This window comes from Delphinus delphis, chromosome 17 (assembly GCF_949987515.2).
Source record: "Delphinus delphis chromosome 17, mDelDel1.2, whole genome shotgun sequence".
NCBI lineage: Eukaryota > Metazoa > Chordata > Mammalia > Artiodactyla > Delphinidae > Delphinus > Delphinus delphis.
Window position 1 is genome coordinate 59,193,490 of NC_082699.1, and position 72,089 is coordinate 59,265,578.

At 38.0% G+C, this 72,089-nt stretch overlaps 1 protein-coding gene across 3 annotated transcripts; it reads right to left on the minus strand.

The window, feature by feature from the left end:
• Positions 1-2,386: 2,386 nt before the first annotated feature.
• RAD21 (RAD21 cohesin complex component) lies at positions 2,387-30,518 on the minus strand. 3 transcript variants are annotated; one of them, XM_059995088.1, is made up of 14 exons: positions 30,367-30,516; positions 23,194-23,368; positions 18,346-18,475; positions 16,660-16,759; positions 14,606-14,712; positions 14,104-14,310; positions 13,517-13,642; positions 13,061-13,183; positions 11,073-11,296; positions 9,689-9,848; positions 9,120-9,265; positions 6,219-6,368; positions 4,769-4,852; positions 2,387-4,086 (listed from the first exon to the last, which is right to left on the minus strand). In XM_059995088.1, exons 2-14 carry the CDS (start codon positions 23,335-23,337, stop codon positions 3,895-3,897), a joined length of 1,893 nt encoding a protein of 630 aa, XP_059851071.1. In that variant the 5' UTR covers positions 23,338-23,368; positions 30,367-30,516; the 3' UTR covers positions 2,387-3,894. The 3 variants fall into 3 exon arrangements, with proteins under 3 accessions (XP_059851071.1, XP_059851072.1, XP_059851073.1); XM_059995089.1 differs by lacking the exon at positions 30,367-30,516 and adding an exon at positions 28,167-28,185; XM_059995090.1 differs by lacking the exon at positions 6,219-6,368 and having other exon boundaries at positions 30,367-30,518.
• Between the last annotated feature and the right edge of the window lie 41,571 nt (positions 30,519-72,089).

The window sequence follows — 72,089 nt, forward strand, 5'->3', positions numbered from 1 at the left end:
GGAAAGCCCAGAAATCAGCTTTTAAAGTACACAAATAAGAGCCTTTCTTTGCTCCCTTTGCATTGAACCCTGGGAGGATAGCTGTGGCAAGTGCTCGCACACCTGTTAAAAACGTTTGCTAGTCTTGTGGGTCTCCCGGATGCAAGCCCCATTGGCTTTTAGAATTAGGTATTTTGGGAGCCTGTCCCTTGGGTGGCGTCTTAAGAGTTGTGGTGGTGAATGTGGGGTCCAAGTCCTCCACTCTTCAAGGAGAAGTTGGAGTTCTCTCCTGATTATATATTGCTGTGCTGGGGGTGAGGTTTATGTCAAGCATGTCTCAGCCTTTCCTACCCACTTTGACGTGGGTATGTTCTGGTTTTACCCAATGTATGGGAGTCGCTTAGGGTTTCTGGATTTCTTTCAAAGGAAACTGCTCCATGTGCAGCTGTACATTTGGTATGTCCATGGGAGGAGGGGAGTTCAGGAGCCTCCTATGTCACCATCTTTGCAGCCAGGATTGCTCATGTCATAGGGCACTGAGGCAGAAGGAAGGTAATGTGCTGAAAGGGAGGGAATGTTCAGAGAGAGACCATCTCCTAGGTTCCTTCTGGCATCTTACTCAGATTCCCTAGTGTTTACAAAGACCTTTAGTCTCTTCATAATCCTTTCTTGCATCCCACTCTTTCAGATTCATATCTTGAAAACTCCATTTTCTAATATGAATCCCTTGCTTTAAACATTTTTACAACCGCCACAATTTACTGAGTGCCCACTTTTAGGAACCCTTCGCCAATACTCTGCAAGTTCTGTACCAACCACCCAGATTGATGGTTGAGGAAATGGAGTCTCAAGGCAACCCTGGGCTATTTAACTGTAAATACCAGTTTACTTTTCACTTGACGGATTTTTCTCAAATTCTGCGACTGGTGGCAGCATGTCAGGCATTACTCCAAACCACACAGTAAATAAGATACGCCTCGCAGGCGCACTAATGTTGACTCTCAGATTGTTGTGGGAGATCTATTACTTTATTTCCTTCCATCCATTCAGTTATTTTGTATTCAGTGGGCATTAGCAATCCAGAAGAACATTCTGCAGGAAATAGGACCCAGACATCCAGTATTTTCTAAAGCTCCTCAGGTGACCACAAAGGGCAGCGAGGTTGAGAACCTCTGCTTGTATACGATCTGGCCCAGATAGAGAATAAAGCTTCTTGGGCTTTAGGCTCCATAATCAAATTAAGATTTTGAAGCTGAGTTTCTACACCCCTGGCCCATGGCTCTACTGCACCCGCCCCCCTTTTTAAAAATTAATTAATTTTTGGCTGTGTTGGGTCTTTGTTGCTGCATGCGGGCTTTCTCTAGTTGCGGCGAGCGGGGGCGACTCTTCGTTGTGGTGCATGTGCTTCTCATTGCAGTGGCTTCTCTTGTTGCAGAGCACGGGCTCTAGGCACACGAGCTCAGTAGTTGTGGCACGCGGGCTCTAGAGCACAGGTTCAGCAGTTGTGGCGCACGGGCTTAGGAGCTCCGCGGCACGTGGGATCTTCCCGGAGCAGGGCTTGAACCTGTGTCCCCTGCATCGGCAGGTGAACCACTGTGCCACCAGGAAAGCCCTACTGCACCCTTTTTGTTAGCTCTAAGTTGAGGAAGGAAGTCAAGGGGCAGGATTCCACTTTCACATCTCTACCTAGGCTTTTTAGTCCCAAGTTGAATACTCATGGTTCTGCTATACCTGATAATAAAACCATTACCACACTGAATTATCTTTCAAATCTTAGCAAAAGCTTGTCTCGTTGGACTATCTGCAGGTACTTTGGCATGCTGTATTCTAGGCTCCCATGACTTCCATATTAGGCTGCAATTCTTTACTAGGCTGTCTTTACCACAGGTGGTGAGCCTCAAATTAAAGCATCTTCGGGTTGAGGCTAATTGGTGTTTAGTAAACATTGGTTTTTCTATTATAAACAGTATTAAACTATTTATGCGGAAGATACAGCACGGCTTACTTAAACCATAAAGTCTTGAATGTCTTAAAGCTCACAGCTGGTGGCAGGACAAGTCAGATGCTTGAGTGAAAAGGTGGATACATTCCAAGTTACCTACCGAAAGCCCTGGCTAAGGTAGGCTTCTCAGATGGCCCCAGAAAATCTCCAGGACGTTGCCCATGGGCTACAATTGTTTAGGGCGCCAAGAACCATAGGCATGTCGTAATTTGTTATGTACTTAGCAGTTACAGGCCTGACCTATGCCCCAGAGATTCCTCAGTACCATAACGATTTGTTTTTTACTCTAAGACCTCTTGAAAAGTTCACTTACTATTTGTATGGATAATTATTCAAGATAGGGCAAAAAAGATGAAGCGATGTTTTCTTGGGGAGTGCCACCAACTGAATACCAATACCTCAAAATTTACAGCTTATAACACAACTTTTATTAGAAAAGTTATACATAACATAGCATCAACTATTTTCAAGAACAATATTAAACCTGATAAGCAACAAAAACCAGACTAACAAAATGTGTAACAAGAAACTAATGACCTTTCTATAATCAAACATTCAATTATCTACAATGTCTTTATACAAAGGGAGAAAAAACCATGGTTTACAGGCACATCATATTGAAAATAAAGCGGCAACAGCAATTTTATACAATTACCATTCTCAAGAAACTGAATCATCAAAACAGTAATTACGAGTTCACAGATTTAAAACATCTCACATAATTTAAAATTATTGGGTATACACTGAAGTCTGAGTGATTTTTGTTTTCCACAAAAGTGCCAACACTTAAAAGCTAGAACTTTTCAGTGTGTAATTTTGCCCTAAAATGTTAAGACATGTATTGATAATCGTAACAGTCACATAATTCCTGGTGCTATCTGATCTGTTAATATTAAAGCCTTTATTTGGATGTGTTTTTCTTCACTTAAATTATAGGAAACCGGATACTGGATTTCTGTTGCAAAGCTATTAGAGTTCCAAACACAGGAGTGTGCAAGCACTGGAAAAAATGATCAGTACTAAAACATAATAAATATCAGAGAAGCCATTAGTTTTTACAGCACTGTCTGCTTAAAGGTTAAGTCAACCAGTTGTACGATTTCCCATCAGTTTGTCCTTTCAGTTGGCATAGCAATTTCTATTTTCATGATCTGAATACTCAAATATATCCAAACATCTTTTTAAAACTTTGATTTATAGCTCCTGGAAAGTTATAAATGCTTTTTATATTCATTCTACGCTAAAAAGTCTATTTCTGCTCATGTTAGAGCCTCACTAAAACAATAGATTTCAGGATAGTAAGATTCATTAAAAAGGTTCAAATGGAATGATTTACAAAAAATAGGGCACTTTAAACCAAGTCCTATTTTTTTGTAGCTGAAAGGGATTAGTTACAGTACAATTTCACACAACCCCATGATCAAGTGTGGAATTATACTTTAAAACCTAAGAGGACAATCTCTGCTTTGGGCACCATCCCTAAAGCACAATGGTTACGAAGAAGACTGCCCGGTGCTGGTGGGAAAAGACGATTCACACTATAGTTATTAACTGTCAGGCATTTTTTCCTGAAAAGTTCTCCTTTACAATGCATTAATGGAGAACTAAGATAAAAACCCTGACTTTCCACTGCTACTCAACAGTATTATATGCGCCAATATTGCACAAATCTGTTCTGGACTGTTAAAATAAACTTGGGGTACTTGTTTTCTCCATCAGAGCACAAACACCATACAAGCAGTTTCCCTTAATAAATTTAAAATACCAGAAAACATGAAGAAAGAGGCAGGGACTTTGTACACACAAAAATCTAAATTTTCTTGAAGGGTTCTGAAGGGTTCTGTGTGCCCTACACATGGGGGCAATTTGTACACACTAGTGAAATGAACACTAGCTATAATGCTTCTAGCTGCTCAAATGATGTGGAACCTTGGTCCGGGGGTTGCAATGATATCGCTGTACGGTTCTTCCTGTGTCAGCTCAATAGCCTGCTGCTTTTTAAGAACCAGGAAGCTGTAGAACTTTGCTGCAGCCTGCTTTCTGTTCGTGTTTCGACACAACTCAAGCAAACTGATAGACTCAGCTCCAGTTTTAGCAAGAGCTCGCTGAAATGAAAGGAAGAATTAAATGAAAATAATCTACACAATGAAGTAGTAATTTTAAAAGGATACTACTTTTGGATACTGAAAAAAGTATACTGTATATTCTGTTGGGGGCTAGGAGTAGATTTTTGAACAGTACCAGGGTGTTTCTCACATTAAAAAAGGCAAGGGGGCAAAGTTAACATTTGTTGGGGCAACCTAATATAGATGATTCATTTTTTCTAATTAATAAAATCAGTTCATCTATCAATTTCATCTAGCACTTACAGCTCTGAAAACTGTCAACTCTCCTTTGAATTTATTTTAGGAGACCTGAGCACCTTGCCTGGTATTTCATAGACACTCAAGGTATCTCCTCTGTATCTGACACATTAAGGCCCAAGGATAAATGACACTGTACAATGATTTGACAAATTTAGTGATTCAACCCATTAAATTTGCTCAACCAAAAGTAAGAAAATGTGCACACACAAAGGAGCTCTGCTTTGCAGGGTAACCACGGGAAAGTGTTCACCTGGATGCTTTCCAGGCTTACTCTTAGCCCAACAGCTTATGTATTAAAATAGTTTAAGGTGTGTGGTTTTGCAAAAAGTTTCACAAAAGGTTTTCTGGTTAATTTTTTTTTTTTTTTTTTAAGGAAACACTGCCAAAAGCCTTTGATGCAATTTTTTCTCTAAGACTTTACCTGAAGACCATGAAGCATCTGCTGAGTCCTTTTGTTCCATCTTCTTTCCTCTTGATCCTGATCACCCCCTGAGGCATCTTCATCCTGAGTGAAAATGACCCCCACACAAAAACAAAAAACTGCCAAAACTGCTACAAAATGAAGCATTTCCGTATCTCCTGAAAGCTCTAAATTGTGTGCATTTTGACCAATGGAAAAATCACTTAGCATCTAGTTCGACATCCTTCTTAAATTACAAAAGAAAATCCTCTGTACCTGCAAGCAGTTAACTGAATATATGACTCTGTACTGGTCTATAAGTGTGTGATCTACACGGTCTGGTCCATGGACTATCGCTGGTTGGCGAGCTATGCATTACCGGCCCTTGCTAAGGTAAGAAACTTAAGCAAGGAAATAAACCAACTATGTCACTAAGCATACTGTTTATTTTAACTGAATGTATATTTATGTATATTTATGTATTTTTTTTGTAGCATGATTTTCTGGACGATGGTATTCCAGAAAATTCCTCATCTCACTATGGACCACTACCAAAGAGCCTGCAGGCTAGCAAAGATGAGTAAGTAATACTGTTCCATACAGTGTTTTAAAAGCAATGGGCTATAATTATAATACATATTTAACTGGAGTGGCGTGGCTGCCAGTCACCTGCCACCTACAAGACTGTCCTAAGTTGGCATGGGGCAACAGCTGAGATGCTTCCAGGCTATGCTGCAACTATCACCACATCCAAAGAGCCAGGAGTTAATAACAGCTTAACATAGAAAGTATAATTTTAAATGCTAATTGAACACTAAGGCTGAGATACTCTAGCACACAGGCTGGAAGAGCTTTGGGGCTACATTCTGACTTTAAAACAGTATAAGGCTCATGTTAAGCACTAAATGGTTATGAAGTCTATGCTGGCATAAATTACAAACACGACCAGACGGTAATGAAAATTGGAAGAAACTTTAAAATATTTGACAGAACATCACATAGAAGAATACACATTCTAATATACAACCTTAAAGATCCAGGAAAAGAGGGAAAGAAAAAACTTGAACAGCCAAAACATGCCCCAGGACAAACCACTCCAGTCTAATGAAAAAGCAAAATCCACACAAATAGATTAGAGGCAGATGCTAATAGCTGACCACACAATAACAAAAGCAGCTCACAAACAATTCAGAAGTCAAGAAATCAGTGAAAGGGCAAGTCCCATGTCCTTGAAAAGCCCCCAAGGGACAAATAAGAGAGAACACAGCACATCTGAAGTTCTTAATGATGGTCTAGATCACTAAGAATTTGGCTAAGTTCTGCTTATATTCAAAATTTTTTCATCACTCTGATGCTCCACCACAATGAACTCAGCTCCAAGGTGAAAAATAGTAAGAGCTGGTTGAAGACTTTCGCTAAACCTAGAATGGGAATTTATTCATCAGATCTTTTTTTTACAACGTTTTCTTACCTCCTCCTCTTCATCATCTTCTTTCTCCTTCTCTTTCTCCTTTTCTTTTTCTGGTAAAAGTTCTAACTCTGGAATTAATTGACAAATATTTGGAGGCTCTTCTGGGGGCAGCTCTACAGGAGGTATTTCCATCTGCTCTACCTGCTGAGGCTTAAAGCAATAAAGATAAGGCAAGTTCAGATGCACATTTCCAGGGTAGCTTCTCTTAACTATGCAAACATGCATGTAGTTGCTGCAGTTTTCAAAATGGAAAGAAATACTTTATCTTCACACTTCCTCATAATCAAAACCTGATTACACATCTTGTTCTTTTACTGTAAAGCCACAACATTAAAGTACTTTACAAAGGAAATTAATCCATTCATTATCTTAGAACAAAAGTGTTTTGTTTAATTCTATGTTAGGAATTTGCAAACAAGAAAAAACCCTCAACACTTTCTGTATTAGCATTTTAGGACTAAACAGAACCCACTGACTCCAGGGCAACGCAAAAGGGCTCGAACATTAATTAGCCTGGTACTGTCGACCACTGCTGTATAAGGGCTACTGCAACTCAGCCTGAGCTCGAAATAAGAGCCTTTGTGCTCTTCCAGCAGCAAATATTAGGAAGGAGGAGACTATTTTTCTGGGTCCATTTCTTGAATTTCTTTCTTCTCGGACTTAATACTAACACATGAGAACATTAAAAGAGTGACAAGGGAACAACTACCCGGAGAGTGGTACTAGAGTAACCCACTAATTACTTGTTCCTGTTCCTGAACTCAAAAACGCTTTTTTTTTTACAACTCCTTACCATCCGAGGGCATAGAGAACTAGTTGTTAAAATTGGCAAAGAATATTCTTTTGCCAATGTCTTGATGATGGAGGCTGAACCAAGAGCCTAAGGTACCGAAAAGCCTCCCTTTGCCCAGAGTTAATTTATTCTATAGACTTAAGCTTGGGAAGCCTTAAACCAGACCACCTCCTTCCTTTATACTCAGGATAGGAACACGAAGTGAACTTAATGGTAGCCAGTCTAAATGAAGTAGCAAGACGTTGCTTTACCTTTTTTCAGCAACTGGATGAGTATATAAGATAGCCTAAAACTGCTTAGTATTAAAGATATACAGGAATATTTATAAGGAATAAACCAGAACACGGAAGAGAATAGAGTCTAGGAATAAACCTCTGCATATATGGTCAATTAATTTAGCACAAAGCAGCATACAATGAGGAAAGGACAATCTCTTCAATAAATGGTGTTGGGAAAACTGGACAGACGCATGCAAAAGACTAAAATGGATTAACGACTTGAATCTAAGACCTGAAACCATAAAAATCCTAGAAGAAAACATTGGTCCTGACAACTTTGGATTTGACACCAAAGGCAAAAATAAACAAGTAGGACTTCATCAAACTAATATATCTGCAAATCAGAGATTAATATCCAAAATATATAAAGAATGCAACACAACTTAAGAGCAAAACAAACTGATTAAAATGGGCAGAGGATCTGAACAGACATTTTCCCGAAGACAGCAATACTGATGGCCAACAGGTACATGAAAAGGTGCTCAACATCTCTAATCAGGGGCACGTAAATAAGAACCACAATAAAGCATCACCCAAAAAACAAGAGATAACAAGTGTTGGCAAGGATGAGGAGAAAAGGGGAATCCTCTTGCACTGTTGGTGGGAATGTATATTGGTGCAGCCACTATTTATCCAAAGGAAATAAAATTGCTATCTGAAAAAGGTATCTGCACTTCCATGTTCACTGCAGCATTATTTATAATAGCTAAGCTATGGAAACAACCTAAGTATCCATCAACACATACATGGATAAAGAAAATATGATATACGTGCACAACGAAATATCATTCACCGTAAGAAGGAAATTCTGCCTTTTGTGACAACATGGATGGACCCTGAAGGCATTATGCTAAGTGAAATAAATCAGAGAACGCTCAATCCTGCATGATAGATACATCACTTACATGTGGAATCTTAAGTATCTTAAAAAGCTCACACTCACAGAAGCAGAGAGTAGAATGGTGGTTACTAGGGGGTGGGGGAAACGAGTAGATACTGGTCACAGTCGGTTTTGGGGATCTAATACACAGTATGATGATTACAATTAACAATACAGCTGTCCCTCAGTATCTACAGGGGATTGGTTTCAGGATCCCCTGTGAATACTAAAATTTACAGATGCTCAAGTCTCGTACTGCAGACAGCCCTCAGTATACATCCATGGATAAGGAGGTTCAACTATATACTATGTACTTGAAAGGTGCTAAGAGTAGATCTTAAAAGTTCTCGTGACAAGAAAAAAATCTAATTCTGTGAGGTGATGGATGTTAACTGAACTTACCATGGTAATAATCATTTCACAATATATACATCTATCAAATCATTATCTATTGCACACCCAAAACTAATACAATTTATATATGTCAATTATATCAATAAAACCAGAGAAAAAATGTTCCATCTTGCTGACAAAGTTATTATTAGCAGGAAGTTTGTTTCATTTTACTCACAATGTACTTAACAGGTTCCATATGCTGCTTTACTTTTCTATCTAGACTGTCGGATTCACCGTGGGCTAATATGGGCTAATGTTTGAGAAGTAAAGTAAAAACCAGAACCAAGTTCAGAGTCAAGGAGTCCACATTAGCCAAGGATGCTCACTTTAGTCCACTGTGAAGCAGAGTCAGAAAAACTCCTAAGAACACCTCCCACTTACATGATATTGTGTTTTGATCCTCAGCTGTCATTCTTTCTGGACCCATTCCTTACTATTTTCTGCCCAAACCAAGACACTTCAAAAGGTCTCCTTAAATAACACTTGCTGTTACTAGGGATCTAAAACATTGCCCGCACACCCACACCCCAAACATCTTGGAGAGCTGTGCTTACAGGGATCATGGGTTCTGGGTCCATCTGTCCCACTTTTCGCTTAACTCCCTGAGGTGGTGGTGGAGGCATGGCTGACTCATCCAGGTTTGTTCTGCTGGTCTCCATTGACTCCTGGAGGCGGCTTGGCTCTTCCAAAATGGGCTCATCTGCAATCGATCATATGAAGAGGGGACAACGGTCATACAGTCCTCAACATTCTAGAACCATTTAATACTAATATGCTAAGACTTTCCCTAATGAAGAAGGCTGAATAAAATTTTACCTCCACAAAGGTTACTAAATTTATAATACATTTAAAGGTGGGAAGAGGTTTTTAGAAGGATACGTCCCACCTCCAAGGCAGGACAATCCTTTAGTAGACTATCACTCGGCCAAGTCCTAGACCTTTCTGAAAACAGAAAACTTCCCAGCTAACAAAGGAATCAGAGAATATAAGGCATGTATTTCCCTGTCCAAACGTTTGAGAATACGTCTTTGTTCCTGATTTCTTTTACTCTGGCAATATACAGGTAAATTCTAAGCCAATGTTCACTGCGATCGTATCAGGGAACTATTCCAGTGGAACAGACCGATGACATCACGCTGCTGCTGCTGAGGCTGCTGGTCCTCTCTGGGAACCTCCGGATTTTCGAATTCTTTGAGGAATTCATCCAAATTATCAGCCTCTCCTCCTTTCCTCCTTTTTCTAAGATCTTCTGGTACTAGTGGTGTAAGACAGCGTGTAAACAGCTATTAAATAAAGAAATAAATATCAATTATAAAATCTCTACTATAAATCACATGAACCGAAAACCTACCACTGGCATTACTATTTTCCATAAGTATGTTTTAACTATCTGTATATATAATTTAGCATGATTTCTACTTAATGCTATATTCATGCTTCATTCTACTTTATAATTTGAAATCCTCTATGTAAAAATTATTTTCACTTGCAATTTTAGAAAAGTTGAGAATGAAATTTTTAACCATTGTCTCATAACTTGGAGATAACCCTAAAGTTCTAAATTTATTTACCTGCAGTTTATTTTCATATTCATACACTTAAAACAATCTAACTGAAATCATACCCAACAGCTTTGCATACTGCCTTTTTCACTTAATATTGTACAGTAATTTCATTAACTATCATTTCTAGTATTTTTAATGATTGAATATTCCACTGAGTGGAAGTAAATATATATGTGCGTGTATATATATGCCACACTTGAATGATTCTTCACTATTTTAAGTTTCTTTTAACTGTAAATAATAATTAATGGACATCTTTATAGAAGTGGCTTTTTCCATATTTTGAATTACTCCTTAAGAAAAATTCCTGACAATGAGACCACTGAGTCAAAAAAAAAAAAAAAACCACTTCAAAACCTTCTTCCAAATGATTCTACGATTGTGCTTCCAATATACAGCAGTTTTACCAAAGCCTTGCTGCTTTAAACACTTTATAGTAAAAATCAATTGGTTCTACGATGCCTCAGAACTTTGCTTTAGAATAGTCTGGAACCTAAAGTGAGCAGAAAGGGCCTGTAAGTGAAAAAAAACTCTCATAAAGCCAGATTTCTGTACTGTGGGAAAAGCAGAACGACCCCTTGTTTTAGCCAGAAAGCAACATCTAAAGATTGCAGACTGGAACCACAGTACACACCAAGGCAACAGAAGTGGTAATGTATCATAGAAAGTTGAGGAGAGAGAACTGTTATTAAAGACATCAGTGGCTTTTTAGAATAGTGAAGATTAATTCTACATCTTTTAGAAATGCAGGTGTCACTTATCATGATCTTTCAGATCAGGTTTATGTTCAGTATACTGTTGTTTAAGGGAGGAAAAAAAAGAGAAGATGCTATATCACTGAGCAATACCTGATCAAAAATGATTCAAACAGAAGTTTTTAAAGTTTATTTTAAAAAATGATCAAAATCTATATGAAATTTAAAATTCTGCAAACTATATTACCTTCAGTAGTCTGTTATTCCACAAAGGCTGAGCAGGTAAAGAGAAAAGTTTTTCCACTCCCCCGGTCTCTTTCCACATCATCAATTTCTTGGTGGGTGGCGCCAGATCCAAAGTAGTAACAATATCGGAGTAATCACTAAGCTGGGCTCTAATCGTCTTGCTATCCAACTCTTTGACACTGTCAACAATTAGCTTCCTCTTCCTCTTGGCTTTTGTTTCTTTGACTGGCATGATATAAGAAAATAAGGTCATTTTTTCTGAGGCCAGCATGAAACATACAACTACCAGATTTGGTCTCATTATATTCCTGCTTTTCTAAACACCTAGAAGAGAAGTTAAGTTTTCATGAGGGTAGAATCTGTTTTAAGTGATGTTTCCCAAGTACCATATAGAGGCTAGCGTACAATAGGTGTTCAATAAAAATTTGCTGAATGAATGAATGTTGACTTTTAGCACAAAATGAGCAAAATAATGGCAAGAGCCAATTCATTTTTGCCCATGTAGCTTTATATTGTAAACACATCACACTTGGTTCAGAGTTGGGCTCAAGTCCTAGGTTCTGCCGCTTATTAAGTGAGTGACCATTAAGAAAAGTTAACTTCATTTTGCTAACCTCTTCATTTTCTCATTTGAAATATGGCCAACCACTCATAGGGGATTGTAAAATATTTAGTACGATGTCTGACATAGATTGAGGACTCCATAAAAGGTTGCAACTACCATGATTTTTATTGGAAGTTGCAATTCATGTATGGCAGCTGCACAAGCAGCTTGATAAAGTGAAACAAGCCCAAACCCAGTCAGATGAACCCAGAACTCCATCCTGTACACTTTTTGTATCCTCATTTCTAATCCTTACTAAACTCTTACAAAGAGGTAACATTATCTCAATTTCTTAAGATACAGAAAAGCTCATGGTATTAAATAAATTCCTCAAGATTTCCTTGTCATACATGTTATATACCCCATAGGTTTTAAAAATATTCATGTGGTTCAAAATTCAAGATTCAAAAAGATGTTATACAGTGACAGCCTCTGTCCAGGCCCTGTCCTCCAGCTACTGAGTTCCCTTCCTTGAAATTAAAAAGTTCAAGTTTTTGTAACAGCTGGCTAAGCTCAATTATCCTATTTTAAACACTGCAGTTTATGTCCCTCTTACCTTGTTTATAGATCTCTGTAATATCTGTCAATAATATAGTATATAATTTACTTAATTACCCATGTTCCCCTATTATTTAAGTTCCACAAGGATAAAGACTTGTTCATTTTTATATTTTTAGTTCCTAAATATAGCTACACAGTAAGTACTCTTTTTAAACCAGAAGCCCAAATCAGAATTTTTGGTGATCAGATTCTAAGTAGGAAACCCAAAAAGTTAATCTTGTTTTACTTAGAAGTAATAACAGTAACTTGAATTATACTGTAAATGACTTAAAGTATTCTACCCCATTGTACCCATACACCATGTAGAAATTTTAAAGTTTCTCATCCAAATTACATACTGCCTCTTTTACTCAGAAGCAGCACCCCCAATTAAATATGCTTTGCTGTGCTTCTTAATAAGCAGTATAAGAAAAATACTGATTTTAGAACCTTTGATATTTCCAGCTAAAAGTATTTTTAGATTTTCCCAGATTGTAGCCCAAACCATACACAGAAATCTAGAATTTTGGAAGATAACTGATCAATCTTGTACTTTACTGAAAAATGCCTTGCAATGCTTTCTGTTACACATGTGACCTGTTGGCATTTTTGTAACCCCCAAAGACTACGATATTTATTAGCAGAAAGCTTGTTCCATACTTTTATTTCACAGCAACTTGTAAAGATACTCTGTAAGATATTCGAATTATAAGTGAATTAAAGTTTCCATAATAGATAACTAACAAAGGAGAAAAGAAGTTTAGTTATATTTAAAATGAGCAGCAGATTAGTGGACATGAGCCAGAACTAGAAAAAGTTCTAAGTCGAAAAGTTTGTTTGCTCACCAGTGATATCAATAGGTTCCAAAGCAAACGCTTCTTCCTCATTTGGAACAAGTGTTGTTTGATCAGTCATAGTTGGCATCGGTTCGACAGGATCCACTGAATCAGGACTATCAGGCCCACCCACTGTAAAAGCAGAAATTTGGTCACAAAAGGCTTGGCTATTTAATAATATATATCCAGCAAATGAGGGGAAAAAAATCCCTTTGAGTAACTGAAAGAAACCCACGGGTTCCAAAGAAAAAACACTTTTCTAGTTATAAGGAGGTCTCTCCAGTTGACCTATTGCCCAAAAAAGGGGGCGGAACACTGGGTTAAACAGACTCAATCATAAGCACTGTTTTTAAGGAGATTTACAGCTCATTAAAAGCTGAAACTTTTAGTTTTTGGTCTTCTACAGTAAATATCTTTTTGGATGCCATACGTCATGCCCAGGATCACTGAACATGAAATGCTTACTTGATACATTATCATCCTCATCCATGTCATCATGCGCAGGCTGTTCTGGCAACATCACCCCCGCCTCAGACAGGGCAGGGGGATCGTCAAAGATACCGCCGTCATTATTACTAATAAGTTTGTCATCTGAAATACGGAATGTAATTTAGTTACAATTTGAAAAAGAAATGCTAAAAGAACAATAGCCAATCACTGGAAAAATAATGTTAAAATGGATTAAATTAAAAAATTTAAATCTGTATTCATTATGCATCTGTTCTCTTCAAGGTAGTACACAAAAGTATAAAACACTTAACATATGAAAAAAATCTCTTAATTTTAAAACATATATTTACTTAAACACAAATAGAGCACTTCGAAGAATTAGTAAAACTTAAAACTCCAAGACAAGCAGTTTTAAACAAAATTAGGTATTGTTAAAACATTTTTAGGCTACAGGTTTACAGAAAACTTTTACTGAACCAACTGGTGACAATTCACACATATATACCTAGAGAGATGCTCAAGACTAAGAATTAGCAACTGCTCTAAAACCCCGCAACTAAATAAAGAAATTATGTTAGAATAATCACCTTGTTGTGACTTACCTAATATACCACCATCATTTCCTTCTCCAAAATTGTCATCCTTATATTGGTCTTCATATTCTAAATGGTTAATCTTCTCATTCAGATTGCTGGTGCTCTGTTCAGGCTCTAATAGGAGGTTAGAAGCACCAGTGCTCACTAACATGTCATCATCCTCGAAAGCGCTACCTTCTCTCATTATTTCACGATCATCCATTCCAAAGTCACCTAAACAAATTTTAGTTGGTCATTAGTTGAAAAAAAGTTAGAAACATCACCGAATCAAAAGAAAATGGCTAATGATTTATTTTAATTATAATGTCACATTTGCTTACTGAAGTCTTATTTATCTTTGAATATTAAAACATCTAGTTTAAACTTTAAATCTTTATTATATTTCATAAACTGATTCTGGTGCATGAGAAAATTCAAATATAAGATCCAAATTTAGGTTACCCTAAATATATTACATAACATAATTTTAACATTATAGCTAGTGGCTAATGATATGTTTCTCTATTACCAAAATCATTTTCTTGTAGAATACTGATGTTTCCAACTTCTTCTCTCATGGTTATCTCTTCCACTCTACTCTGGTTCAGGCTGAACTGCTGGGCCACATCGATGTCACTTTAAGAGAATTTCAAATACAATGTAGTCTCAAGTCTCATTGTAATGTATTTATAAGGGAACACACATCTCAATTCTTTATATAAGCAAGAAAAAAAACCATACATACAACCTATGGAGCCTAAATATTTAATATTAAATAAATACAATCCAAGAATCTAAATGATGTGGAAGTTAATTTGTATTTAAATTTTAAAACTGTTAATGACCAGCAAGCAAAATATAATATGCTGAAATCACTACATAAGGCAACATGGTATACAGCGCAAAAACTTAGAGATGCATGGGCTAGATAGGCATGGGTTTTCATCAGGGCCCTGCAACTTACAGGCTATGTGAACACTGAAGTTACTGGCTTTTCTGAGACTGTTTAGTACAAATGTGGAACATCATCGACCAAATTCAGAATGTAAATACTTCCAAACAAATCACCAGGTTTGTTCAGCAAATAAATGGCAAGGACAAACACACAAAAAACATGTAGCTCTGTTACAGGTTCTTACGAGAGACTTCTGAGACATATCAACCAAATGCAGGCTGGAAACTCTGTATAGACCGTAGCTGAAACAAAGCAGGGCGGGGGGAGCCTAAGCGTCAACTGGGGGCATTTGATTGCTGATTGTATATTATACTAAAGAATTATTGTAATTTTTAAAAAACTGTGGTAGTGTTATGGCTTTGTTTTAAAAATTCCTTGCCTCTAAAGAGATACATTCCAAGGTATTTACAGATGAAATAAAATATTTGTTATTTGCTTTAAAATAATCCGTTGTTAGAAGATCAATTGGAGAAATACAGCTGAGACCTTGAGCAATGTGGGATTTAGGGATTTTGACCCTGAAGTCAAAAATCCACATATAACTTTACAGACAGCCCTCTGTAACTGTGGTTCTGCATCCACTAATTCAACCAACCTCAGACTGTGTAGTACTGTAGCATGTATTTAGTGAAAAACTATCTGCACATAAGTAGACCCTCCCAGGTGAAACCTGTCTAAGGGCCAATGGTACACATGAAATAAAACTGGCAATATATTGATAATGAAAGAAGCTGGATGATCAGTACCTGGGGTTCATAATATTTACTAATCTCTCTACTGTTCAGCTATGTTAAAAAATTCCACCATAAAAATATTTTAAAAATAAAATAGGAGTATAAAGAAAAGGAGGAAAAAGTAAAGCAGCCAAATAGTGCCTAGCACTAATTAACACAATAAATGCAAAATAAATCATAAATTTACTCCTATAATTAAAAGTCAAAGATCATTTTTTAAAAGAGCAGACAAATTTGTCAAAAAGTAAATGGGGATTGGTGGAGAGGGTTTCTCGGATAACCGTGCTACTCAATCACTTGGAAAGTGACAGTCACTTCCCTGTCATGGTAATCATAGCTGAATTCTGAAGACTTGAGAAGAGGGAAACATACCACAGTATTCTGCTGTAATGGCCATCTCTGTACAACTTTCTCTTCTTAAATGTTGTGTGACAATGACCCTTTCTTGCTCTTTATAGAAAGTTATCTCATATGTTTATTAAAAAAAGAAAAGAACAAAAATTGTGGCTGAGTATAGCTTGGCCAAGATGATAAACTGGTAGATGACTTTACTATATACCTCTGAAAAAAATCATGAAGCAACAGTTCAAGTTTTACTGATATCATTATGTAAAGCAAACAGCTAGGCTGCTGTTCAGTTTACACAATGGCCTAAGCAAATCAGAATTCTCTTAGCTGTGTTAAAGCTGGCATCTTCTACATGATCTTATAGAAGAAACACTTCTAGGTTATGTGTTTCATATTTATACGCTAAATGAAAGCACATGCATTCTAGCTACATGTTAACGCAATGTCAAAACATCCCAAGAAAACTATGCATTTGGTAAGCCAATAATGTTTTTTGCACACCAAGTCAAAAAAAAAAAAAGAAGAGACAGAGAGAGAGAGACATACTCTAAGTCAGGCAATGGCTGATCAAAATCATGAAATTCTTCAGGTAAAGTAATAGCATTGTAAGCAGCTTCTCGATTTTCCTCAGGCAGGTCAACAACACCTGGAAAAGAAACGGTAAGCTTGAAGACCTGTGGCTACACCAAAAATTATCAAGGGGTCAAGGAAGGTAAAGTCAGTATAGGGAGGGAGGGAGACACAAAAGGGAAGAGATATGGGGACATATGTATATGTATAACTAATTCACTTTGTTATAAAGCAGAAACAAACACACCATTGTAAAGCAATTATACTCCAATAAAGATGTTAAAAAAAAGTATAATTTCTTAAGGTTATTTTCCAGAAGGTTGATAATATTTGCAAAGTACCACTGAAGCTCAAGTACTTTTGTTTTTTTAATAATCATTAGCCACATTACTTGTGTTACAAGAGGTCAAAGCACTAATTATGCATTAAACTGAGAAGTCTTTAAAAGGACGTATCAACAAGTAAATAAATATTAATAACAGTTTTCTAAATAAGCATGAAATTTATGAGGAAAAGGGATGACTGCAAGAAAATACCCCAAATGTTAAGAGGAACTGGTTATTTTAGGAAAGTGGGATTAAATTATTTCAATTTTCTTTACATTTTCCCCTATATTTTTCAAGTGGTCTATAATAAAAATGCATTGCTTTACAAGATAAAAAGAAACAAAACATGTTATTTAAGCAAAATACACTTAGTAGCCACATATAAGAAACCATCGGCCGCTGCCTAAATATTTTACTTTTAACCAAATCTTAGATCTCAAAGATTTCACTATTTATATATTAAAATAAATGGAAGTATAAGACTATAACAACAGTAGAAATTACGGTATAAGGCATCTCTCCTACACATTGAGATTATTTTAATCAGAATAAAATTTTGTCAATGCTTTAAAAAATTATACAATAGTAATTATCTATGCAGATGCAAGTTTGGTTGCTAGAGTCCAATTTAGAATTAACTATTACCTAAAACAAAACAACAACGAAGAACTATAGAGAACATTTAATAAAGTCTCAACAACTTAAGCTAAAAGTGAATTTGATTTTAAGACTACACTAAGGGCTTCCCTGGTGGCGCAGTGGTTGAGAGTCTGCCTGCCGATGCAGGGGACATGGGTTCGTGCCCCGGTCTGGGAAGATCTCACATGCCAAGGAGCAGCTAGGCCCGTGAGCCATGGCCGCTGAGCCTGCGCGTCCGGAGCCTGTGCTCCGCAACGGGAGAGGCCACAACGGTGAGAGGCCCGCGTACCGCAAAAAAAAAAAAAAAAAAAAAAAAAAAAAGCATACACTAAAATTATTCAGGAAAAAATTAAAAGTCTAATATTTCCTTTCCTGAGCTTTTTAAAAATCACAGAACAATTAGTTTTCCACACTTCAACCTCTGATGATTGCTGAAAAAGGGGTTAAAAGAAAAAGGCAACTCCAAAGGATTAACAAAAAAGGTGTAACTGTCATAATTCCATATGTAGAACAAAAATAAAATCGGTTTTCTCCCTTGAAACACTGCCTCTCTAAGCTCTGCCCCGTTTTTAAGGGGTTCCCTGTACTGCAATTAAAACAAAACAAACTACGCTCATCTAGCATATTTGCTTAGCAGTTTTTAAACTAAACACGATTAACTCCAAAGTTAAAAACAAAACAAAGAAGTCAACAATACCTGGCCGAAAAGCCATCTTTATCTTAATGAATGCTTCATTACAGTCTGCCAGGAGATATTTGGCTTTTCTGTGATAGATTCGAACTACTCCCAGTAAGAGATGTCCTGACGTTCGGAGTGCCATCTTCACCTGTGAATTAACATTACTCTAATTTATAAAGTTAATTTTCTGGATTTAGAGACTACTTCAAAGCTTGTATGTTGTGCAATTCACAGGCAATTTATATCTCTCCATACTTTTAACCATTTATTTGAAGTTACCTCACAGTCATGTATATTTTATTTCTCACTGCCTTTACCTGTAAATTTCCTGAGTATACCCAAAGAATAGACTGGCAGAAATTCATGAATAAATATAGATGTGAAGGTAGCTATGAAGCAAGTATTAAGGCAATCCATGAACTGTTGTCATTAGCACATTAAGAAGTATGTGGCACTTTTGGTTGCCAATCTAGAGTCATTGCTCCTTGCTGGCTAACTGAACTCTGAGTTTATTTGGGAAGTGAAATGTCCCCAGTCTTGAAGGATGACTGTCTCATTCTTCTCTGCTGGTGCTCGTTTTTGAGCGGGCATGTAACCCAGTTCAGCCAACGAGAAGTTGGCTTGACTGAGCCAACTTCTCAGTCAAGTAGGTCAGAGAATTTCTGAGGAAGATTTTCCCAATTAAAACAAAACAAAACAACGAATACCCCTCCCTTCCTTCTCCCCTTCCTGCACTGTGAGTAGGTGGGGCCTGTAGCTGCCTGCAGTACCCCCGTAACTGCAAGGCTGTCTGCATGAGGACAAGAAGCCATTAAACTAAGAAAGGTGAGTCCTTGGATGACATCTTTGAACTGCTGAACCTAGATCTTCCTATTTCTAAACTTCTAGTTAAATAAGACTGTTAATTTCCTTATTGTTTAAGCCACTTTTCACTGAGTTTTTATTACCTGACTCGAAAGCATACTAACTGATAAAGGATAATGGTATCCATCTTTCTTCACAAGAAAATACATTCCTCAGCCTGTATTTTATCAAGGTAGATCTTCATCAGTGCTTAGGGGGATCCAGTATGTGGGATGAGACAGAGTAGTTGGAAAAGAATGAGAGAAGTAAATACCCAATCTAAATAGAATGATTCAAAATTCCTCTGGTTATAATAAGAATTTTTTTTTTTAAGAACAAGAAAACATGAGCTCAACTTTACCAGATTGTTTTCCAGATAACACCATAAAAACATCAAATTTTTAAGTAGCAAAGAAAGCTGTTAAATATTTGCTTAAAGTTTAAATTATGCTTAGTACACTATGTTCCTTATAACTTACAAATACAATGTGTTGTCTTATTTAATATGGGTACTCTCTATAGCAGTCTAGAATCCGATTTACAATAACTCTCAGGCTCTATATTTATGGTCACATCTCATAACAGCATAAATTATGAAGTTTAGTGTTATAAATTCTTAAGTATCTAAAACTGTAATAAATTTATAACTAAATCTAGGACTTATCTGATGATAAATCCCTGATATGAAAAATAATACCCAATTAAAATACTGCTCATAATGGAAAATGAGAATCTCCCTTTATGGTGTAGTCTTAGGAAATTTAAAATTACTGCTGACTGCACCTTCACCTAAGAAAAAAGGAGGGAAAAAACCCCCAATCTTGGCATGCCATTACCTTGTCCAGAATTAGCAACTTTTAAAAGGTGGTGTTTAAACAAAAACATGGAGATACAGAGAAGAGAGTAGTGGTTACCTTAGGAGAAGGGGTGGGGGAAAGGCAAAATGGCTAAAGGGGATCAACTGTATGGTAATGGATGAAAACTAAATTTTTGGTGGTGAGCACACTGTGGGGTATACAGAAGTAGAAATATAAAACCTATATAATGTTATAAATCAATGTTACCTCAAAGTAAATTTCTTAAAAATGCAGATAATAAAGTAGTCACCTCATTAAATAAAAAGGTGGTGTTTGGGCCAAGTCTTTCTTTCTGGATTAGTTTGGTTCAGAGTTCAGTCCCAGAATAGGTAAAATGAGGTGTGGCATTTTTGCTGTTGAACTAGCTCATGTTAAGAGTGGAGGTATAATCAAGAACACAGGCTATACATCCAAGGAAAACTCTGATCTGCAGGGATTTAAGAGGGGCTGTTCCAACCAGAGACGGAGAGGGGAAGGGGGGAGAGAGAACGCGTGCAGCTGCAAGGAGCAATTTGTCTGCCACTTGTTCTAAACGACTAAACCAACATTTCACCCACAAGAACTGCACAACAAAAGCAGACATTAGAAATTTTCAGGTCAGTTCACCCTGTGGAGATATCTATTGTGATATATTCTATCACAATAAAACAAAATCAATCAATCAAATAAAAACACACTTAGAAATGGTTTTTAAAGTTGTAGTGTCCCTAATGGGGTACAAAGTACTCTGCACATATTATGAAAAAGTTTGTTATCCTTTTAAGCCAAATCACCCTCAATACTTGCTTATGGATGTTAAAGTTAGCCACACTTAGCAATTTCAAGAAAAGAGTTCAATTTCTCCTTTCTCCATTCACCTAACTCAGTAAGCAGACCTATAAAAAGAAAATATCATCTTCTCAAACAATTCCACCAGCAGTGCACACTGGTGCAATTTCCCCACAGAACAATTGTTAATGCACATCAGAAATCTTAAAATAAGTATATCACCTGCTCCAATAATTATATTCCTAAACATCAACATTAAGGAAAGACAGAGAACAAAAGATTTTACAAGTAACAGTTACTAAATGGCTGTTTTTTAAAAAGAGGAAAACAAAAACTTGTAATCCTACCACCTAGAGAAACCTTTAGTAATATTTTAATATGCCTTCTAGGCTTTTATATATGCATAAACACAATTTTTCTTTTTGTGTGCATGTGTACACAAAAAACTGTATTATATTGTTTTGTAATGAGCCTGCAGCCAGGAAAAGCTCTGTTCATAGCATTATCATAATTTTTAATGGTTGCATTATACAGACCAGAGGAATTAAATTCAAAAAATTTGGAAAAAATATGGATTACTTCCCTCCCTCCCAAAAGAAGCTGGTCAAACAAATCATACACAATCAAAATGATAAATTTCAGGTCCATAATCCTTTATATGAAGTCCTAGGGGCCAAATGTGTTTTGGAATTCAGAGCTTTTTGAATATTATAAAGGTAATGCAGTGCACATGCCGTTTATTAAAACATTCCCAAGAGTGTCTGCAGCAGCTCCCCATAACCATACACATTAGAATTTATGAAAACACAAATAACCTCACTTCAATTTTGGTCTAGTTGTGTTTCTGGGTTTTTTTGTGTATTTAAGTTCTGTGGGTAAAAGACTATGACAATGTACAATGCAACCATTAAAAATGATGGCAGAGTTATGAACAGAGCTTTTCCTGAATGCAGTCCTGTTACAAAACTTACAGTGCAGTTTTTTTATACATGCATAAAAAAGGAGAAAAATTACATGTATAACACATGCACCCATAAAAGTCTAGAAGACACAGCAAAATACTAAAGGTTTCTCTAGGTGGTAGAACTACAGGTCACTTATTTCCCCCTGTTTGTAAAGTTTTCTAATTAGTATTGTCTTAGAAATAACATAATAGAAACATCTTTAACACCAATAAATTCTACACTATAACTCTAAGACTAGTTGAATTTCCATATACAGATAGAAATTTTATAATTTAATCTAATTCCAAATACAAACTTTCACTTCTCTCCTGTGAAACATTTATTTTCCCAGAAAACTTTTCTGAACAAGTCTCTGCTACATCCCACCTTTGTTCCTGGGATGCCCTTGCTCCTTCAGCAGTAAAGAACTACTCTTATTTAACACACTATACCAGCATTGTCCAAACTGTTAATTCTAAGAGGAGCTCCCAATGCTGATGCAGGGAGCTGCAATCTGGAATGCTTTCAAAATAGGAAAACTGGTACATGTATGTGTGTATGCATATGCATAAATACAAAGCCCAGGAAAGGACCTTTAAAACACAGATGTGATATGTGTGTGTATGTGGATATATAAAAATTATATTCAAGGACTATACCTTTGAGATTAGCCCTTCATACATTTTTAAAGTCAACCTGTCTGTTCCTCAATGAAATGCTCATGATGTTAGTAGCTATAATTGTGACTGTTTGTTTGAATGGTCTTTCCTTGGCAACACAAAAAACACATATTAAGTCATACTATTTGTGAAATAGAAGGGTGGAAACCACTGCTTCAGAAGTTTCAGAGGATATCAATAAAATCTCCTCTAGAAACAGAGTAGTAAGCAAGGCAGATAAGGTAAGGACATTCATAAGGCTTCCATTCTAGGGGAACACAGTAATTAAATATTTAGGGAAAGATGGCCAAGTACAAAAGTTCTACGATGGGGAAAAGTTCTGGTATCTTCAAGAAACGGCAAGTAGGCCTGGGAAGCTGAGGTGGAGCAAGTGTTCTGGATACTATTTGCTACGTGGATAAAGTATCAATAGTTAGATCTGGCCCCTGCAACATTTTCTAACTAATGGGTCCTTATTTTGAAAACTTTGTAAATTCCTCAATCAGGAATACCTATACACATATTTAGTATAAAAAACATCTAGAAAGTTAAATATAAAATATTTGGGTACTGTCCGACCATACTTATCTGCCACTGAAAGAGGCAAATGAAGATATCTGTATACTCAACAGAATTTTTAAAGAGAAGAAAGTATCAAATTGAAACTCTGGCTATGGATTTTCTTTACCTCCAGTATACATCGGTGCCTACCTAAGAAGCTGTTTTTATAGAATTCTATTTCACACATCAATGAACAATCAACGAAGTGAATAAAAATATCAACATCAAACATACCTTCGGTGAGATGATACTCTCCACACTGCTCTCTAAATTACACTCAAACACATGGGCTTTGGTTAGCTTCTTATCCCAGTGGGCCGCTAGCCAAATTTTGGCCAGAGGCCCTCTTTTACTGAGGACAAAATGTGCGTAGAACATTGTTCTGGTTGACTATGAAACAGGAGGAAACCTGAAGGGGACAAAAAGTTAATGCAAACAACACCACATGAGAACTGAATTATTTATCAAGACATACAAGAAACCTGAAAATAAAAGTCTCCTATTCTTCTAAATATGAAAACTATGAAAGGCTTGAGTGAAGTATAGTATGCATATAAAAAACAATCTATTGTTTAATTTTGAGAAGGTAAGAAAAGATCCCCCCAAATGCTAAGCTGAAAGGTAAGGGGACAAGTCAGGTCACTTCCATGCCTTACTGTCATCTTAAAAGTGCTAGTTTGGTTTTTTTCCTTTAAGTAAAAACTGTCTTCAGAAAACTCTTCTTTTTGAAGTTCCATCAAGTGTTAATTCCATTCCTATCCTGATTACTAACTGTAAAAATAAGTCTGCTTCTGGCCAAAAGCCAGAAAATATATTCTTCATGACAAGAAAAGAATGTCCAAGAAGAAGAACACTCAGGCACAGATATTAATCAATGAGGAAATTTCCATGTTTAGAACCCCATTAAAAACTGAGATTCTTAGCTAAATGCATTATATAATAATTGCTACCTCATGACAAGCATTTCATATTTCACCAAGCAGATAAGTAAGTGGGTTGGCCCCATTTTACAGGTAAGCAGTTTTCAAAAGCTGAGCCTTAAAAAGATAAGCATTGTATAGTTTTCTCAACTCAGGAATCTGAAAAGCACTTGATCACTAAATTCAGGACAATGATACAGTATACAATTTAACTCATGACTGAAACAGTCTTAGTAGAAACACAAGTATGTTATTCTTTTATTTTCCTTTTAGTAACCTAATGTATTAATACCTAAGAAAAAAAAGGCAGCCTGCAGAACTCCAGCTTGGAGAGCATGTGAACGGTGTAAAAAGATAATTTCCCTTATATCATGTATTTTCCCTTTTCCACAGAAAACTTTAGAAAATCTATTTTGCCAACTGAATTTTTTCTGAAATGTCCGTAACACTAAAAAAAGGTAAGTCATGCTTTTACAGAAAGAAACTCAAGCACACCCAAAACACATGAAAACTAATTAAAATTTAAAAACTTTTAAAACTTATGTCACACACCTATCCCTTGCTCCCTACCATTCCTAAGTCCTGGCAACCACCGCTCTGTTCTTTACTCAAATTTTAGCATTTTGAGAATGTTATATAAACGGAATCATACAGTATGTGACTTTTTGGAACAGCTTCTTGGATTCAGCATCATGATACAAATTCATCCAAGTGTTTGTTGCATGTCTTAACAGTATGTTCCCTTTCATTGCTGAGCAGCATTCCATGGGGGTGGTTATAGTATCACAATTTGCTTAGCCATTTACCTATTGAAGGACATTCGGTTGTTTCCAGTTTTTCGCTATTTCAAATAAAGCTACTGTAAATATTAGTGTACACAGACTTGGCGAATGTTAATTTTTCATTTTTCCAAGACAAATGTTCTGTGGTGTTATTGGACAGCATGATAAGTGTTCCTTTAGCTTTTAAAGAAACTTTAACACTGCTCCTATCAAAACTCTAATGAGGTTTTTTAATAGCTACTGACAAGATTTTTCTAAAACTCATAAGGGAAGGCAAAAGACCCAGAATAGCTAAAAGTATTTTGAAAAAGAAAAATAAAGTGGGAAGAATCAGTCTACCCAATTTTAAGACTTATTATATAGCTACAACAGTCAATACTGTGTGAAGAGAAAGATACACAGATCAATCACAGATCAATGGAGCAGAGAACCCAGAAATAGATACACACAATTAAGTCCAACTGATTTTTCACAAAGATACAGAAGCAATTCAAAGAAGGAAGGTAGTCTTTTAGTCTTTGACAAATGGCGCTTGAGTGATCAGACATCACCCATAGGCCAAAAAAAAAAAAAGAAGACCTCAACCCAAACCTCACATATTATATAAAAATTAAGTCAAAATAAATCGCAGACTTAAACGTAAAACTATAAAATTTTAAGGAGAAAACCACAAAGGAACACCTTTGATATCTAAAGCTTGGTAAGAATTTTTAGACATTGTACCAAAAACATGTCCTATAAAGGAAAAGAACCTAACATGAAGGAGTCCACTGAGGATGCAAAGACAAGACAGAAGATGGGAAAAAATATTTGCAAACCACATATCTGAAAAGGACCTGGATCCAGAATATATAAAGAACTGTCAAAACTAAAAGAGTTAAAAAAAAAAAAAATCCAACTAGAAATGGGCAAAAAAAAAAAGGACATTTCAAGGAAGAGAATATACCGATGGCAAATTAAAAACAAGAAAGATGCTCAGCATCACTAGTCATTAGGAAAATGCAAATTAAGACCCAATAAGATATCACTGCACACCTCTTATAGGAGCTAAAATAGAACATAATGGCAACAGGAAGCAAATGCTGGTGGGGATACAGAGACACTGCCATTTCTCATACACTGCTACTGGGAATGCACAATTTCTTTTGAATTAGCTTAAGAAAAAAGATCCAGAGTAAGTTAACTTGAATTTTCATGTTTTTACAAAGGGACTGTAAATTTTAAACAAGAAGTTTGCTTATTGTACTTTCAATTAAAAACTATACTCATTCTTTCCAATAAGGTACAGAAAATAATACATATTAGTTAATGTATCCCAGGCAAGAGATTTTATGCCTGTCAAAAATGTTTGGGAGGGGGCTTCCCTGGTGGCGCAGTGGTTCAGAGTCCACCTGCCGATGCAGGGGACACGGGTTCGGGCCCCGGTCCGGGAAGATCCCATATGCCGCAGAGCGGCTGGGCCCGTGAGCCATGGCCGCCGAGCCTGCGCGTCCAGAGCCTGTGCTCCGCAACGGGAGAGGCCCACATACCGCAAAAAAAAAAAAAAAAAAAAAAAAAAAAAAAATGTTTGGGAGGGTGGTGCAAGAGTAATTCAGTCAGGTTTGCCTCATCTCCAGTTTCCATCACTTAATGGAATTTTCAATCTCTGAACCAGATGCTTCCAGGGGATCATTAATTCACACTAGGAAAATTTTCTCTGAAGAAAAAAATAAAATAGGCTTCATCAACTGCCTAATGATGTGAACTTTTTCTCTCAAATGTGGAGTTAAGAAAAGAACTAAGGAATACTAAACTAGGAAGAATTCGGATCAAATGCTCTAAGGTAAAAGCATTAAATAACAACACCTCAAGTGCACCTTCTATTCCACTTAGCAGATCAAAATTTGCTTCCTATAATCAAAGAGAGCCTCCTACTTCAAGCCTTAAAGTTTGTTAGCATAAAAATTAAGCTGCCTCTACAGCATTATAAATATAATCTACAGGATTTTGTAGAAATCCAATATAGCTCTATGTTCTCAGAAATACAATCACTGTCATACACAATAAGCTCCAAGTATCACTATAGAAGATAGTCATGTTCCAAATAAGTAAAAAAAACTCTTACTAGAATAAGAGAATACTCCTAGGATACTCCCTGCTGCGTGTCAACTACTAAATAAGTGTTTAATGAACAAGGAAATGAAATACACCAAGTGATCTCATAATTGATACATGTAAAAAATTCTGGAAATTTTAGAAATTGAAACTGGCACATCTCAACAGGTGTCAGCAGTTCATGGCCAGCACTTCAGCTGCTAGTCAAGAGTACCATGCCTAAAATATCCCAGCTATGCCCAGGCAGAGATTCCTAAACGGATGCTTTCTTGGCATTGGATGGGGAGTAACTAAAGCAGAGTGGTGCTAAAATTAATCTGGGAAACAACTAGCAAGAGGAAATCACCTTAATAACTAAAGGAAGCCTGATGTACAGCAGTGGGTCAACTATTGGCTTGTACCTAAATAAGAATAAAGTGTAATCGTTGTTGCCTTTTAAACCATTTTTTTCCCTTAGTAATACCAAACCTTTAACCAATCTTTAAAGAAGATTGGTTCAAAGTTTTAAAGATTCTAAATTTTGCTAATTCTTTACAAAAGATCTTAGCAGAAAGTCTGCATTTGGTCAAAAAGCACAGCTTACCAATTTCATGATTGCTCAATTTTTTTCTAAAGCAGCAAACAACTTTTAAAAATTGATCCTAAAAAGTAATTTAAATCTGATGTGAAATGACAGACTGATAATTTAGAACATATTCAGGAACGCAAAAACGGCGATTTCTTTAAGATGTTTCTAAAAAACCAAAGTCAAATTACAGCTCATGTTTCTACAATGATGTTAAATCATTATAATATTTCACTCATCTGTTAAAAAGCAGGGCAGGATACTGGTTGCATAAATTGGTATGACCTCTTTGAAGGGCAATGTGGCAACATCTCATACTTTCCAGCAAGAAACTGCACTTCCAGTAATAAACCAAAAGTATATTTGAGGATGTATAATAACAATTAAAAAAAAAAAACCAAAAACTTACTAAGCTCTAAGTATTTTATGTGTCCATCCTCTTCGTGATAGTCTTAGAAGATAAATACTGGCCCATTTTACAAACCAGGAAAAGGAGAAAAGGAGAGGATAAGGAATGTGGCAAAGGTCACCAGCATTTAATGCGAGTGGAACTTGAACTTCAGAGCCCACAAGTCTAACTAAACACTATGTTGCCTTGCCAGCATGACTTTTAATAGCAAAGTATTAGAAATAACCTACCTAGCCCTTAATAGTGACTTTTAGCAAATTAATACAATCATACAATAGAATTCCCATGCACTCTTAAACAATGATAAAAGAGAGCTCTCTCTATACATGTATACAAACACGCACTTGCATGAGCAAAAAATATCTATGGAGTGCAAACAAAACTGATGACACCGGTCACCTTTGGAACCTGTGTCCAGTGAGAAAGTGAGGACTAACCTTCTGTACTGTTGGACTTCTTTTCTTTTGTAACTTATGGCATACACAAACGTCATCTATTCAAAGTAAAAACAATTATTTTGGGAGTGCTTTGCCAGTAACTAGCATGTTAAGCTGCTTAATCTGTGTAGTTCACTTTCCCTAACTATAAAAAACTGGAAGGTGGAAATTCAGTGATAACTAACCTTAGAAAACATCAACATCGAACTCAGATAAGAATGGAACCATCTCTTTGGGGGTGCTTGGGGAGTGTCTCAGGGACAGAAGGTATTTCCAACCCTGCACCCTAGAGCTCCCCTCCCTTTTGATACTAATGTTCTTTGAAGAAGAGTTTTACAATCGGACAGTCCTAGGTTCAAACTCAGCTCCCTCCACAGTTGTTTTGTAAGGGTTAAAAGTGAATTAACATCTGAGTCTTAGCCTTCTCATCTATAAAATGGGGATGTTTCCCGAACAGTATTATGAGAATTAAACAGAACATCATACCCAACACAATGCCACTACAGACACAAATAGTTACTTTGGAAAAAAAATCTCCCACAGAGCACATACCAGCTATCATGATCATGCCTACCAATTCTGACATCACAACATTTAAACAAAAACCACAAAATCTTTATTTCTGATATTAGAAATTTCCCTTCTGTACCAAACTATAAAGATAAAACTTCTCAGAATCTTTATGTTCCAATAAATAGGAACTCACCAGGAAAGAAATTCTCATCCTTAAGAAAAGTTAATCCTAGATTGTACTAATGCGTTGCCTCTATAAACACAAGAAAGGTAAAAGCTATGCTCTATCAATGTAATTCTGACTTGTATACAAAAAGGTATTATGTCCACTGAGTTATGCACTGCTGTCACCTCATCTACAAACTGGTAATAATTTAATCATTGGGTATGGCATACATCCTCATCAATGCCTTTTTAAAAGTAATTGATTAGTTGCTTCCAACATGAAACAAAGTAATTTAGTGACGCTACAACTTAGGAAAGCTTCTGCAGCCTGTCTTCAACATTCCGCACAACCACACAGCTCCCTGGCATTTACATTCGTTGGAAGAAAATGGGAATTTGTTTCTGGAATTCAATGATCATTCTAAACAATATACGGAGAGCAGATGTTAACTTTCGCTTGCAAAGGGAAGCCGATGAACAGTAGCCTTTACCAGAAACCCTTAAAAACTCAAGCGCGTTTTTGAACACTGAAAGCCTAACAAATCGTAAGGCGGCCAAACCCTCCAGCGTTTCCCTCTTTCAAATTTGAAGAAGGCCGCTAAGTCTGGCAGCAGCACAGCTCGACAGTGTCACCCCACACTATCACAGCAGATCATTCTCAAAGCCTTTCTCAGCGAGGAAGGAGACACCAGGCATTTGTCAGAAACGCCCCCCCCCCCGCACCAAATACAACACCCAATATCCTCAATCGCTAGGAAAGCCAGGGAGGAAAACCAATTATGCTAATTTCCTAAGAATCAGAGGCAACTTCCCTTGATCGCGTTTTCTATGGGTCTGGCCAATATTTGATATCTCCAGCGTAACCATTTTCCTTTTAAAAAACAAAAAAAAAAAAAAAAAAAAAAAACGGGGAAGGGGGAGCAACACTGGTCCCTGGCGAGGGGCCCGCCCTGTTCTCCGGCCCCACCGTGGCCGCGATGGCAGGGCCCGCGTGCCTTCCACCCCCGCACCCACGCTCGGCGGACGGCTGCGGCCCCTCGGAGCTGGCGTCGCGGGCGGCCACCCCGCCGCCCTCTCCCGCCCCGAATCCCGCGTCTTCCCAGACAGCCATTTTCACCCGAAGAGTAGGCGGCCCGGTGCCCAGAGCGCGCTCGTTCAAACCTCCTCCTCGCCCTCCGGTGCCCAGAGCCGCGTCTCCCCGAGAGACCGACCGAGTAACTGTTTCTTTGGCCTTGAAATAGACCTGAACCATTTGTTACCCAATAGACAATGATGCGGGCCCAGGCTGCGCGGGTCCCGGCTGAGGGTGGGCACCTGGGCAAGGGGCCTGGGCGGCGGCGCAGCGGTTCGGGAGCTCGGAGGGTGGCAGCACTGCCCCGACCCGGGGCGCAGGCAGTGCCGACGTCTCCCTCGCCCTCCCCCCCACCCTCCTCCGGAGTCCGGCTCCCCGACGGCAAGACGGCAGGGAACGGGTGGGGGGAAGAGAGCCGGAGGAAAAGAAGGGGTCGGCCGACTATCTTACCTTGTTCTCCGCCGGGAGTTGGGCGGGCTGGGTGGCCTGGGGAGGGGAAAAGGGTCGGGGGAGGGGGCGGGGAAAGGGGGGGAGCACTTGTGAGGTGTAGCTTCGGAGCTGCTCCCGCCGCCGCCACGGCCGCCGCCTCCTTCCCGATTCACTCAAACAAACAAGATGGCTGCCGTTACGCCGCGGCTCTTCCTGCCGCCCAAATCCTCGGTTCAAATCGGCAGGATGTTTACGGTCAAAATGGTACCTGTGCGCCTGCGCAGCCAGCCTAAGACCCAGAAGGAGCAACGCAGGCGCAGCGACCATTTCCTTTTCTTTGGAACCCGCCTTCTGGTTGAGCAGTCCCGAACTGAGCAAGCGCAAAGGTGATTCTCTTGCTAGAGGGTCTTCTAGCGTCGCGGAACTGGCAAGCGGCGCGCGCGCAGTGCTTGCCAAGGAAGCGCTGATTGGATGTAACTTTATTCTTGGGCTTGTTTTAAAGGGAAAAAGACCTTTGTGTAGTTTTATGTGCCCCTTACATAAAAATTCATTTAAATGGTTCTGTAGCAACGAATGTAACATAAATCCCTTAAATAAGTTCTCTAAAATGTAGGGGTTCATTCATTCAGTCAACCTATATTTATAGACGGTCTTCTCTGAACCGCATACTAAGATAGCTAGGGTCTGGGATATAATGACGATATAGTGAGATAGTATCTGCCTATGTGCTATTACCCAAAGTACTTAAGATGATACAATGATCCAGCCCCTGTCTCCTGACCCTCTTGCCCCTCTCTTCCTCACTGTGCTCCAGTCATCAAACCAACAGAGCTCAAGAGTTTTGCACTCACTGTTCTCTGTGCTTAGAATAGTCTTGCATTTCCATCCCGTCTCCTTTTGTCTAATTCTTAATCTTACACTCTTAGCTCAAAAGTCACTTACACAAGAGAGTCTTCCCTGATCCTCTGTATTATTGATATTTAGGATAACACTATTAATGTAAAAAAAAAGGTCCCCATCCCGCCCCAAACTTAAGGGCTTTACAAAACGGCCCTGCCAATTTCTGCCTTTATGACCATGAGTAACAGCCTCTCTGTGCTTTCGGTTTCTCACCTGAGGATTGTTGTGAGGATTCATGAATACGTGTAGAAGCATTTGGAATGGTGCATGGCATGTTACAAGTAATCTAAGTTATTTTTATTACTATCTTCATTGTCATTATCACAATTATTCTCCCCTATTTTTTTTTTTCCCTAAAGAATGGCACCCTGAGCTAGACAAAATGCTCCTAGCCAGAGTAGAGGATAAGATTACCATCGTTTGATGTGGACACCTAGCAGTTTTAATCCAGCCCAGGTGTATGCTAGTTTTTCAACTGCCCTGGACCCTTCGAGGGTTTTAACACTATACAACACAACTCACTTTTAACCTTCCTATGTTGTAGCAACAGGTGGATAAGAAAGTGGGCAGCCTTGTGCTCCATTTATTCTGTGTCACCTGATTTTTGCTTGGGGCAGGGTTTAACTCACAAGCAGGAGTCCATTAGCCAAGTGGTCATGGCAGCTGGAACTCAAAGCTTCATCAAGTGACTATCCTGGGGCTTCCCTGGTGGCGCAGTGGTTGAGAGTCCGCCTGCCGATGCAGGGGACAGGGGTTCATACCGGAGTCCGGGAAGATCCCACATGCCGCGGAGCGGCTGGGCCCATGAGCCATGGCCGCTGAGAGGCCCGCGTACCGCAAAAAAAAAAAAAAAAAAAAAAAAGAAAAAGAAAAAAAAAGTGATTATCCTATTTTAATTGGGCAATTTTTTGTTTATTTGTTCTTTTCTTTGTGTGTTTTTTTTTTTTTTTGCGGTACGCGGGCCTCTCACTGTTGTGGCCTCTGCCGTTGCGGAGCACAGGCTCCGGACGCGCAGGCTCAGCGGCCATGGCTCACGGGCCCAGCCGCTCCGCGGCATGTGGGATCTTCCCGGACTGGGGTATGAACCCCTGTCCCCTGCATCGGCAGGCGGACTCTCAACCACTGCGCCACCAGGGAAGCCCCCTTTGTTTTTTTAATGGGGACTTTAAGAGGCTGCCATTAAGGATAGTTGTTGAAATCCCAAGCTAAGTAGGGAAGGGGTGCAAGCACTTTTATTATTTTCATTGTGATTTCCCTCAACCAATACAGATTAAATGTTTAAAACATTTAAATCCTTCCTGCTGGTGTGGCTTTTCATAAACTCAACTCTGGCAATTGTGTCATCATCTCCAAAAAACAAAAACAAAACCAAAAACCCACCCCCCCAAAAACAAACAAACAAAAACCCAACCAACCAACCAAACACAGACTCACTCATTAACAAACTCTTTACAACAGAAAAATTCAATTTCTGCCAGTGAACGATTTAATTCAACACTTCGAAATAATTTAAGCATATTAGCTACAAAGTAATCTAAAACTAATCGCCTGGGAAGAGTTTTGAGTCAGGTTAAGGATTACATGGATAAGACTACATTGCATGGTGAATCCTTCTTCATTGTTAATATTAAATTTCAGTTTAAATCTGTCTCCATTTCAAAATATGTTCAGATGAATATGCATTGCCACTTCCTGTCTTGCTTACATTACATTAGTTTTTAGAGTTTTTGTCAGTGGGACCACATAGATTTCCTCTTAATTTGAATAAAAACAATTCTGTTTTACTAATTTCTAATAACAAATCTAACATTTAAATCAACAGCTTACTTTTTTATCTAAGACTTTTTTCCCTCTATCTTTGAAGGATGTTTATGAATATGGGCTTTGGGTTCAAATCCATCTCTTCTACTTCCCAGCTGTTTTACCATATGCAATTTATTATACTTCTCTGGGTTTTGATTTCTTTATCTACAAAAATGGAGGCCATACTCTTTATGACTGATGAAAGAATTAAATAAGATCATATATATGAAATACTTAGCATAGTGGCTGAAACTGAGTAATTACTCAATAAATTGTGACTATTACTCTTGAACCTTCTAGCTTCTGAGTAATGAAATAGCTGGCAAGGTATGGCAAATATTTATCAAATATTCAGCTTTTAAGAACATCAGTAAATACCTAATACTCTAAATGCCCCTCTTAACTATACTTCGCTCTATGCCCATTTTGTAATCCTTATTTGATTACAATTGTAATGTCTCTCTCTCTCCAGTACTGAACTCCCAAGGTACTATCACTTCTTTTCTCTTGAACCATTTATTCTTACCCAGTAGCTCTCCACTGCAGCCCACTTTCCCTTTCATGGGTTTCTTTAATATTTTCTTCACATATAACCCTAATTCCCTAAATCTGTGGATTTGATTCTTTTGAACAAGGTATATATTCTGTTCTGGCTTGAAGTCCCATCCTATCAACATATTCATTCATTTCCTTACACACAACGTTGAGCTAGTTAATTTTTCTTGCTACAGAACTTAGCTGCAGTTAATATCTCCTTCACCTGGAAATACTTATTTGGTGAGTGTGCAATTTTGCAATGTAAAATTTGCAATTTTAATAATTGTGAATTTGTTTGACTAAAACCATGGCAGGACAGACTTAAATTGCAGATCTAATCTTCCTCCAGTTGGAATACTCTGCTTTTCTTTCCTGCTTCCTCAGTTAATGACTTGTATGATTTGGGATAATCACTGTCTGAAGAACTGGATGCTGCCTCTGTCTTAAGCATGTTTATAAAGCAGCTGTGTTCTATGTCTTATTATTTCAGGAACACACACACACATTCACACAACTGAGACTTTTCATGAGATAAAAACTGTTACAGAAATAGATGATCAACACATAGTAACAGAGTTGTTTAAGGTTTAAACACAATTTCATAGATTTGTTTCTCTGAATTGCTAAACTTTCAAAACATAATGCTCTATGACATAAAAAATATATCGTAAGTAGGAGGGGTTAGATTAAGAGAGGAATAAGGCAAATGGATAGATTTTCAGGAGTATTTCAATATTAATAATGGATGAGTATTAAGTATGTTGCACCAGAATTTAAAAATTATTTAAATAAAGAAAAATCAAAGTATAAAATATTTGTTGCCTGTGGTTTCTAAAGTTCATTAAAGTCCAGAAAGAGTGACTAGCCCCTTTCAGATTGTGGGCTAAATAGAGAAAAATGGACAGAAAATGACTGAAAAAAATTGTAGATTCTTGCTTTTCTTCTACTGTCAACAATATTTTTTTTATCCCTAAAAAGGATTGGTAATATTTTGATGAAAAAGGGAACACATTTTAAGGACAACAGTCATAGTCAAAAATGTTATAATCAGATGCATTATATTTAAGAAGCGGCGGGATTAAAGACAAAACATTGGTATTCAATTCTTAATATTCTAGATATTAAATAAGTTAGTGATAACGGCATGTGTGAGAGAGGGTTTTATAAATCAGAGAAATGGTAGATTTCATTCATAGTCACATGCTCAGCTTCAGGCATGTCATTTTGAATCAGGATTCTGCTCTGGAGAGGGGCTGCAAACATCCCTGTCAAGGCTGCACGGTCTGTTCAGACAGGTAGGTGTCAGCAAAGAAAAATTACTAGGGGCCAGGAGTGGCCTCAGGGATGTGCAGTTCTCTGGGCCTCATGGGAATGTGAATTTGTCAATGACTGAGGTTGAGGCCAGTGGAAGCTGCAGAAGCAGAAGCTGGGTCAGGGTCTATGATAATCACTTTGACTTTTCTTAGAAAATTTCATTATGCTAACAACATTTCCATGCTGGGAGCACTTTTAACTCCTTAGCTGGACGTTTTTGTCCTTGACTGTTTTGATGCATTTCCTCTACTTTGAAGCCCATGATCTCTTCTGTAATAATGAGGCATCTTTGGGCTTCCCTGGTGGCGCGGTGGTTGAGAGTCCGCCTGCCGATGCAGGGGACATGGGTTTGTGCCCCTGTCCGGGAAGATCCCACATGCCACGGAGCGGCTGGGCCCGTGAGCCACAGCCGCTGAGCCTGCGCGTCCGGAGCCTGTGCTCCGCAACGGGAGAGGCCACAACGGTGAGAGGCCCGCGTACCGCAAAAAAAAAAAAAGAGAGACATCTTTGACAATAATGGGTGCTTACCCAAAAGCAGATGGATAGTGTTTCCTCTGAACCCCTCCAGTCATTCCAGAATGCAGGTGTTTTTGTTATAATGTAATATACATTGTTCTTTTCATCCTGCAAATTGCTTACTAAAAATAGTAGGGCAAACTGCAGGAAAATAGGGCTGGGGTAGAGCTCTTAAAGCCAATGCAGAGAACAAAAATGGTAACATCTTAATAAAAAATCCTTGCAAACTTCAAAGATGTTAAATTACCACTAATCAAGGAAGTAATATAGTAGATACAGTATAAAAAGTAGGTGAGGGCTTCCCTGGTGGCGCAGTGGTTGAGAGTCTGCCTGCCGATGCAGGGGACACGGGTTCGTGCCCCGGTCCGGGAAGATCCCACATGCCGCGGAGCGGCTGGGCCCGTGAGCCATGGCTGCTGAGCCTGCGTGTCCAGAGCCTGTGCTCCACAGCGGGAGAGGCCACAACAGTGAGAGGCCCGCGAAAAAAAGTAGGTGGAAGTAGCTTGATGGAAAAGGTGTAAAGAAAGATAGAAGCTGCTAGGTTATGAGATAAGGGAAACTCCTGCAGTAAGCACTTGAAAGACACAGTGCGGGGCTCAATGGAGCCAAGAGCTGAGTGGAAGGAAATGGGCATCATGTACAGTCCTGTGTTAATGGGCTTTGCATTAACTTGATGGGGGCAAAAAATTAATGTGTTAGGGAAAAAAGAAATCACATCTGAACTAATGTAACTTCTGTGTCATTTGGAAATCATTCCCCTATCTGCCAATTGTAAGTGAGGAATTAATATTACTATAGAAACTCACACTGTAACAAAATAGATCAAAATTCTTTCCCTAAGACTAGAGTTGATGTTTTATTATCAGTGAGGCCTGGTATATTCATAGTAGGGTGGAAGAGAGTGATTTTCCACTTTTAATGGGTTTAAAACGCATCCCGGTATTCTGTTAAATTGCAGATTTGCATTCAGCTGCTTGGGACGGGGCCCAAGAATTTGCCTTTTTTTTTTTTTTTTTCCTTCCTTTAGCAAGCTTCCAGGTAATTCAGAAGCTGTTGGTACGTGGACCACAGAAAGAGGAAAGGATTTTTAGAGAACAGACTTTGGAACCAGGTAGACCTGGGTTTGCATCATGGCTCTTCCCATTTAGTAGCTGTGTGACCTTGAGTAAGCTGCTTAACTTCATGAGGCTCAGTTTTTTCATCTGTAAAATCAGGCTACTTATATCTACACCTTCGCGGCTGTGGTGCTCATTACATGAGATGACATATCTAGAGCATCTAGAATGGTGCTTGGCACATTGTTTGAGCTCAGTAAATAGTAGTTATTCTTTTAATATTATTGTAGTTACTATTAGTGATATTTGGGTATCTAATGACATACTTATTTTCCTCAACACATTCACCATTCATTTCTCCTGAGATCTGCTGATTTTCTCCTTTACTGTTAATCTTTATTCTATATTGAGTTCCGTGACAAAAACTGCGTATTACTTCCCAATATCTTTCCCTTTTTCTTTAGATTGGCATATGGCACCCAGCTAAAAGATGACATTTACCAACCTCCTATGCATCTAGGTGTGGCCAGGTTAATATGTCTTGCTCAGTGTTATGTGGGCATTCCTAGATTTCTTAAAAAGAGCAGCGTTTTCCAACTGGACAAACTCTATCCACTAGCTAATGGAAGGTAGGGTTCAAAAAGATGATACCAAGGAATTGTTTATTTTAGGTGTGAAATGGTATTGTGGTTATATTTTAAAAGAGTGCCACTATCCTTTAGAGATTCATACTAAAATATTCACAGGTTAAAACATAAGATGTTTGGGATGTATTATAAAATAATCCTCAAGAAGTGGAAAGAGGAGTGGGTGAGGGGATAGAAACAGGATTAGCAGTGAGTTGACAATTGTTGAAGGTGGGTGAAGTGTACATGAGGAAATCACTCTCTCTACCTCTGCATATGTTTGAAATTTTCCAAAACAAAACATCAAAAAAATTTTTTTAATGAAATCAACACATGAAGAATAATTTTAATCTTTTTTTTTTTTTTTTTTTTTTGCGGTACGCGGGCCTCTCACCGTTGTGGCCTCTCCCATTGCGGAGCACAGGCTCTGGACGCGCAGGCTCAGAGGCCATGGCTCACGGGCCCAGCCGCTCCGCGGCACGTGGGATCTTCCCGGACCAGGGCACGAACCCGTGTCCCCTGCATCGGCAGGCAGACTCTCAACCACTGCGCCACCAGGGAAGCCCTAATTTTAATCTTAAATAAGCAAATTTCCAAAGATTCACAGAACGTTTTTTTAACCAGCATTTATTCTAGAACATTTGGAATTTATAAAGTATATTTATATGTAACCATCCAATTCTCCAAGTTATTCATCTGTTCTATTTGGCAATGATTAATCTAATTGGAAATGGGACTTCTCATTCATACATCTTACTGGTAGCACAAAATCAGTGACCTTTATGCACACTTGGAAAGACAAACTGAGGTGAAATCTAATATTTTAAGCAACACATCAGTTAGTCTCTATGGTCTTCCATATTTTATCTTGCTTCCCGACTGTCATCACTCATTTCTTTCGCACAGTGAGACCATGAGTATCAGAGGCGAAGGTGGGTCATGGTATCTTCTGTTTAGGTTCTAACAGATCAGTGGCTATTAATCCAACGCTGCCACCCTCTATGTCTGTCTGGTAACCATACACCACATTACCATTCACCAAGGACCTATTTGATAATTATTACATAACACTATTTTCAATATTTTAAAAACTTTCCTTTCTCTCTACATCCCTTTCCAGCTACGGCACCACTTCTCAACTACCATTTACAGCAAAATTTCTTCAAAGAATTGTTCATGTTTTCTACCTCCAGTTCCTTCCCTTCCATAATCTTTTCATTGCAGTAAAATATATATAATACAGAATTCACCATTTTAACCACTTTAAAGTATACAGTTCAGTGGCATTTAGTATATTTACAATGTTGTGCAACTATCACTATTATCTAATTCTAGAACATTCTTATCACCCAAAAAGGAAAACTTATACCCATTCAGCTATCTCTCCCTATTCCATCCTCCCTCCAGCCCCTATCACTAATCTCTGGATTTTCCTGTTCTGGATTTTTTTTTTTTTTTTTTTTTTTGCGGTACGCGGGCCTCTCACTGTTGTGGCCTCTCCAGTTGCGGAGCACAGGCTCCGGATGCACAGGCTCAGTGGCCATGGCTCATGGGCCCAGCCACTCTGCAGCATGTGGGATCTTCCCAGAACGGGGCACAAACCCGTGATCCCTGCCTTGGCAGGCGGACTCTCAACCACTGAGCCACCAGGGAAGCCCTGGATATTTTATATAAATGGAATTATACAATATGTGACCTTTTGTGCCTAATTCTTTAACTTAGCATAATGTTTTCTAGGTTCAGCCACAATGTAGTGTATAGCTGTACTTCATTCCTTTTTCCTGGATATATAATATTCCATTGTATGGATATACCACATTTTGTTTAACCATTCATCAGTTGATGGACATTTGGGTTGTTTCAACCTTTTGGCTATTGTGAATAGTGTTGCTATGAACATATGCATACTGATATTTGTTTGAACACCTGTTTTCAATTCTTTGGGGTTTTTACCTAGGAGTGGAATTACTGAGTCATTTGGTAATTACTGAGTAATAGCCAAACTCTTTATCCAGTGTCTGTGCTATTTTGTATTCCTACCAGCAATGTATGAGGGTTCCAAGTTCTCTAGATCCTCACCATGACTAGTTATTTTCTGTTATTATTATTTCTTAATTCTATCCATCCAAGTGGGTGTGAAATGGTATCTCATTGTGGTTTTGATTTGTATTTCTTTAATGGCATTGAGCATTTTTTCATATGCTTGTTGGCCATTTATGTCTCCTCTTTGGAGAATGTGTATTCAAATACTTTGTCCACTTTTAATTGGGTTGTTTACCTTATGTTGTTGACTTGTATGAATTCTTAATATATTATGGACATGACTCTTATCAGGTATATTATTTGTAAATATTTTCTCTACTTGGGTCATTCTTGACAAAGGATAGCACAGAACCTAAAAATCTCAAATGTTCTGATATTCAATTGTGTGGGTTGAAAGTATAGCTTTTTAAAAATTTAGTTTGCCTATAGGCTCATTATTAGTAGAGATAAAAAATTTCAAATCCTTGAATTGCAGGCAATACCAGAGTCCATTTCTAATACCCAAATACTTCCCTAAACACTGAAGTATTTACATGTGCAATTTCGTTCTCAGACTATTTGAAATATTACCTTGGAACTACAATTAAATTAAATGTTTAATTAAATTAAATTAAATTAAATGGGTTTAAGGAAGGCTACCACAACAGAAATTCAATGTCTTTGAATATTTCCTGATTCCTGGACCTTTGCAAAATAATATATACTATTTAATTTTAATGTACTGGATTACCAGGCTTGGAAATTTGGCCTTACATGTTTAACATTACAACTGATAGGCTGATTTATTTTGGAAGTCAGTAGACTCCTGACATTTTTGTAAAATAAAGATAGCCCATGCAGAATTCCTATGAATGACCTAAAGAAGATGTGTCAGTCAGGGTCTAGCCAGGAGACATAAATAGCTCAGTAAATTGAGTGGAACATTTCAATATAAAGAATTATTATCTAATAATGAACTAATAGCAGGGAGTAACTATTAAGGGATAAATAATTAATAGTTAACTAAATAACAGGAGATTACAGCTTAGCAATAAAGTGAACTCAACAGAACACAAGAATAGCAGAGGTAGGGAGGAGCTACTACTTCTACAGCTGAGTCTCATACCCATGGAAGGAAAAGACTTGGAAGGAGGCCAACACTGCTATCCAGACCCTGTTGGAGAGGGTGTGGCTGTGGCCTACTTAGTAACAGAGAATTTGCTGAAGTGCCACCAGCCAGGTCTGGCTGGAAACCACCTGTTGGGGCCCTAGCAAAACTAGTTGGGAATCAGCCCTCTGGGATACTGGTGAGGCTCACTGGTAAGTCACTTTCTGAGCTGCTAGTGAGATTCTGCGTGGTGCTGGCTAAACTTGTTGGTGCATGAGTGCTACTGGGTGTCCCATATGCTGCTTTCTATTCCACGCCCCCTGCGGACAAAGCCTAACATTGCACTAGCTGACAAGAGAAAATATTTGCATGGTCCAGCTCCTGTATCACAAAGCAAAACAAAGGTGAACTTGGAGCTCAGAGACAATAAATTGATAACTGGCACAGATGGTGATGTATGACTATTTGAGGGAAGAACCCAGGTTTATGGTTTATGAGGGAAAGTTTTAGAGGTGGTTATTTATGTAATACAAAGAAGCAGAGTGATTAGTTTGAGAACAAAAGCTTAGCAATGGCTGAACCAGGAAACCTGTAATAACCGAAAAATAGATATGTTGAGGGTTATCTGAATTTGCAAGCCCAGACGTTCCTAAAACAGGAAATTCTCTCTTGGAGCAGACCCAAAGATAATGCCAAAAGCAGGTGCTATACAATTAAGTATGAGAGTCAATATCACATGTTCTAGATAAAGTGTTCTGTTGCATGAAGAATTGCAGACATCAGCAAACAGGTAATTTTGTTTGTTTGTTTGTTTATCTGGGGGTGCTGCTGTGAAATCAGACCAGGCCTATTTTTCAGGACCTGGAAAAAAGATACAGTTTTCCTTTTAGGGGTGTATCAATGAATGCTTTTTTCTGCAAGTAATAAATAACCTTTTTTTTTTTTTCCTACAAGTAATAAATAACAGTGGTTTCAGGGAAAAAGAATATCCAACATTTATGTTGGATATTAATCCCTTATGGGTCATATCATTTGCAAATATTTTCTCCCATTCAGTAGTTTGTCTTTTCATTTTGCTGATGGTTTCCTTTGTTGCATAAAAGCTTTTAAGTTTAATTAGGTCCAATTTGTTTATTTTTGTTTTTATTTCCTTTGCTTTAAGAGATGGATCCAAAAAAATATTGCTACAATTTATGTCAAAGAGTGTTCTGCCTATGTTTTCCTCTAAGAGTTTTATAGTATCTGGTCTTACACTTAGGCCTTTAGTCCATTTTGAATTTATTTTTGTATATGGTGGTATAGAATGTTCTAATTTCATTCTTTTACATGTAGCTGTCCCATTTTCCCAGCATCACTTGTTGAAGAGACTGTCTTTTCTCCATTGTGTATTCTTGCCTCCTTTGTCATAGATTAATTGACCATAAGTGTGTGGGTTTATTTTTGGGGGCTCTCTATCCTGTTTCATTGATCTATGTGTTTGTTTTTGTTCTAGTACCATACTGTTTTGATTGCTGTAGTTTTGTAGTATAGTCTGAAGCCAGGAAGTGTGATTTCTTCAGATCTGTTCTGCTTTCTCAAGATTGTTTTGGCTATTCAGGGTCTTCTGTGTTTCCATACAAATTTTAAAATTATTTGTTCTAGTTCTATGAAAAATGCCATTAGTATTTTGACAGGGATTGCACTGAATCTGTAGATTGCCTTGGGTAGTATGGTCATTTGAATAATACTGATTCTTCCAGTGCAAGAGCACGGTATATCTTTCCATCTATTTGTATCGTCTTCAATTTCTTTCATCAGTGTCTTACAGTTTTCTGAGTACAGGTCTTTTACCTCCACAGCTCATACAGCTCAACATCAAAAAAACAAACAACCCAATTAAAAATTGGGCAGAAGGACTGAATAGATATTTTTCCAAAGAAGAAATACAGATGGCTAACAGGCACATGAAAAGGTGCTCAACATTGCTAATTAGCAGGGAAATACAAATCAAAATCACAATGAGATATCAAATCATCCCTGTCAGAATGGCTATCATAAAAAAGTCTACAAATAACAAATGTTGGTGAGAATGTGGAGAAGGAAAACTTGTATGATGTTGGTAGGAATGTAAATTGGTGCAGCCACTGTGAAAAACAGTATGGAGGTTTCTTAAAAGACTAAAAATAGAACTACCATATGACTCAGCAATTCCACTCCTGGGTATACATCCAAAAAAAACAAAAACAGTATTTCAAAAAGATATCTGCACCCCAATGTTCATAGCAGCACTATTTATAATTGCCAAGATATGGAAGCAACCTAAGTGTCCATCAACAGATGAATGGATAAAAAGATGTCATACACACACACACACACACACACACACACACACACAATGGAACACTACTCAGCCGTAAAAAAGAATGTAATTTTGCCATTCGCAGCAACATGGATGGACTTTATGCTAAGTGAAATAACTCAGAGAAAGATAAATACTGTGTGATATCACTTATATGTGGAATCTAAAAAATACAACAAAATAGTGAATATAATAAAAAAGAAGCAGATTCACAAATATAGAGAACAAACTAGCGCTTACCAATGGGGAGAGGGAAGAGGGGAGGGCAATATAGGGGTAGGGAATTAAGGGGCACAAACTGTTAGGTATAAAATAAGCTACAAGGATATATTGTACAACATAGGGAATAGAGTCAATATTTTATAATATATTATAAAACTATAATAACTATAAAGGAAGTATAACCCTTAAAATTTGTGAATCACTATATTGTACACCTGTAACATGTAATACTGTACAGCAACTATACTTCAATAAAAAAGAGGGAAAAAAACCCCAAATATAAATTTGCACTCAAAAGGAAAAAAAAAAAAAGGGGAATAAAATATTTAAGTACTCACATAACAAAACATCTGGAGGAAACAGCTCCTTGATAACCTCAAAGACCAACATTTTTTACATCTTCCTGCCCTATCATCCTTGGAATACTGGCTTTATGGTTGGAACATGATGCCTGTTGCTCTAGGTATCATTTCACCATTTAAGACAAGAAGAAGCAAGAAAGGAGTTGACATCTACATACGTGCTCAACAGACATCATAGGTATCAAACTGCTTGACAAATATTTATTGAACCATCGTGTGTGGCAATGTGTCAGGCTGTGGAATTTAATGATTAATTTAAAAAATGTATATTCCGGGCCCTTTAGCAAATCCTACAGACTCTCCTTCCTAGGGTTTCCTTTTCCATAATGCTCATGCCTGACTCTTCACAGAGGAGAATCTTTCTCCAACTCCTGCACACTCGCTGTAGTTCCTCTGCCCTGAGTCCACCTGATACATTCTGGGAGTTACCCTATTTATTTATACTTACAATATCATATGTTTAGGATAATATTTTATCTAACGGTGTTTTGCGACAGAATTCTCTAATATAAAACCTTTTTTAAAGATATAATTTTTATTGATGGTAGCCAAGGTATTTATTCTCTCTCTTTCCCTCTTTCTCTCTTCTTCTCTCTTTTAAACCTAATAAGCTATTATGTTAGGTGCTATGATACCGCCATTTTGTTTTTGTTTTTGTTTTTGCGGTACGCGGGCCTCTCACTACTGTGGCCTCTCTCGTTGCAGAGCCCAGGCTCTGGACGCGCAGGCTCAGCGGCCACGGCTCACGGGCCCAGCTGCTCCGCGGCATGTGGGATCTTCCCGGACTGGGGCACGAACCCGTGTTCCCTGCATCGGCAGGCGGACTCTCAACCACTGCGCCACCAGGGACGCCCAAGAGACCGCCATTTTTAAAGAGCATTCTCTTTGTGGTAAAGGTCTGATTTCCGTCTGAGTAGTGGGAAATGTATTGACTTTGACAACCAAGAGAGAAACTCTATTTTTAAAAATAACTTTCAATAATACTGACAATTTCTCATGATCTATCTTACAACTTTGGAAGGGACAGTTCCTTCTGTACGTTTTGGGACCCAATTCTTTTTTTTTTTTTTTGGCCACACCATGTGGCTTGTGGGTTCTTAGTTCCCCAACCAGGGATTGAACCTGGGCCCTTGGCAGTGAAAGCGCCAAGTCCTAACCACTGGACCACCCAGGAATTCCCTGGGAACCAATGAACCAATTCGTAAAAACTCATGGAATAACTCTTTAAATAAATGGGAAAAAAAACACAGTGTGTTAAAACTGCAATATATAAAGAAAAAAAGTACAATATAATTAACTCACAGGTTATTTAATAGCTTTGTATTACTAACTTTCATACCCCTGAAAATATGTTGGTCCTTTTCATCCTCTGATCCCTTCAGCTTCATCTGCTTTCTATATTATGGAATCTCCTCTTACCAGGTTTGTCTTTTCAGAGGAGCAGCCTGTCCTCGGCTTGCCTATATATTATACAAATAATGGAGAGGATTTTCCCTCTATGATGTTTTTCTGAGATGGTTTTCTCTTTGAAAAATGTTTTCAGTTTCAAAAACAAACTCCACAGATGTACAAAAAAAACCCCCAAAAGCCAACTAGACACAGAGTTTAGCTGCTTCAACAGAATGTGCAAAAGACAGGAAGCAGCAGCCAGATTCTCAGGCTCTGATTGTCCCAAATCACACAAGTCATCAACTGAGTAATCAGAAAAGGAAAACAAGCCATTTTTAGTTGAAAGAAGATTTGAATCCATAATATGCACTGTAAGCCCACAATGGATGGTTTATAACCAAACAGCCGATTTTTGTGACTTAATTTGAGTTTCCCGGTACAACATATCTTGAAAATTGCACAAAAATATCATACAGAATATATTATGCAAAATGCTCAAATACTGAGATGCAAGATTTTCTTGCCTCTTGGGAGCAGTCTTAACAGTCATCCGTACCAGGTGCAAACTATTCCAGGCAGAGGGTTGGGCTGGAAAGAATATATTTTTTCATCAGTTCTAGAAATCTATCTTTCTGAGGGATTAGGAGGAGAAATTTCTAGAACTGTGTAGGTGTTTCTGAGTCATTGGAAGAGGAATCTAGAATTGTTCATTTAGTTTGTGGGATCATATAAACTCAGGCTTGACTTATTGCTGTCATTTAGTGTTCCTGGTGATCAGTTTTCTTGATGTAAAATGGGGGTATATTCAGGGCTCAGTTGTACATAATAGGAAACATTTGGGTAAACTAAGATGAATGAGATAGATTGTGAAGAAGAGCTGACTCTCTCTGGGTCTCCAGGAGAGACTCCCAGAATAACTGAGATCCACCTTCTAAAGAAAGGGCTGCCTCTGCAACTGTCAGGAAGCTGGGGAATCAGGAAGGCATTGTTGGTACACTTTGTTCCAGAATCACACTACCTTAGCTATGGACCGGTGTTAGAAGTGTTCACCAGCATTAGAGCTCCAGAGACAGACCATGCCTACTAAATCCACTCCAGCAAAACCATGTTATTGGCATCCCCACCTTTCCTTCCTTTTATTTACTAAATGAACACAACACATATTTGCTGAGTCTTATTACAACAAATGAGTAAAATATATAGTACATTAGAAGGTGACAACTGCCATGGAGAAAAATAGTGTACAGGATGGGAGTAGAGGGTATTGAGGGGGTGAAGGAAGTCTCCCTGAGAAAATGATATTTATGTGAAGATCTGAAGGAAACCAGAGGATGAGCCCTGTGAGTCCCTAGGGAAGAAGTGTCTGGGAGAGGGAACAGAAAGTACAAAGGCTCTGAGACAAGAGGTTCCCTGGAAGTTCCAAGGAACAGAAAGGAGATCCGCTTGGCTGAAGTGGAGTCAGTTAGGGGATGAGCCCTCTATCAGAGATTACACTTATTCCAAAGTACAAATTTCTTAAGAGGTTTCTTAAGTAATTTATTCCTTGGTTTGCTATATAGACCATGTATATATTTTGAACTAGGATATTCAAAGACTTGAATAGAATTTAAACTAATACATGCTTCTTGAAATGAAAGAACAGATCTATTAATACTAATATATTTGAAGCTACTGCTTTCAAATAATATTCTGTGCTATTAAAGATGTCATATCTAGTTTGGCATTGTTTCTTTATATTTTTTAGATTTTTATCATCATAAAAAATTTAAAGACACGTATCTGTCTTTGATGCAACATGTTTGTGTGAAGCGTTAATGAGTTACATGATTGAATTCTACATTTTGGAAGATTCTTACAATAGGTTTCATCTTTATTATAGTACAACTATTACATCCAAAAGAAAATCTGAGTATAAGTTGTCAGATGCATCACTGAAACACATCTTAAGGATGGAGAATAATGAGCAGGCTGGCTTTGACAAATACTTCTTTTCAATGGGAGGCTAAAAGTGAACAAAACAAACTCATTTCTGTGGGAGATAGCAACTTACATTTACCTTCCTTTGACAAAACACTTCACCCTCACAAATAATTTGCATATTCTAAGAATACTGGTTTTTGTCTGAGACACAACTGATCTTATTGTAAAAACCACTGCACTGCCATTAGAATCAGGTGTTACCCTAGGGATTTAGAGGAACACATGGAAGGTGGGCTGAGGAGAAAACTACACAAAAGACGTCTAAGAGACAGAAGGTGCTAGAGCACGGTTTCTCAAACTTGGCATAATTATCATCGTGCCATTTGTGGCAGCTGTCTGGTATCCAGGATATTTAGCAGCATCTCTGGCCTCTGTCTACTAGTAACATCTCCCTCCTCCTCCTTATGTGACAACCCAAAAAGTCTCCAGATTGCGGACCACTGACTTAGAATCAGAAGAGTGAAACAACTTAAAAAACTGATCTGAGCTTGAAATCTGGAAGAGACAGCTCCACCTACGGATCTGGGAACAAAAGGACTCACTGGGGCTTCCCTGGTGGCGCAGTGGTTGAGAGTCCTCCTGCCGATAAAGGGGACGCGGGTTCGTGCCCCGGTCCAGGAGGATCCCACATGCCGCGGAGCGGCTGGGCCCGTGAGTCATGGCCGCTGAGCCTGCGCATCCGGAGCCTGTGCTCCACAACGGGAGAAGCCACGGCAGTGAGAGGCCCGCATACCGCAAAAAAAAAAAAAAAAAAAAAAAAAAAGGACTCACTGAACGGAGACACAAAGAATTTAAAATTAAATCTTAGAGGAAATTTTAGTATGATTTGCAACTCCAGTTAAATAATTATTGGTAATAATCATTAGTTTAACATGTGTACAAGTTTTTGTGTAGACATGTTTTTAACTCTTTTGAGTAAATACCAGGGGAGTAGGATTTCTGGATCATATGGTAGAATGTGTTTAGTTTTGTAAGAAGTTGCCAAACTGTCTTCCAAAGTGGGTGTACCATTTTCATTCCTATCAGCAATGAAAGTTCCTGTTGCTCCACATCTTAACCAGCATTTGGTGAGGTCAATGTTGTAGATTTTGGCCATTCTAATAGGCGTGTAGTGGTGTCTCACTGGTGTTTTAATTTGCATCTTCCTGATGACATATGATGTGGACCATTTTTTCATATGCTTATTTGCCATCTCTATATCTTCTTTGGTGAGGTATCTGTTAAGGTCTTTGGCTCATTTTCTAATTGAGTAGTTTTCTTATTGTTGAGTTTAAAGTTCTTTGTATATTTTGGATAAAAGCCCTTTATCAGATACGTATTTAGCAAGCATTTTCTCCTAGTCTTTTTTATTTTCTTAATAATATCTTTTGCAGAGCAGAAATTTTTAATTTTAATGAAGTCCAGCTTATTGATTATTTCTTTCATGGATTGTGCTTGTTGCTTTATCTAAAAAGTCATCACCAGGACTTCCCTGGTGGTCCAGTGGTGAAGAATCTGCCTTAGAATGCAGGGGACACGGGTTCGATCCCTGGTCGGGGAACTAAGATCCCACATGCCACGGGGCAACTAAGCCCGCACGCCACAACTATTGAGCTCGTGCACCTCAACTAGAACCCACGTGCCACAAACTACAGAGCCCACGCGCTCTGGAACCCGAGCGCCACAACTACAGAGCCCATGTGCTCTGGCATCTGCGCGCCACAGACAGAGAAGAGAAAACCCACATGCCACAACTAGAGAGAAGCCCGCGCACTGCAAAGAAAGATCCCACATGCCTCAATGAAGATCTGGTGTGCCACAACTAAGACCCGACGCAGCCAAAAATTTTAAAACTAACTAAATAAATAAAATAATAAATAAATCTTTAAAAAGTCATCACCAAAACTAAGGTCATTTAATTTTCTTCTATGTTATCTTCCAGGAGTTTCGTGTTTTGCATTTAAGTCTGTGATCCATTTTGAGTTAATTTCTGTGCAGAGTGTGAGGTCTAACTTTTTTTTTTTTTGGCATGTGGATACAGTATCCAGTTGTTCCAGCACCATTTGTTCAATGGTGAAAATTGACAGCAGAGAGGCTTAGTAATATCCAAGATCACTAGGAAAGGGTAGAATTTATATTTATTTATTTATATATATACTTATTTATTTAAAAATTTTAATTTGTTTATTCACTTGGCTGCGCCAGGTCTTAGTTGCAGCACGTGGGATCTTCGTTAACACATGCAGGATCTTCGTTGCGGCATGTGGGCTCTTAGTTATGGCATAGGGTATCTAGTTCCCTGACCAGGGATCGAACCTGGGTCCCCTGCATTGGGAGTGTGGAGTCTTAACTGCGGGACCGTCAGGGAAGTCCCAGAAGTTATATTTAAACACTGAAAGTCTAGCTTTGAAGACCGTAGTTTTTTTTTTTTGGCTGTGGTGGGTCTTCATTGCTGCAGGTGGGCTTTCTCTAGTTGCGGTGAGCCAGAGCTACTCTTCATTGCAGTGCGTGGGCTTCTCATTGCGGTGGCTTCTCTCGTTGTGGAGCACGGGCTCTAGGCACACAGGCTTCAGTAGTTGTGGCTCATGGGCTCTAGAGCGCAGGCTCAGTAGTTGTGGCGCATGGGTTTAGTTGCTCCACAGCATGTGGGATCTTCCTGGACCAGGGATTGAACCTGTGTCCCCTGCACTGGCAGGCGGATTCTTAACCACTGCAGCACCAGGGAAGTCCCATGTAGACTGTACTTTTAACTGCTGGGCTAATGTTGGTAATTCTTGCCAATAATTATAATAATGATATGGATAATCACTGCTATTTCTTAAGCATTTGCTACATTAAAGGCATTTTGATAGGTGGTGAGTGAAACTAGACATGGTACCATTTAGTTTCTAGAAATAAATATTATATTTCCATATATATTATTTATTATGCTATAGGTAATATTTTTTATCCCATTTCAATGATGGAGAAACTAAGACTTAGGGAGGTTTAGTATCTGCTAGTGAGTGGCAGACGCACTCTTTGAACAGAGGTCTGACTCCCTAGCCCATGGGTTCAACTGTCAGCTAATAACTTACTTAACTTTTGGAAATGTAGTTTTGCCAGTGGTCTCTGCTGCATCCTGCAGGTCCTTCCTACGAAAGGGAAATAAAACAACTCTTTGCCTGAGTCCAAAGATAGGATCAAAATCCCCATGTCTCCTTTAAATTGTTCAACCCATCCCAGATTGCATTTATTACTCTTATTTTAAATACAGGCCACAGAGACCAAGTAGTCTGCTTCATGAAATATGGAATAGCAGGAGGAGACGTTTGTTTTCTAATGGGGAAGTGGAGGATGCCAGCAATAACTTCCCATGTTTCCATTAAGATGTACTATTGGTGCTTGCATTCATAGAGTTGAATCCATAAATTTATAGAAAATTATACTCATTTTCTTCATCTCAGAAATCAGAAGTTTCCAAGTAGGAAAGCAAATTGACTTTCACGTAATTTTCTTAGCTCATTTCAGTTGAGGAGCCTTTTACTATCTGAAGTTTTCTGAGTGTAGCTCAGAGGCAAATGAATCTTTCACTTTAAATAGCATGAAACATCTGAGAGTTAGTTCTTATCTGTTAAATTAATAGTTCATGGAATTCCATGCACTGTAGAGTTTGTCCTAAATTCACGGTAGAATGAAAGTCCTTCTCTCTAATGGAAAAACTTTCACTGCTGTGCTGAGATTGGTTTTGCCCAAGATTGCATTTTGCACATTGATTTAATTAGGTGATTCTCATTCTGTTTTACTTTAAGATGATGTCTCTATGGGATGAAGTGAATGTTTTTTAACAGAGATATGATGCAGACAAGAATTAGTTATTAGCTAATATCAGAGATTGTTGATCCAGTCATTAGACTGCCAGGCTGAAGTGACCGAGATTAAGAGATACTTTTCAAGAGCACTCTTCAGATGGTAAAAATTGAACAATGTTCCACATGAGTTCTTCCCTTTATATTACAATTTCACATTTTAGAATTCAAAACAAATGGTAAATGTGAAATTCTCTATTAAAAACTTTCTATAATATATACTCTGTTAAAAATTTTCTGTGAAAAATTTATTTCACTAAAAACTTGCAAGCCCAAACACGCAACTCCAACATACAAAACTGTTCCCTTTTGTTCTGAACATAGCACTGTTCTCCAGATGGGGCCCAACCTTCACAGAAGAAACCTTATTGATCCCCTCTCTCATTATAAATCTTTAATAATGATACGGAAGACCCAAACATAGTGAAAAATAAGAACTGACTGAATGTTAATTGCATTTGAAAGTAGGTTGTGTTCATATTAGTTTTTTGGACCACTTTTAACCCACACTAAGCTTACTGTCAATAAAAGCCCTTCTGATTGTAAAAAATTTATTATTATACCTGCTGCTGCTAAGTCACATCTTCCTATATTTGTGCAATTGTTTCTTACGTTTATCCTTAGTTAATTTCTTATTGGTGTATTTTTGGTTCATCTTAGTACATGGAGATATTTTTTTTAGTTTTGATTTTGTCAACAGTGTTATCTGGAAGTTTTGGGGGTATAACTTTATCCAAGTCATTAACAATAAACAATGAAGCATATAAATATTAACCAGCCAGCACCAAGGACAGAGTCAATATATAGTTAGAGCAGTTGGATTGATTCTGTTATCATGTGTATATTTACGTGGACTCAACTTTAGCATTGATGTACACTTTTCTAACAAAAGACTAACTCATACCCCAGAAGGCCAAGGGACTGATTTGTAACGGAAGATTTAACTGCTGTGACTAATGTTATCATCATATCCACCAGCTGAAATTCTTCCTATTGTCAAGATATCTGGGACTCCAACTCAATAATCAGAATGATTCTCATTCTGAGAATGATCTTGCAGAGCTAAATCAAGCTGAACTCACCTAAGAATTATTTCATCTTTTTGTATTCACCCATATAGATTATCAAGAAATCTTGATTTACCAATTGGTTGTGTATCATACGTCAATTTGGGATTTTTTTGGTTTGAATTTGTAACCTATTTTCCCCTAGTAATGATATTACCATGGTGGTTAAATTCCCAGCTATTCCAATAAAACTTGTTTGAGCTGCAATGTGGATAAAACAATGTACTTTTAGCAAAAACAGATAGAAAATGGTAGCTGTCTTAAAACTAATAATTAAACAAAATAAACACAATGAATGAAAACTTGCTCATAAAATATTCACAAAAATTCTCCTACCTTCAATTTCTCTTGTGGTAAGCTGGTCCCAGTCTGCTTTCAACAGTTTTGCTCCATCCTCACGGCATACTGGGTATACCTACGAAGTGGAATTTATTACACTGCACTGTAATTATCAACTTATTTTGCACTCTTCCTTACTAGGAGAATCTTCTGTAAACTCTGACTTGCTAATGGAGGTTTTCAGACATTAAAAAAAAAGGTTTTGGAGGATTTAATTATGAGCATGATGCAAGCAAAAAGGCCTCTAGAAGGCCAGTTCAAAGATTCACTCTTGGCAAGAACACTTATAGGAAAAGAGGATGGTTGTCTAATATTTGTTGAACTATATAAAATAATGTTTCATAACAACCACCAAGTGAGAGTCAGCTGGGAGGGTAGATGACTGGTTTCTCAGTATTAAACCCGTTAAGCCCTAAAATTGCTTATGCATTTTATCAGGAGGGCTAATTTCTTCCCAGAGGAAGGGTTGGAATAATGTAACAGAATAGGGTTCTGTACCATACCGGGTTTTGGACAATTTGTTTTTTACAGACATAATGGGGTCTTGTATATATAAACAACCCTGATTAAAAAAAAATATGTGGTTTGGTTCAGTCTTGTTAATGAACCCAAATTTAGCTCCCCATTCTTAGAGATCACAGGTATGTATTTATGAGGATATTACAGAGAGAGAATTTGCGTGTGTGTGGATGCTACACCCTTTCTATATATGGAATCAAAATCAGGAAGACTGTGCCCTCAAGCACTGTGATCATTTATGACAAAGCAGGTGTTACGGAGCATGTTGAAACAAAACAGAAAGAATGCAAGTGTTAATAGCATGACATGTCAAGCCAGTAAGGACTAGTTCAAAAATATGAAGACCTGAAAGACCTGCACCATATTAAAACTGTGGGGAAATCAATTTTGCCTTAAGAAAACAATACCACAGCAATGTATCCTGAACCACAGAAGAAGGCAATTAATAGGAAGGTTTATCCAATATGACTGGGTTTTAATTCTATGAATCTGATTTGTTTTGGAAGAAGATCTCTTTTGGAATATTTATTTATTCTTTTAAAAATATATTTAATGACATTTAAATCATTTTAACTCCCTATTTTATATGAGACCTTAATTTGTGCCAACCTACAGTTTGATTAAGTAAGATTTTTCAGGAAGGTAGACCCCAAGGTTGACAAGATATTACTATGCAGGGCCAGGATCACGCTTAATTTGTTTTTACTTAGTAGGCAGTTGGAAAGTTTTTGTTGGGTGAACTTACTGGATAAAGGATAAAATGTGTTCTGCAGGTCTGTTTGATCTATTAGGGGCTAACCAGTGTGTGCTACTGTGCCGAGTCCTTTGATGAATGAGTGAATGAATAAATGAATGAGTAAATGAATGAATAGAATTATCTGTTGGTCACCATCTGAGAGATGAGGATTCTGAGGTCACAAAGGTGGTTGCATCACTATTACCGTATTTGTCTTATCTTTAGTTACCACTCAATACTTTTTTGCTGATTTAAATCGAACATTCCTTATTCCTGTTTCAGGTGCCGTAACATTTTACATTTCCTGTTCTCTTTTTAATATATCATTTTAACTAAAATATTTTATTGATACTTTCTATATTACTCCCCCTTTTCTATTTTTTAATGGCTTAACTACAGCTGCTAAGAAGATCAGAGGAATATATTGATGTTAAAGCAAGGTGATGCGATTAAAGTTGTGCTTTATGATTTTTATATTTTTCTACAGCTAGACTACAATACTTTTTATATAAAAATTTGTAAAACTATCTTACACCTGAAGTTTAGTTGCTTTTCAGTTCCTAAGTTTTCTCATACCCGAAGCTAAATACCTCATCTCCAAACCCTAAGCCCACACTTAGCTTGCAAGAGATATACTAGAATTGTAGAGCTGTAGAAGGGATTCAAACAGAATAAGACTGGACTAGATTTTATGATTCTACAACATTTATTATAGAGCCTGCATTCTTTTAAGGTTCATAACTGGCTAAATCCTAGGAAGAACAAGATAAATAAAATGCCAGTATTGTCTCCATGGAGCTTATATGTAGGCAAGTAGATATATCGTCTAAAATACATGTAGTGAGTGCTAGATGAGGGAAGTTCCTGGAGTTCTATGGAGTCAAGTGGATGGTGTGACACATTTCATCTCCCAAGAGGATCAGAGCATGCTTTCAAAAATAGGCAATTGGATCCTCTTAAACTGAGTCTTGAAGGGTTGAGAGCTGTGAGGTACACAAGGGGGGAGGGTTCAGTCCAGATTAAGGGAAAGGAACCTGTACAAACATGTAGCCAGAGTCACAGATGGCTATGGTCGTAATGTGGTCAGTTTAGACCTCATGGCTCTCGTAATTTCTGGCTTGAGTTGTTACCACTGAATGAAAGTGACTCTCTCAGAGGAAATGTCAACTGTCAAAATGTCTGAGACTCTGTGGCCCAATGGAAGAACTTAATGCTTGTGCCTCTGTTCTCAAGCCATTGGAATCCCCGTCACAAAAGATTGTGAAGTGAGGCAGACAGTAGTTTTAAATGTAGGTTCTAGAGTCAAAATGCCTGGCTTCACATTTACAGCCCACCAACTGGTACATCTTTGAACATGAGCAGATTTCCTGACTTCTCTCTGCTTCAGTTTCCTCATCTATAAAAGGAGGGGAGTAATAGTGACTACCTTATAGGGTGCTTGTGAGCACTGAAAAGTGCAGTTTAAGAAAGATCATCGTGGCTGCACTTCCAAGCCTTGTCCTCCAATAAAGTTTTTGTCAGTAATCCCATCTCTTAGTGGCTGCCAAGCTCAAGAGTTGGAAGCAAGTAGTGTCATTTACTGGACTCTTAAAACCTCACTACAAGGCTGCTGCGTGGGGTAGAAAAGATCTGATAGTTTGCTTTCCCGGTTAGACTTTTTTCTTCTTGGAAAATGACAGATGAACTGATAGGAACATTCTAATTGGCTTGATAGTTGTATTTCTTATTGCAAATTAACAGGTGACTCTTGGTTTATCAAGTCAGACAGCAAAAATGTGGCTCGTATTTTATGGAATCAGTTTGAGGATCAAATAAATTTCCTTTTGTACAGCATCTCTCTCTAAACATGATACATAAACGTATTAATTGTGAGTCTTTCTTCCACTGCCACCATGATAAAAGGCTCTATTTTATATTTTAAACCAGAATGGGAACATTTCTACTTAAATAGAAAAGCTAAAAGCCAAAGATATTCTTCCAGGAGTTATTTTAATTACTAAGCACCTTTCAGTAGATATTTATGGTTCTTGGACTATGGAATCAAATTTTGTCTTTCTAATAACTACTTGAGATTATGAATCCCAGTAGAAATAATTTGTTATATTAATTAAGAGACACTGTAGTGACATGTTGAATGGTAATAGGAATCAGACAGTATTATTAAGGATGAGGTGGATATATAAAATAATGCTTTTCATGACTAAAATTTATCTTGATTCACTTGCTAAAAATAACTCTTGATATATTTCATTTCTCTGATACTTTTATTATAATTCTCTATGAATATCATTTAGCCTCGGTAGGATATTTCATTAAGTATAAATTGTACTATGTCAAGGCAGGAAATAATAAAGTTATGTGTAAGCATTAACACATCTGAGAGTAAATGAAATAAAATTAATCTAACCAAGATGCCAAGCATAAAAATAAATTACATGGGTTGAAAAAAAATGTGAATGTCAAATAAAGAAGAGGAATTGCATTCTACAACTAGCAAGGTGGATAAATAGAGTTGAGATCCAGATAAAGAAAGTCTTAAACTCATAACTATTACTAGACTTAACTTCAAAACGAGCAAATTTCAATTTAGACTTTTTCTTACCCTGAGCTGCAGCAGTATGTCTCCACTTCATGATGAATACTGTCAAGAATGACAATGGAAGATGAATTAAACCATCAGGACGCTCCTCCTAGGATAGGATGCCATGTGAGGGAAAAGAAGACAAATTCAGTCTAAAATTAATGCACATCACCAGCATCCTCAAAACACTGACTCATAATCAGGCTGAAGTAAACTGTGTGCTATATATTTTTTCAATTTTCAATTGTCAGTAAACATGGGGTTTTTCCAACAGAAAACTAATCTCTCCAAGCAGGCTAAGGTAGTAATAGTAAATTGTCAAAAGATACATTCAATGAAAGCAAAAAAATTACACTGGGCTATTTTTATTTAATTTTTTTCATTCAATTTTAAATTATAATTTATTTCAAATATTTTGCAAAATTTTCTAAGGGGAAGTTATTTGATTATAGAAAAACATTTAAAATAAAGAGAAATCAAAAGCAGAAAAGTAGCCTGTGAAATGTTTACTACTTAGAGAAAAGCACTGTTATTCCACACCCTCTTAAACTTTTATTGTTTTCTAACTTAATTGTGCCTATATTGAATATACATTCAAAATGTATATTGTATTCTGTATTCAATATATATGTATATATGCATATTGTCATCTATATTTTTATTCACTTAGTATAACATAAGCATGCTTGCATGTTATAACACACTCTTGATAAAGATAATTCTTAACAAGTTCACAGTATTCTGACAAGTGTATACAGTCCCAAAAGATATAAAAATTTTTCTCAACTTGATACATATAAACAAATAGCTTTCCAAGGATTGTACTAATTTACACCACGATGACACCATCATATTGTGTGAGAGTGCTTATTTCACTCTTCTTTCTAACATTAGTCTATTTCTGGACTGTTTGCTCCATTTCTTAGGTCTCTTTATCAATTCCTACACAAGTACCACAGTTTACATAACAAAGCTTTAGAGTGTGTTTTGATATTGGACAGGCAAATGTCCCCAAAGATTCCTCCTTTTTCATCAGGTCTATAAAAAGTTTATTAGGCCTCACCCCATATTAACATTGCAATTACTTCTAAAAGCAATAAAGATAATCTTGCAATTTTGGTTGTGTCTTATTGCTTCAAGCCCTATCAATGACTTACCTTTTGTCTAGGGCAGTGGTGCTCAACTAGGGTCGATCCTGTCCCCCAGGGGAAATCTGGTAATATCTGGAGGCATTCTGGTTGTTGCAACTGGAGGGGGTGGAGTGCTGCTACTGACATCTAGTGGTTCAAGTCTAGGGATGCTGCTGAACATTCTTTACTGCAGTGCAGAGGATGACCTCCCCAAACGACAGAGAATTTCCCCCAATTTCCAAAATGTCAATAGTGTGGGGTTTCAGAAACCTTTGTAAATGGGATAAATTGAAAATCCCTTTGCTTGGCACAGCAGCCTCTCTTTCATCTAAGTTAACAGTCTTCAAACTGGGGAACATTTATTGATGGTCAGAGTCCAGATCCTCAAGCTGATCTTCTGGATAACGTGCCCAAGTTCAAAATAATACTTCTACATTAGAGGCAGGGGGAGGGGGAGGAGTGGGAAGGGGGAAGAGAGAGGCATATTTTTCTTTTTTTTTTTTAAAGATTTAATTTTATTTATTTTTGGCTGCGTTGGGTCTTTGTTGTTGCACGCGGGCTTTCTCTAGTTGTGGCGAGCAGGGGCTACTCTTCGTTGCGGTGCGCGGGCTTCTCATTGCGATGGCTTCTCTTGTTGTGGAGCACGGGCTCTAGGTGAGCAGGCTTCAGTAGGTGCGGCACGCGGGCTCAGTAGTCGTGGCTCACAGGCTCTAGAGCGCAGGCTCAGTAGTTGTGGCATACGGGCTTAGTTGCTCCGCGGCATGTGGGATCTTCCCTAACCAGGGCTCGAACCCATGTCCCCTGCATTTGCAGACAGATTCTTATCCGCTGAGCCACCAGGGAAGTCGGAGAGGCATATTTTCCATCCATTCCAAATCATACTATGTTGCAATGCCCCTAGGGTAAAAAGAGAAAACAAACTAGGAAGCCTGCTTTAAAGATTAATCAAGATAATCAAGACAGTGCATAAACCCACATGGCTACAACCATGTGGCTTCAGCCTTTTTTTTTTAATGGAATACAGTTGTATATTTAATAAAAGCTAAACTTATCTCAATGCTTGTTTTAATTTTTTCTAGACATTTCACAGGTTTATGATTCCATTTGAACTCGAAAACTGGTTTAGTTAAAAATACCCCAATCCACTGGGCATATTTTAATTGGATTACATCGACTTTATGGATTAAATTAGGGAGTGCTGATGGCCATGCATTTGTCTTCTTTTATATCCCTTAGTAAAGTATCAGAGCTTTCTCCCCCTTTCTTACTAAGTTACTTGAATCAGATCTTTTCCCCCTTGATATTTTAAAATGATTAGTCTCTAAACATGTAGTTGACCTAATATAGAAGCCCCTCCCTGTGACTCGTGATTACCCATACGCGTTTGCCTTGTGGGCTGGTTAGGTCTCACTCATCTTTGTATTCCCAAGTACCGGGCAGGGTGCCTTGGACATTGCAGGGAGGCCACAAATGTCTACTGAATGAAGAACTAGTTACAGGATTGAGGCATTGAAAGGCAGGGTGTGTGAGTTCTAGTACCAAGTACTCCACATGGTGCCTTCTCCTTCCCCTTCTTTTTTTTTTTAAAAAAAACAAGTATATAGATTATTTCATTATTACTTTGGGGAAATAGAGGTAGAGATTAAAGCAATTCCTGCCATCGTTTATGTTTTCTCTTACAACAGTGATAAACATTGCTTGAGCAGTTACATGCTTGGCATTATGCTAAGTGTTTTGCCCACATTTAATTAATCACATTCAATTTTTCCCAAAGCCTGTGATGGAGCTAGTATTGCTCACTTTTATAAAAAATAGATGTTAGCTCTTAGAGAAGTTTCAGGTTCACAGCAAATGGAGCAGAAGGTACAGAGACGTGCCATATACGCTTTACCCCCCCCCCCCCACATACACACAGCCTTCTGCGCTATCACTGTCCCCTACTAGAGGAGTACATCTGTTACAATGGATCAACCTACATTGACACATTACTATAAGCTTACATACCTTAACATTTTCATTACTAGCTTCGTGACTTTCAAGAACTGTATAATGTGTCTTGTCTTTCTAGTTATAAAAGGCAAATAATCTTTCGTTTCTGAGGATCCGCTTCTCTTAGTCCCAGGAACTCTAATGCTGCTATGGGCAAGGCTTGGTGTGAGACTTTTCTAGAATTATCCTAGGAAGCTGGTGGAAGGGCACCAGGTGGGAGTGGTTGTACTTGAATACTGGGAGGGTGACAGGCAACTGGAAATACCAGCCTCCCAAAATACATTCTTGAAGTCGAATAGAAGAGTTGACTCCCATCAAAAGAGAAGAACAAACCAAAGACTGGCCTTTTCTTCCCCTAAAAGAACAAAATGAAGGAAAAAAAAAAGAAAAAATCATTAAATCGCTGAAGCAATGAGGGCTTTATTGAGAAAACATTTGTGATCATGTTACATTCAAAGGTGATATACTGACCAGAAATTGCATTTCTAGAAATTTGTCCTAAGTAATGAAGTAGAGTTGGGTATAAAGACATGCAAATAATACAAACATCTGTAGCATGCTCACAGTGTGCCAGCTATTCTGCTACGCAGTTAATGTACTTACTGAGATTGGTGATATAGTCCTCATTTTACGAGGGAAACTGAGGCTCAGAGCAGCAGCTTGCCCCAAGATGTGAATCTAGGGAGGCAGAGTCTAGATCAACGCAAAATCTGTCTGATGACCTTGCCTATGCCCAGTTTTTTCACAAAGAGCAGTCTTTTGGGCTCCACCTGTGTGTGTGTGTGTGTGTGTGTGTGTGTGTGTGTGTGTGTTTCAAAGTAATTTTGTGCCAAGCAACAATATCAGGGAAATCATGGTTTGAATATCAGTTATATTTCCCCACAACCAGTTTGAACACATTCCATCTACAATCTTCTCGGAGAGGCCAGCTCTTCGTTTTATGTATGGTCACCAGCACTTGCCTGAAAGGCTAACGTGACAACGGCAAGCAGGCAGGACTGTGAGTGTAGAGTCCAACAGGCTTCAAGGTCTGTCATGGATGGAGGGACTAGTGACCAAAGGGAACCTTGACCTGAAATACTTTACTGATGGCATTGGATTCCTGGCTGTGTCCTATTCCTACACTTCTGGCATCCAAGAGCAGTGCGTCTTCTAACTTACTCCTTATCAGTCACTTATGGGAAACATCACTCGTTAGACCAATGAAAAAAATTTTTAATGTCACTAATGCTAATTAACACACTCTCTGGTGTAGATCTCAATAAGACTACCTTAAGTACCAGATAATCTACTCTAAAAATGCTGATCTGTTTTAGGACATTTCAAGTGCTATTTAACTGTCCCTAGGATGTGGATTAGGGATAACCTGCATTAGGCCTTCATGTACAAGCCTACACACAGATGCACACACGCACACACACCCCAAAATGCTTATATTGATGCAACTTAACATAAATTATCATGCAGACCACAGAACAGCCTCAGCAAATAGGAACTACCATGATTTTCATTCCAGTGTTACTTACAATAATAAAAAATTATTTAAATGTTGACTAAGAATGGCTTGCTTCAAAAAAAAAATCCTGACACATTCTTGGATTTCTCAATGGCAGCACTTTAATATTTTGGGCTGTAGAATTCTTTGTTGTGGGAGATTGTCTTGTGCTTTGTAGGATGTTTAGCAGCACCCCAGCTTCTAACTCACTAGATGCCAGTAGTACTTCATTTCTCCCAGTTGTGCCAATCAAAAATGACATTGCAAAATGTCCACTGGGGGCAAAATTGCACTTTTAAAAACGTTTCTTTTTTTTTAATTGAGGTATAAGTAACATATAACATTGTATTCATTTCGGATGTACGAAATGATTTGATATCTGTATATATTGCAAAATGATCACCACAGTAAGTCTAGTTACAGTTTTTTTCTTGTGATGAGAACTTCTGTATATGTATATGTGTGTATATATGTATATACACACACACGCGTGCACACAATGCAATATTATTCAGTCATAAGAAAGAATGAAATTCTGCCATTTTCAACAACATGGATGGACCTAGAGGATATTATGCTACTGCTACTGATACAAGTCAGACAAAGAAATATAAATAGTCTATGTCATCATTTACATGTGGAATTAAAAAAAATAAAACAGGGGGCTTCCCTGGTGGCGCAGTTGTTGAGAATCTGCCTGCCAATGCAGGGGACACGGGTTCGATCCCTGGTCTGGGAAGATCCCACATGCCGCGGAGCAACTAGGCCTGTGAGCCATGGCCGCTGAGCCTGCGCGTCTGGAGCCTGTGCTCCGCAACAAGAGAGACCGCGATAATGAGAAGCCCGCGCACCGCGATGAAGAGCGGCCCCTGCTTGCCACAACTAGAGAACGCCCTCGCACAGAAACGAAGACCCAACACAGCAAAAATAAATAAATTAATAAACTCCTACCCCCAACATCTTCTTTAAAAAAAAATAAATAAATAAAACAAATGAATGAATGTAACAAAACAGAAACAGACTCACAGATACAGAGAACAAACTAGTACTTATTAGTGGGGAGAGGGGAGAGGAGAGGGACAAGAGAGGGGTAGGGCAGTGGTCCCCAACCGTTTTGGCACCAGGGACCAGTTTCGTGGTAGACAATTTTTCCACAGGCCAGGGTGGGAGGATGGTTCAGGCGGGAATGCGAGCGGTGGGGAGCGGCAGATGACGCTTCACTCACTCACCGCTCACCTCCTGCTGTGCGGCCCAGTGCCTAACAGGCTGCAGACCGCTATTGGTCCATGGCCTAGGGGTTGGGGACCCCTGGGGTAGGGGACTAGGATGCAAACTACTACGCATAAAATAAACAAGCAACCAAGATATATTATACAGCACCGGAAAATATAGACATGATTTTGTAGTAACTTTAAATGAAGTATAATCTATAAAAATGTTGAATCACTATGTTGTACACCTGAAACTAATATACTATTGTACGTCAACTGTACTTCAATTAAAAAAAGATCTACTCTCTTAGGAACTTTCAAATACACAATATTATTACTATATTCACCATGCTGTACCTTGACTTCTTTTTTAATAACATTTTCTTCCTAATTATTTGATCACTGAAACCTGTACTGAAGAATCTTCCCCATTATTCTAGCTTAGATGAATATTTACTGCTTCAGCTTAAAGCCTTGAATCACTGAAATAAAACCTTGATGAAACTCCTTCTAGAAAAATAAGGTAGCCAGATACCTTGAAACATTTTTTGCTCACTTAGAATTAACTAGAAAACTCAAAAATCCTTGTTGAAGATCTTTTGAAAATATATCAGCCAATTTCCCTCTCCTTGGTGAAGTACATTAACAGGCAGAGCAGATAAAAACAGCTTTAGTATCTTTGAAGATGGGGAGTCCCCGAGCCTGTGGAAACTCAGGTTTCTGATCGTGCATGATCAAGACACAATATGGACGTTTAGGAAAGTAAGACATTTCTGACCACTGGGAGATACTTTTATCTTGCTACTTGCCGGTTTGAGGCTTATTCAAAGTAGCAAAATCAAAATCCAAACAAGATCCATTATACATAGAATGGATAAACAACAAGGTCCTATTGTACAGCACAGGGAACTATATTGAACATCTTGGAATAAACCATAATGGGAAATAATATGAAAATGAATATATATATATGTATAACTGAATCACTCTGCTGTACACCAGAAACTAACACAACATTGTAAATCAACTATACTTCAGTAAAAAATAAATAAATAAAGTGGCCAACACAGTTGGTTTCTGATTATTAATTAAAGCATTTTCTGCATACTGCTTATTTATGTTACTCTCCTGGTTTGGTAGAGAAGAGCCTTCATGACTGGCCTCTGCCTACTCTTCTGGCCTTGACGTTTCTTCACTATTCTTCTAAGTTCCCGACCCTCATTCAGTTTGCATTCGTTTTCCTCCCTCCTTGTATTTTCCTAGAACCCAGTGACCTACCATCAGAGATTTCTCACAGTGCTATTGGTGGAAACTCACCAACTTCATAAGCTGCCTCTTTCTGGAAGTAGATGGGGTTTTAATGATGAATAGGTATCACTACTGAGCAGTAAACATCACCCAAAGCTCACACTGTTTTTCATGTATTTTTCTGATAAAAAATGACCATATGATATTTGACTCTAAGCTTCAAGTTCCAACTTATGGAACATTCAGTTCTACTTTCCAGTCCCCATTCCAACAACACACTCACCAAGAAGGTATTTCTCAATAATAAACATCGAACAAATACAGCTTTCACATGTATACTAGGTCCTTGTCCAATATTCTCTTCATCCAAGTCTTCTTCTTTGGAGTCAGTCTATAAGAAAACAAAAGTTAGGTATACAATTTTCACCAAAGGTGCTTTAAAATAGACAACCACAGATGGAAGAGCTAGACTCAATACTAGCAACTTCATTATAATACATTTGAGCAACCTTAGAATCAGTGAGGTGTTCTCAGGTTGGTTTCTGCCTCGAAAACAAACCTGTATCAGCTGCACGGAAAGTTATGTGAGGTCTGCTACATGAGAGGCTCAGACCGTCTTTGTCCATCACTTGTTCCCTTCTTTCCTATCCTCCATCCCTTCTTCCTGGCTAGGTGTGAGAAATCTGGAGCCATGCTGGTATGCGTGATGGGAATGGGAAGGTCATTTGGGGATTGAGGAAGGAGAATTAGCCCAGCATACCCAAGTGTATTGAAATGTGTATTCTATAGAAATAAAAAAAAATCAAATCAAAATGCTCCTCAAGTGTGTGTGCTAGTCCTTTGTTGGAAATTATCTTTTAAAAGATGTTAGGTTAAAATTTAACGAAGTGAATAATTGTTCAATCTATATTCAACCAGCATGCATTTACTAATGTATTTTTCTAGTAAAACAGTTTAAGCATTCAAAAACTTAAGGCAAATTACTTTACCATCCTAAGCCTCAGTTTTCCTTTCACTAAAAGGAAAATTTTTGTTTTTTTGTTAAATTACGTTTCACTAAAAGGAACATAATTGCCTGCCTCATAAGGGTTATTGTGAGATTAAGTGATAGGTAATGCATGTGAAGAGTCTAGCACAGAGCCTGACACAGCAAAACTTCAATACATGGTAATGATACTGCTGAAAAAGAAGAGAAGCAGCAGCAGGAGGGAGAGTTTGAGCCTGGATGGTGGTAAAAGATCATGGTGGTACCATTAAGAAAAATTGAAAACCCAGAAAGAGGACTTGGTTGATTTAGAATAAGGATGATAAAAGCATATGATAATGATGATCTGGCGTATGAAATGGTAAAAGCAAGTTTTCAAGGTTGCATGTTAGGTGCCTAACACTGCCCTATTAGCCTGGGGAGAGGTTGTAGTGTCTTTTTGTGGACAGCAGGGGGCTCCCAGGTACTGGAAAGCAGCGAGCAAGGCTCCTACTGTTTTCTGTACTTTGCTCAGTTAACTTTCTTATTGCTGGCAAAAGCGAGCTAGCCTCGTTTGATGCCATGGTTTAAAAGTTGTGTATTACAAAAAGTTGTGTATTCACCTCCATATATCAGAACTTTTATGTTTACTTTTCCATTATACCTTCCAGTCCCTTCTCTTTTATGAAACTGCAACAGAAACAACCCATAGGAATCTTTCCTTCTTAACTCAACATATTTGTGTAAATAGCCATTTTATTATTAATCACACATGGACTTTTAAAGTAAAATTTCATTATTTTCTGAATGGAAAAAGAAAGCATTGTCATTAAGAAAAACATACTGAATGAAAGAAAAATCAGTAATTACCTCATTGTGCAAAATATCAATAATGCTCACTGATACCCCACGATCATTGTACTCAAAATTATGTGTTACTCCTTCAATGTGTCTTGGCATGTTTTCTTTCAGTATTTTCTCAATAGGAGGTAATAGTAGTAGTAGTAATAATAATAATTAAAGTGGAAATCAAGGCAAATAGGTGACTTTGAATTTTTTTTTAAAGTTTGTATTCCTAGAATCATAAATGTACAATTTTCTCTACTAGGTATTTGAAATCCACTCAAATCCCATGGAGATGGGGTACATGTCAGTCTTTAGCTTAACATTCATCCATCCTTCCCACAGCATTTATGGAACAGTGGGCTGGATCCAATAAATAAGACAAGGTGTTTGCATCAGAAACTCAGGGACTAAAGGAGATAACAAAGAAATAAAGTCTACCATAAAAAGCACTAAGAGTTGGAGTTATAGACACAGCAGTGGGAACACACAATGGAGAGAGGTTCTATTCCTGCCTAGGGAATTTGGGGAAGACTCACTAGAATTGCTGGCAGGGTGAGAAGGGAATTCCATGCATAGGAACTACACATGTGAAGTCATGGAGCAGTGAAAGTGCCCGAGAAATACTCAGGAGCAGCAAATATTGTTTGTAGAAAAGTAACAAGGAAAGGAGAAGTCAAATCCAAGTGAGTAAAGAGCACGTCTATAGATCTGTAATACACTTCTCCCTTCCCCGCACTGTCCTTCTTCCCACTATAGGGTAACAGAGCTTTGTGCCATTAAGTTACTAATTCTGCAATTTCTAGACATAGTATTTCTACCAGTGTATTTTTTTAGTTAGTAATTAGTTTCTTTCTTCAAAGAATCACATCTCAGAAGTCACTTTCCTTCCTCTAATTCTGATTTTTTTTTTAAAGATTTTTCCGTAATTAAAAAAAGAGTTCTTTGAAAAGTGGATATCTGTGTAATCTTTACCCTAAAATTGCAAACAAGCAGCATCCACTCCAGGTACTACTCACTTTTCATCATCTTGGTTCACACCTAGCACTTACTGTCCTGAGCAATGTGAGTGTACCTGTAGTCAAAGAAATTCATAATTCAACCAAGAAGCCAGGTATCTATGAAAACTTGTCTCTAATCATTAATTTAAAAGAGAGATGTTGTTGTTATTGTTTTATTAATGGAGTCGTTTCAGGGATGTACATTAATTTCCAGGATTATTAGTTTTTGGAAATTCCTTTGTTCTTCATTGAATGTGGATTTGAAAGGATGGAAGAAAATAAACAGTTAGTAGGGACAATCTAATGCAAAAAAGGCAAGAGTAACAAGAAAAACGTCCACACTAGCATCTGGCACTATTAATACACAGATAAATACTCCAAAATACTTCTTGAATGAATGAATGAATGTTGAATGAATGAAAGTTGGTGCTCTGCCCCTCACTTCCACATACATTAAACTCAGTGTGTGTTGGTGCACGTGACTTTAGATGCTAGGCTGTTTCAATATTATATAGAGACTAATATAGTCTCGATAGTCCACTTGATAGCCTTGGTGTTTTTTTTTAGAACAACAAACTGTAACTTGAAGTACAACTTGTTTCTTCTTATCTTCATGTCCATCTAAAATATCTGGCTCTTCTCCTCTAGTATATGCATAATCTTTTCTCAAGTGTTTTTCTATTCTGTGCCTGCCAGCATTTGTTGTTTGTAGATTTTCTGATGATGCCCATTCTAACTGGTGTGAGGTGGTACCTCATTGTAGTTTTGATTTTCATTTCTCCAATAATTAGTGATGTTGAGCAGCTTTTCATGTGCTTCTTGGCCATCTGTATGTCTTCTTTGGAGAAATGTCTATTTAGATCTTCTGCCCACTTTTGGACTGGGTTGTTTGTATTTTTAATATTAAGCTGCATGAGCTGTTTATGTATTTTGGAGATTAATCCTTTGTCCATTGATTTGTTTGCAAATACTTTCTCCCATTCTGAGGGTTGTCTATTTGTCTTGTTTATAGTTTCCTTTGCTGTGCAAAAGCTTTTAAGTTTCATTAGGTCCCACTTGTTTATTTTTGTTTTTATTTCCATTACTCTAGGAGGCGGGTCAAGAAAGATCTCGCTGTGATTTATATCAAAGAGTGTTCTTCCTATGTTTTCCTCTAAGAGTTTTATAGTGTCCGGTCTTACATTTAGGTCTCTAATCCATTTTGAGTTTATTTTTGTGTATGGTGTTAGGGAGTGTTCCAATTTCATTCTTTTACATGTAGGTGTCCAGTTTTCCCAGCACCACTTATTGAAGAGACTGTCTTTTCTCCATTGTATATCCTTGCCTCCTTTGTCATAGATTAGTTGATCATAGGTGCATGGGTTTATCTCTGGGCTTTTTATCCTGTTCCATTGATCTATTTCTGTTTTTGTGCCAGTACCATATTGTCTTGATTATTGTAGCTTTGTAGTATAGTCTGAAGTCAGGGAGTCTGATTCCTCCAGCTCTGTTTTTTTCCCTCCAGATTGCTTTGGCTATTCAGGGTCCTTTGTGTCTCCATACAAATTTTTAAGATTTTTTGTTCAAGTCTGTAAAAAATGCCATTGGTAATTTGATAGAATAGTAATATTTTGAAAGATATCTTTTTCTTGTTTTCTGAGCAATAGGCCTCAGCAGTGGGCTTAAAATATTCAGTAAACCATGTTGTAAAGAGATGTGCTGTCATCCAGGCTTTCTGATTCTATTTTCAGAGTACAGCCAGAGTAGGAGCATAATTTTTTTTTTATCGTTCTCTGTGCTATACAGTAGGACCTTGTTGTTTATCCATTCTCTATATAATAGCTTACATCTGCTAACCCCAACCTCTCATTCCTTCCCTTCCCCAACTCCCTCTCCCTGGGCAACCACAAGTCTATTCTCTATGTCCATGAGTCTGTTTCTGTTTTGTAGATAGGGTGATCTGTGCCGTATTTTAGATTCCACATATAACTGATATCATATGACTTTTGTCTTTCTCTTTTTGACTTACTTCACTTAGTACGATAATCTCTAGTTGCAACCATGTTGCTGCAAATGGCATTATTTTGTTCTTTTTTATGGCTACATAGTGTTCCATTGTATATATGTACCACTTCTTCTTTGTCCATTCATATGTTGATGGACATTTAGGTTGTTTCCATGTCTTGGCTATTGTGAATAGTGCTGCTGTGAACATAGGGGTGCATGTAACGTTTTGAATTAGAGTTTTGTCTGGATATATGCCCAAGAGTGAGATTTCTAGATCATATGGTAATTCTATTTTTAGTTTTCTGAGGAATCTCCATAATGGAAAAAAACAAGGTTGCTATTTCTACCACATCTGCAGGTATTTCCTCCACTGAAGTCTTGAACCCCTCAAAGTCATCCATAAAGGCTGGAATCAACTTCTTCCAAATTCCTATTAATGTTGATGTTTTGACCTCTTCCCACAAAACACAAATGTTCTTAATGGCATCTAGAGTGGTGAATCCTTTCCAGAAGGTTTTCAATTTACTTTTCTCAGATCCATCAGAGGAATCACTATCTATGGTAGTGTTAGCTTTATGAAATGTAGCTCTTAAATAATAAGACTTGAAAGTCTAAATTACTCCTAGATCTATGGGCTGCAGAATGGATGTTATATTAGCATACATGAAAACAACATTAATCTCATTGTTCATCTCCATCAGAGCTCTTGGGTGACCAGGTGCATTGTCAATGAGCAGTAATATTTTGAAAGCAATCTTTCTTTTTTTTCTAAGCAGTAGTTCTCAACAGTGGGCTTAAAACATCCAGTAAACCATGTTTACTGGATGTGCTGTCATCCAGGCTTTGTTGTTCCATTTATAGAGCACAGGCAGAGTAGATTGAGCATAATTCTTAGAGGCCCTAGGATTTTTGGAATGGTAAATGAACTCCAGCTTCAACTTAAAATCACCAGCTGCATTAGCCCCTAACACAGCCTGGAGCCAAGCATTGACTTCTCCTCTCTAGTTATGAAAGTCTTAGATGACATTTACTTCCAATATAAGGCTGTGTAATTTACAATGAAAATGTGTTGTTTAGTGTAGCCTCCTTCACTAACAATCTTCGCTAGATGTTCTATATAACTTGCTGCAGCTTCTACATCAGCACTTGCTGCTTCATGTTGTACTTTTATGTGATGGAGACGGCTTCTTTCCTTATATCTGATGAGCCAACCTCTGCTAGCTTCAAACTTTTTTCTGCCGCTTCCTCACCCCTCTCAGCCTTCTTAGGATTGAAGAGAATTAGGTTCTTGCTCTGGATTAGGCTTTGGCTTAAGAGAACACTGTGGTTGTTTTGATCTTCTATCCAGACAACTAAAACTTTCTCCATGGAAGCAATAAGGCTGTTTTCCTTTCTTATCATTCTTATGTTCACTAGAGTAGCACTTTTAATTTCCTTCAAAACATATGTCCTTTTATATTTAGTGTGGAAATAAAGCTGTGATGTTCTTCTCGGACTATAAACTGACAGTCTAAAATTATACAGTGTCCTGCATATCTGCTTTTATATATTCTGTCAATAAAAAAGTTACGGTTATCTATATTTCATATATACTCATAGTGCATTTAATCTAATGAGAGAGCAAATGTATTTGGACAGTTACTAGAAATCTTTTGTACCTTCCAACAACTAGATTTTTCTTGTTTGAGGCAAGTAAGCTTCAGCACATCTCTGCTCAGAAACGACACAGCAAAATTTCAATGTACCAGAACTCGTAGTCCTCTGGATGCTTTCATCTGCATTCTATTTTTAGAAAAAGGAAAGAGATCAAAAGGATAATCAGATATCAAGGCTCTCAAAAAAGTAAACACACTAGTCCTTTTGGATTTCTACATTTATTTCTCAATCGAACTACACACCCAAGATAGCCCAGCTTCCTCTCTGCTCCATGATATCTTTATTCTAGGACCCAGGGTGAAGGAACTGCCTGCCCTGGGACATCACTAGAAAACAGAAGAGGGTAGATTGTGTGATGGCGCCTATAGATTTCGCTGGGAAATCACACATGCCCCATCTGCTCGCAGTTCATTGGCTTAAGCAAAGTCCTACGGCCAAGCCTGAGGTCAGCGGAGTGGAGAAATATAATCTCCCCACTGCCAAGAGGCAGAGAATATTGTGAACAATAATACAACTCACCATACACACTTAGAAGATGTGATCGACATGATTATACTTGTTCCATACGATCACTGACAATTTTAAATGGTCATCCAACCTATTGGAATGAGCACTGTCCAGCCTGGATTCACTGTTGTAGTTCAGACCTGACTCAGTTTCCCTTGCAATCCTAATACCAATTCTCCTGTATCTTTTAGATACACAGTACTATGATGCTCACTAATGCGACGCTTAGAAACATGTCTCTACAGCAAGAACCCCATCACATCCATTACGTGAGAGCAGAGATAACATTCATGAAGGGCCTACTTGGGGTAAGCCAGACCTACTTGGTTCAGAGCACTCCTGTGTGCTTTAGTTAATCTACTCAGCAACTGAGTGAGGAGGAAAAGATTATTTTCATTTTACTTGTGAACAAACTGACCCAGAGAGCTAACACAAAGTCAAATGGCCAGCAAGGAGTGAAGCTGGGATTTGAAACCAGCATTTTGACTCCAGAGTTCTGGCAAATCAAGCTAGAAAGACAATGACTACATCTTGGACATTCCACAACTAAAAAGGACTTTTTGCCAACTATTAGCCAGAAAACAGAATGACCACACTCCCCACAGACTCTCAAATGATTCAAATCACTAAGCTGTTCACTGAAAAAATTACAAATATTTATTTTAAGGCTTATAAGGAAAAATCTCCTTTCTCTGAAGCCTAGAGAAATATTTTTCTTTTTTTTTGCACAGAACACTCGGGGACATTCTGCTTGCAGTGGGAACACGTGGAACCCATTGCTTAAAAGAATAATTGTTCAGAGTGGATGGTTGAAGAGGAAGCGAAGAAGTGGAATTAAAGCTAAGGTTCCCAAGGTACAGCTAAAGAACACATAAAAGAATTGGTATCCAGGTTTCCCAGGGAACAGTAAACAGGCAGGAAAAAAAAAAGTAGAAATGAGTTGCAACAAAGGTAGATATTAACTGATGAATTTATGTAAAAACATTTAGAGAGACTAGGATTCTGCGTAAGGAATTTCAGACTTTCGTTTTGCTGCTGTTCTGCGTGAATTAGGAGGATGACATGTGCATTCAACCTCCTGTTTTTCAAAAGGACTGAGAGAAGGTGTCCTTGCTAAACGTAAGGGTGGAAGCAGGATGACACTTAGGCTAGGGAAGAATTGGTTTAGGTAACTGGAATAAAAGAAATACAAAGTTTTAACCTTCTTTAGCTCATTTTTAATGATTCTGCAACTGTATACTGTCTGATATGGTATAAAGGAAAGAGCATAACCCTTGGAGACATATAGATCTGGAATCAACTCCTCTCTCAGCCATTTCCTTGTCTACTATATGACCTTAAGCAAGTCTCTGGCTTTCTTTGAACTTCAGGTTCCCATATGAAAAACAGAACAAAACAAACTTAACACAGGATTTTCGTGAAGATTAAGTAAATTGTATACAATTTATATCTGTATCTATATCTATACTTTTGTCTATATCGATAAGTAATCTATATCTGCACCTATACTTGTGTCCATGTCTATATCTATACAGTATTTAAGAGGTGCTCTATGAATGTTAATTGCCTTCTGCCTTGCTGTATTAATCAATTTATTAATGAATTTAACCAGTATTTGTTAAGTGTTTGTTTCATGCCAGCATGGAGGTGATGAAAAGGTGATGAAGACCCAGGCGCTGTCCTTAAGAAGCTAAAGAGAGAAACAGACATACAGACCACATGATTCCAGAAATCACATGGTTTCAGAAACTTAGCTGAGACTGTTGGGTTCAGGCACTGTCAGCTGGCTGGACTGGGGGTTGATGTCATGACCTGTCATTGCATCACGTGCACTTTGAACAAATGCATTGAAGAAATATGCTACAAGGACGGGGGTTATTTTTCTTTTCATTAGCAGATACTGTGCTCTTTTCAAGCAGGCCTGATTTATCATTTTGGAGTCACTCTGGAGAATTTCATGAACTGACATGATATTCCACGTTTGTTTCAGCTGCCTGGCTGGTCTACTCAGCTCCTTCCTCCTTATCTCTCTCCCCTTCATCCTTCTCTTTGTCCTGATGCCTTCTGTTTCTTTCTCTCTCTTCTTTTCATTCATTTCACAAAGTTTTATGTACTGCCTGCTAAATGCCAGATACCATTTTAGGCACTATTTTAGGGATATAGCAGTTAACAAGAGAAAGTACCTGTTCTCATGGAGATTATATTCTATTAGCAGACAAGAGAAGATAGATGAGAAAACAAATAAATATACAGTATGACAGTTGGTGTAAGTATTAAGGAATAAAACGAAGGGCAAAAACACAGAGAATGACGGGAGTGGAGGGGTGTATATATGCTAATTTAGATCAAGGGAGGTCTATCTGATGAAGTGACATTTGAGCAGAGACTTGAACACAGTAAGGGAACTAGCCACTCATGTATCTGGGAGAAGAGAGTCCTAGGAAAAAGGAATAACAAAGCAAAGGCCCTGAAA

What these genes read in the sequence shown, in the direction of transcription:
- RAD21 (XM_059995088.1), bottom strand. Translation starts at nt 23,337, where the DNA reads ATGTTCTACGCACATTTTGTCCTCAGTAAAAGAGGGCCTCTGGCCAAA. An exon ending in CAGCCATTGCCTGACTTAGA is followed by an intron (nt 14,713 to 16,659) that starts GTATGTCTCTCT and finishes ATTCTCTTAAAG; the next exon opens with TGACATCGATGTGGCCCAGC. An exon ending in TCTACAAGAAAATGATTTTG is followed by an intron (nt 14,311 to 14,605) that starts GTAATAGAGAAA and finishes AAATTTGTTTAG; the next exon opens with GTGACTTTGGAATGGATGAT.